Source organism: Cryptomeria japonica, chromosome 4 (assembly GCF_030272615.1).
Source record: "Cryptomeria japonica chromosome 4, Sugi_1.0, whole genome shotgun sequence".
Taxonomy (NCBI): domain Eukaryota; kingdom Viridiplantae; phylum Streptophyta; class Pinopsida; order Cupressales; family Cupressaceae; genus Cryptomeria; species Cryptomeria japonica.
Genome location: NC_081408.1, coordinates 590871998 through 590944086, shown reverse-complemented (window position 1 = coordinate 590944086; position 72089 = coordinate 590871998). Strand labels below are relative to the sequence as shown.

The window sequence follows — 72089 nt, the reverse complement described above, 5'->3', positions numbered from 1 at the left end:
TCCTCCATGAACCAAAGTCCCACAACAACAAACAAACATGACAAGGAGCCTTGTGAAACATGAAATTTGACAAGATAGAACAAAATAAGGGAAAAATAAGGAGAATCAAAGGAAATACAAAGAGAAACAAAGGGAAAATGTCAAAAATAGGTAGGAGAAACAATAAAACCAAGACAAAGAAGTGGTTCCCCCAAATCAAAAAGAAAAAATTTGGGGTGTGTTATGCAAGACATAAAAAATGATAGTTTGGCTAGGAAATTGTTGCATTCCTTTTCAAACACAACCCTTCGAGTGCCCAAAATCTCTGGTTCACATTCATACAATATAAATCAAGAAATGCCAACACAATTAAGGCCCAAAACATTAAAACGAACTAAGCCACAACTTAAATCCCACATGTGTCCAAGTGATAAATTCGCCATCCATTGAGTTTCATTATGACCAAAGCAATACAAACTCTGTCTAGGTTATGTAGGTAAAAAGCCATCATTTCCAATGTGAAATGATATACTGGGCATAGCTCTATTGCCAACCAAGCATCTATAGCACTGAGAGAGATACCTTTGGTTCCCATTAAGAATTGCTCCACTTCTAGCCAAGCCTCCATAACCCCAATGAAGGTACTTGAATCACCCTTATGAATTGAGTGTTGATAGTTATTTCTTCTTTCTCTTTTCTTACATCTTGGTAATTTTCTCTTGCATGCATTTTTCTCAATTTCTCAATTCTCAGACAATGAAGCTTGAAATCGGGTTGGGAACCATGGTGGATATCATGAATGAGACATAACCCTTTGGTTTTTTATAATTACAATAGAGCTACCAAACCCAATATAAACTATCCCATGAATTTCTTAAGATCTGAGACTTGTGTCAGATTTTCAATTGCTTATTAAAAAATCAAAAGTGCACTAAGTCATGATACAAATTCAAGTATCCTTAAGATTGAAAAGCATGAAATTAAGATATAGTATCTTTGGAAAATTATTGACCAAGTATCCAAATATGCATACAAAAATCTCCCAATAAAATTTCCCTTCACTATACCCCTTATGTGACAACCCAACTCTTAGCTTGAAATAAGGGACCCCAAACAAAGGGAGAAAGGAACAAAGAAGCGAGAACAAAAAATAACACACAAGGATGATAGAATAAAGAAAAGAGAGGGAACAAGGAAAAGAAAAAGGAAGGAAACCAAATAGACAAAGACCAAAAGACAAGAAAGGAAAGCAGACAAAACACCAACAAACAAGAACAACACAAGACATGGAAGACCAAACAAAAAGTCAAAGAAAAAACCCAAAGAAAAATAAAATAAAACTAAACTACTCCTACCTAGCTAGCCTAAACTAAACCTAACCTAACTTAAAACCTAACCTTAAAAAGGTGGGACAACAAAAATTATGACTTCTTGTCTAGTTTTTCATTATGTGTGTCACGAATCGTTTTATTTAATATTGTGCAATTTAAAGATGTAATGTGATTTTGAAATTTAAAATAGATTAGATCATTCATAATCTAGTATGAGGAAATATAGTATGCTTTTTACTCCTGCAATTGATATGAAATTCGACATTTAAATATTCTTTTGGGTTTGTCAATACTGATAAAATTTTGAGTGCAAGTAATGCAGGATGAGGTGAAGGAGGTCGAAGGCGAGAACACGGATCAGGTAGAATTGCTTTTAACTGAATGAATTCGATGGAAAAGGGAATCTTTCACACACCACATTAGGATTTATATTTGCATCTTGAAAGATGGATGATTTAAATGATCTTATTGAGTGTTTGTTCAAATTGAAATGATGAATTTGGAACGAGTAGTAGATTGATTTAAATAATTATACATGTGCATTGATTGCATGATGTGAGTGGTGATTGAATTGAATTTAAGTTGCATGAGTAATGGTGAAATATTAAGCTTTATGGTTAAAAGAGATAAAATGTGTAGATGATTCGAAAATGAATATCGACCCTAGGTTTTTATGTCCTTCTTGTTCAGATATGTATAATGTATGGAAAAGCATACTAATAAGTACTTTTGTAAATTGGTCAATAGTATAAAATGTATATGTATATAAGAATTCAATCATATACATATATCAATATCCAATTATAGTGAAATTTGATTTCGTCAAGACTTTTGTTTATACATATACGTAATCATTTGAGATCAAAAATATATATGCATTATATACATGTGTATATGAATTCTAATGATAATTCGATCACAGACTTATAGATAAGAGTGTAATTATCAAATATGTAAATAGGTTTGAGGAATTAAACTATTTTATAAAAATCCATAATATATATATATATATATATATATATATTGAATATTTAATTATGCTTAAGTGATTATTTACTTATTTTATGACCATGACCATTCGAAATAATGTATTTATGAAATTAAATTAGGTAATGAAAATCCGATATATATATTTAATCAAAGAAAAGGTTTATCAAAGAATTTATTAAAAACAAAGCTTAATGTTTAATATTAATGAAAAGTCATTTATAAATTATAAAACATACCATATTACAAATATAATATTATATATTACTTTATTAAACATGTTAATAAAGGTGGCGGGTTGAAAAGGTGGTCGACCGTTTGAAGCCAAAGGAAGAGCCGCTTTGGTCGGTGTGTTAACAGACTTCCTCCACCCATAGTAGCCGCTGTCAAAACCTTTAACGCAAGTCAAATGCGGTGGGAGGTAATTAAAGGTAAGTTGTTTAAGGTAGGCGTAGCTTAAGGGAGATACCACCGACTACCACTACCACTATCAAAACATAAATAACGTGTAAAACACATAAGCCACGATATCTGCCTTGATTGACACATATAAAAAGAACTTAAATTGATTTAGACTTGACATGCAAACCCGATCCATGGTGGATAAGAAGTCGACGGATTCCATGTTTGACTGATGCAGCAATCAAGATCCAACTAAAACGGTTGGAGGTTTTTAACAATAAAGGACTCAAACTTGCCACAAAACAAGGATGGTATTTAATTCATAGAACTGCGTGGAGATTATAGTTACAACCACATGATAATAGAAATAGTGGAATAGTAAATAAGACCCAGAGGATAGCAACAAACATAGCCAAAGATTAGAATAAATAGACATATACACACACACATTCTTTCATTCTTTTCTCACACGAGATTAGAAGAGCGATAATTTCTTGAAGGGAGGGTTAGAATAGTTTGATAGAGAGGAAGAATAGTTTGATAGAGAGGAATAATAGTTTGATAGAGGAAGAATAGTTGGATGTAGAGGAAGAATAGTTGGATAATATCGTGGAGATTGAGCGATAGAGAGATAGTTGGATAGAGATAAGAATAGTTGGAGAGAAAGAGAGACTTGCGACCAAGGCATGGAATCATTTGACAAAAAACGACAAGGTCAAAAGCTTACAATCCACTCTAAGTTTCCAAGAGGTTAGAATCCTTTGTTTATGTTTTATTTTATTTGTTAAATTTGGTATAAAATGTGTAGAAATCAAAGTTTAGATAATAGATAGGCACGTCCAAATGGGTATCAATTATTAATATCGTATTTGAAATGCTTTATAAACCATTGTGGAATAAAAGAAAAGAATTTAGAGAAAAGTTGTTGTTAATATCGTATTTTGCACAAAAATAAATAGTTTTAATTTTATTTTTAGAATATGTTTGTGTACTTTTGGTTACATATGAGATTAATTTCATACATGTTTAACACCTTCTTTTGTATGTACTTTATTTTAGACGAAAGATTGATTTTAAGATTATTGCTTATAAAAGTTTATCGTTTTCCAAAATATGAAAGATTGTCTTCGATAGATATATTAGACAAGTAATGATTAGTAAGCAACAAAAATGATATCTCTATTTTTTTAAAAGAAAGATTGTATTCTCAATAGAATTTGTGTTTGAGGGAATCAAGCTAGCGTTAAGCTTGAGTTGGAAAAATTTACCTTTCGGGATGCGTGTCGAATGTCGATTTTTTAGGGAGAATAGTTGCTTTTTCCAACTATTATTTTGCTGTGCATGGCATATACTCGGCTGAGTTATTGTTTGAATTATCCATGGAAAAAGATGGAAATTCCTTATTTATACTCTCTACCACATCCTAGTATGATAGCAAATGCTTGTTTCTTAGAATGGAGTAGGAAAAATGAAAATGCATATATTATCTAGGCATGCACCAGATTCCCTCTTGCTTTTGAATTCTTTGGTTAAACCAATTCGTGCAGGGTCGGGTATTCTTGATTGACCAAGAATTCCGGGGAAGCGTAAGCTTCAAGGTTGGGCAAAAAAAGCACCTGATTCTTGTTCTCGTCTGCATTCAAAAGACAGAAGGAAGTGACTCAGACTAAAGATCGACAGATGCATCTTCTTGTATATTCTTAAGGCAATTTGGAAGCCTAAGTAGGAAATAAGAACTTCTTAGCATTGGATATTGTATTATTCATGTGCATTATTATGATATATTCGATGTTTGCTTATATCTTGTATAAAATATGCTTAGAGATTGAAATTATAAGTTTATTTATGAATAAAGAGTAGTTTAGGGTTAGATCCTAGATTGACGTCTTTACAATGTGTGGCAGTAACAATTTAGCAGGCAAAGTTGTAAGTTTAGAAACTTCAATTTTGTACTCGAAAATGCAAAGTTTTGGCAAGTTTGATTCATTCTAGGAGCACAATTTTTTTAAAATCAACAACTATGGGTCTTCATTTTTGTCATGATCTACCCACAAGAAAGTTCTAATTCCCCCCACATCATACTCAAATATATAAAATAATCAACAAAAAGAGGGAAAAAGAAGAGAAGCCACCTAATTTAGTTTCATTACGTGAACATGTTTGTATGTAGTGACTTTATCTTCATGTGGTCTTAGCTCGTGGTACACTATATCATCCCACTTGGGTCCATGTCTATTAAGAGTAACAACACCAATCAATGATGTACTATGGTTATCATCAGAACCGGGTGAACTCACAATAATGGTTCCCACTTTTTTGCCACTTTTGACACTGAGATGTACATTTTTAAAATAATCTTCAACTTCCGAGAACTATAACTTTTAAACTATTAAAAATTTGAAGATGATGTAAATTAGTGATTTGTAGCATTTTGTTTGTAGATTCTATATATATTTTTTTCAAATTTTTTTGAAGGATTTTTAAATTTTTTTTCCATCTCCCTTGAAAAGTAGTTTTTTACAACAAACTACATTTTTTAAGAGTGACGTGCCTCCTGAAATGCATAAAGTTTTTTATATAAATGATAAAAACTCAATTATTTCAAATTTTGGTTTGTAACATCAATATCTAGGGCTTGCATTTGGTTTGATAGTGATATATTCAATATTTTTCATTTTATAAAGTTTTGAAGTCCGACCAGTCATAATTCAGACATAGGTTTAAGTTTGAACACATAACTTGTTCTATATATATTGAAATTCAATTTTTTTTTTTGGTTAGAAAGAAGACATCAATACCAGGGACTTAGATATTTTTCAGAATTTTTTTGAATTAGTTTCTTATCTTTCCCAATGCGTTGAACAAAGAAGTTCATATTCGGTGAAAAACCAATTTTCCATAAAATGAAAAAAACAAGAACATAATAAATTCACAATATAACAAAATTATACTCGTTGGAAAGATTTCTCCAAGTACTACCATCTAATATTTTTGGGTTATCAAGATTATTTCATTCGTGCTTTGAACCAGACCTCTGAAGTCATAAATTCTTCAGAACTCTGAAATTTTTTGGGAGAAACCTCTAACAAGAAGGTTCAAATGAACAATACTTTGATTGAGTTGGGTTCGCTCGAACCATAAGGGGTTCAAACGAACCCCCATTTGATCGAACCCACAGGCTTAATTTTGGTCCATACTTTTTCATAACGGTCAGGTTCGAACTAACCCAACCATTTTTAACTATCAGGTTTCGTTCGAACTCTGGCCGACGCAAATTTTTTTTTTTTCCACTTGTGGAGTCATATAAATGTCCATAATTTTTTTCATTTTTTATCACACAAATGATTAAAAGAATTCACATTTTTGGATGAGAGAAGACATTTGAAAATTATTTTGAGGGCAATAATTTGAAGTTTTTTTTAAAAGCATGGGGAACAAGAAGAGAAGGCAAAATAAGACTTCAAAGAATTATTCTCCCAAAACGGAAGAAAGATATCGAGAACAAAGAAGACAAAGATATCATGATGCAAGTATGTATTTTTAATTTTATATGTATTACGTACCAAAAATAGTGTTTATTTGTTAGTATTAATTAGTTCAATATTTTTTATCTAATATTTTTAATGAAAATTAATTTAAAAAATATTAATTAAATTAATTGGAAATAATAGTATTAAAAATAATCTCATTTTAATTGGAAAGCATAATTAATTTGAGATAATACATGTGTATTTGCAAATTTCAAATTCCATCAACTTGCTTGTTGTGTAATTGCATTTTTCTCCTATATAATTAAGTCCATTTATAATAGATAAGACCTATTAAGTCATAAAATTAATAAGACCTATTATGTCATAATTTAGGTTCTAAATTATATATATTGAATATTTAAGACATGTACTTAATTTCATGTGATAGGTCCTTTAATATCACATAATATATTTGTCTTAAGGGGAGTTAAGTATATTAATGTGAAATGTTTTTGCATATGTGGTCATATTGATTTTAATAATAAGGCCTATTAGGACTATTACATTGATTATAGGTCTTAAATGTGACATAAATTTATAACCTATTACATGTTGAATAATTTAGGTTCTATTTATATGACTTCACGTATGCAAAAACATTTCAGATTAGGAGGTCTATTAAATAATAGGTCTTAAATATACACACATGTGACAAATTATAGTCCACCTACATTATGGTCCATAACAAATTAATATGAGGTCACCTTTATCGTATGCATGCATCAAAATATTTGTACTTTTAATTTTTAAAATTGGAATTTCTAATTTATCAAAATTTCATTTTATGTGTTAAATTAGTGCTCAAAATTAGAGATTGAGGTTTTCAAAATAACTCATCAATATTTATTTCCATTTTATATGTTTATGTTTATTTGTTATATTAGCGCAAAACAAAATTAAACCTTAACATTATACGTAAGGAATAACATAAATTAAATGATAATAATGAACTAATTATAATTCTTCATGTGTAAATCTAGAATTAAACATCAGAAAAAAATTAAATTAAAATAATTATCATCTTCTTGAAATATTAAAATTACTGAACAAAATTTAACTCTAACTCTAAACCTACTTGCACAAGTTAAATTTAAATTTGAGCCCTAATCCTAACCTGAGAGCAAATTGAACTTTAAACCTAAACAAGTAATTTAATTAGAGTTATAACAGTAAGGTCCTGAAAGTAATTAAATTTAATAAACCAAATTGAACGGGCTAATTTTAACACAAAGCTTTAAGCCAAATTTGCCCCTAAATTCTTAAACCTAATTGAATAATCTAGATTAATTTGAACCTTACACAAACTCTTAAATTATGTGCAGAATGGGCTCGAGAAGAAGGGAGTTCTAAAGTGAGAGTTGAGGCAAACGAAACTGTTGAAGAACACAATATAGTTGATGAACATAGGGAGGAGATTGTCCAAGTTGAACCAATGGAGACCTTTGAAGGAGAGGGGTCAGGCTCCTTACCTCCTACCACTGATATGGATGAACATATTGTGGATCTAGCTAAACAGGCGAAGAGAAATATTTCTTATAAAAATTTAGATCATTTACTTGAAATGGATGTGGATGAGTTGAAACGTCTCAGTGAAGAACCTAGACATACTAAAAGGAGGTCAATGAATAAAAGTGCAAAAGAAATAATGTCTCATTTCAACAATCTTGATACTACACTAGAAAAAGCTCAATTGTTATTAATTGTACTTACTCATAAAGACTTAATAGATACAATAAAATTGTTGGGTATAGATACAACATGTCAAAAGAGGAAAACTTCTTAGTTACAAAAATCTATTTTTGATAATGTTAAGAAAGGTTTGGTGAACATTGGTAAAAAATTTCGAAAACTAGATAAGACCATTTCAAGAAGATTGATGTTGACATCTATAGTAAATGAAAGATTACCTCAAAAAAGACAGATCTCTTCACTATCATCTGAGTTTGGTTTTAGTAGAAGGACAATATCTAAATATGTTAAAAGGAGAAAGATTTTGGATGATACTACCTCAGAAGGGAATTGGGCAATTATGTGTAGAGATCCTCATTCTGATAGAATTGAAGATGTTGTTAGGAACTTTGTGACAAGTTTTTGGAATGATAATACTCGTCCTTCATCAAATAGTAGAGATGTTATCAAGCAAAGGATTGGTCTTGATCATTATGATCTCCATGTAAAAAATTGGATAGACACAACAAAACATGAATTGTATGTGTTGTTTACTAAAACAAAGCCTCATAGAAAGATTGGATAAACCATGTTTGAACGGTTAAGGCCATATTATGTGAAGTTAAACAAAGTTTTCAAAACTTGTTGTTGTCGTTATCACATCAAATGTGACTTGTACTATCAGGTGTTTTGAAAGATTAGAGAAGATAGTGATGGTTATGAAAATGCTCCTCCTAAATGAACAAGTCAATTCATAGCATCCATCTTATGTGATAAATCAGATGATAATGCAACCGGTCAAATAAATTGCATAAGAGGAATTTGTGAAATATGCGGGGACTTGGCTAAATTGCCTTTGAGAGATGAAGATACTGACATGAGGAAGATGGTAAATTGTAAGAGTTACAAGTACAAAAAATTTGAAAAAAAATTTGGAAAGGAATTTACAAGGCTAGATTATGTAGAAGAGGAAATACCTATTGGAACATTTATGGAAAATTTTCGTAAGTTGATAAAACCATACATATGCCATGGTTTTTTTGCCAAGTGGAAAGAAGAAAAATTTAAAATATTAAGAGACACTTTCCCACTTGGAACTATTCTATCTGTAGTTGACTTCACGGAGAATTACTCTTTTGCACATCAAAAAGAGATTCAATAAGAGTATTACTTTTCAAATCAAATCACTATTTTGGTGCATGTGTGTTATCAACATGCACATATGAATTTGGATGGTGTTGATAGTACATTTGAAAATCATGTCATTAAGAAAGAGTACCACTTCTATATCAGTGATGATAAGGAGCATGACACACTTTTTGTACAACATTGCTTTAAGAAGTTTTTTGAATATTTGAAAGATAGAGGCATAACAATAGTTAAACATTTTGTTTGGTCTGATGGATGTGCGGCATAATTAAAATCTTTGAGGCCATTTTATGCACTATGTACATATCATCAAAATGACAAAATACCACATGTTTGGAGTTTTTTTTAGAGTGGTCATGGAAAGGGTGAACATGATGGTGCAGAAGCTTGTATCAAACGTGTTCTAAGAAAGCATCAAATAAAGTACACAGGAGATCGTATAGAAGATGCACATGATGTTGTTGAATGGTGTGAGAAACACTTTGAGCAACCTAATTATCCTGGGGAATCATCATTGAGAACATATAGACCCATTCCATATAGAGTGTTTTGAGAGATGATCGGTACGTGTTCTCTTTTAGTGTTTTATTTAATTTTTTTTAATCTTTTAAAAAATACATGTTCCTAGTTCAAATGTTTCAATTTAACAACTTGATCTACATGTACATTCTTGTACACATGTACATTTTGCAGATGTGGATAGAAAATCAATGCATGGATGCAAGAGTGTGGAGAGGACAAGATCTTTGCATTGTGTCATGAGTATAGATAATCGCCAATGGACATTATACACTAGGGATTATTCATGTTTTTGTTTTGAATGCATTTTCGAAAACTATGTTGATTGCAAGAACCAAGAGCTTGGATATGTTAGTGAATGGAAAATGGTGCCACTAGATGTTTCTGACACATACGAGGATTCAAATGAGGACAAAAAATTTGAAGACATTCCTTTGATTTCTGGTGATTATGATCATATTTTAGGATTGATTAAAAAAGGTACATATGATGTACACATGTAAATATTTCCTTAAAAATGACATGTAACTTAGAATTTATTTAACTTGTGTCAAATTGCAGGAGATATTTTTGTAGTCATAGCAGAAGATGGAAATATAGAAGGTGTTAGTTATTATTTATTGCATTGCATAGAAGAGACAAAGAAGTTATCGAAATCTGAGATGAGTGATGGAATGTCATTTCCCACAGGTTTCAGTTCTGATTTGAATATGTACATGTACAAATTGCTTACGTGGAAATTTTTAATTTCTCACGTTTCTTATATACATGTACATGTAGGCTCAGTTGTAGTGCAAGGGACATATTTCAAACAAGTTAAAATTGTTCAACATGGGATTCATTTCATTGAATACCAAATTGACAACAAGGTATATCAGTATAGTCACTTGGTCATTGCTGTTGGCCTAATTCTTCAAACATTTCCACGTCGAGGGCAGTCTCAAAAGTGGAGACTAGATAGTGAAGATCATGACAAAATATTAAGTGTTATTGAAGAGCATTCTGAACCACTTGATGTGGTATGAACTATATATATTTAGTAATCCAAAGTACACATGTGGTTCAACTCACATGAATTGAATTAATAGTCAAGATAAATTCTAGATCTCTTAACTTGTTTTGAAACTCAAGGATAAATATTTTTTAAGTTTAAATATATAAATTTTTTAATTATATCAAATTAGGATGTATTCAAAGTTAATTCAAGTACATGTACATGTTTAAATGCATGTAATTTGTAAGGACCACTAGGTAAAATAATTTAATTAAAAAATGCATATTTAAATTAGAATGTAATATGTACATTTGTAAAATTGATAAAATATGGAATTAGGACATGTACATGTTGTGAACTATTTAACTATAGTATACATACCTAGAAGCACATACCATGTGAACTATTCAATACATGACCTATTAAGTTTAGTTTGTTCATTTGATACATACTCTTTTGTTTGAACATGTTCTTTTAAATTTTAATGCATATCTACTGTATGTACATACGTGTTACATGTAGTTTAATTTTTTTAATTTCTATAGAACATACATGCATTCTTGATCATATATATATATATATATATATATATATATATTTAAAGTGTACACATAAGTATTTCTAACATGTGCACGTGATATATATATATATATATATAGTCCAGTCCAGTCCATCGAACATAAAGTACATATATAATCTAACATGTATGTACATGTGCACATGGAATATATAATCTAACACATGTACATGTGCATGAAATATATAATCTCTAGTCTAAACTTCATTTCACATGATGCAGCAAATATATATAATCCGATCAAACACAATGGAGATATAAAGTATAATCTATTCTAAACTTCATACATGCATGAAATATACAATCTAATGAAACATGTAACCAAGGTATTTAAAGAATATAATCTATTCTAAACTTCATACATGATGCATGAAATATATATAATCCATATAAAACACAAACCAGGTATAAAGTATAATCTAGTCTAAACTGCATACATGGATGAAATATATATATTTAATCTGATCAAACACAAACAAGGTATAAAGTATATAATCTAGTCGAAACTCCATGTACATGCATGAAATATATATAATCTGATCAACACAAACCAGGTATAAAGTATAATCTAGTCTAAACTTCATGTACGTGCATGAATATATATATATATATATATATATATATAATATGAAAGTCTATAAAAAGATAAATGTAAATGAGCTATAAAGTCTGGAGCAAATCAACAGGGATCATGTTGGCTACGAATTGAGCAACCATCTGAGGGAGAGTCCTGCAAAAGTAGAATTTATTTAAATATTAAATATAATATATCTATCTCTCTAGACGTGCATGTACATCAAATCCAAGTGGAGTTCAATAAAAATTTAAATATAAATTGTAACGTGCATGTATACATACATGTACATATATGTACCAAAAACCATAACTAACCTGTCCACTAACAGCATCTAAAGAATCTCTCCTACGCACACGCTCAGAGCTCAAGGAAGGAGTGACATGAGCTAACTGTCAATTTAAGGATTAGTCCACGATCAATTTAAATGATCTACAAATTAAAACTTAGAACTAGATTATTTATTAAACATGATCTATATATATATATATATAGATTTATCCTACAAATTTACAACATGTATACATATCTTCTAAAATTTTAAACGCACATGTACATGTACATACCTGTGTATCACCTGGAGTAGGCTGTATAGTCTGATCTTGCCCTGTTATCATATCAACAACATCACTCATGCCTGCATATCTCTCTCTAGTTTTACGTATCACTGAGGAGTGCAAGGGGCTAACTAGATGAGTGGGCATTGTGGAAGAAGTGTCTAATTGTAGTAGCATGTCCATAAACCCAGTATGGCTCAAATCTCTTAGCTGCTCCTCAAATGAGTCCAAACCCTCATTTGTGATATGAACCTGATCAGCTCGTATCTCCTCCTCAAATGAATCCAAGCAGCCCTCATTTGTGATATGGACCTGATTAGCTCATAGCTCCTCTTCTACAGCAACATAGTGATTTATAGGTGGGTTAGTGCTTGGAGCATGCGTAGAGTGATGAGAATGTTGTGACTGCCTTGAGGAATGCATCGATGACATTGTAGCCTGACCATCTCTAAGAATCTCCTCTCTAACATCAGCCAATGGTATCCCAAGTCGAGATGAAATAAAACTATAAGCATGTATTAGGTCCTCGGCTAAATACTGTGACATCTATACATGTCTACTACCTCTGACTATAGCTGCTACCTCATCTGGGGAGGGGATGCCAGTAGTAATATACCGATCATCTGAATCTGAAGCCCCCCAATGACTAGAAGATGCATGATCTATGGATGATCATGAACGTGGTCGACTCATCATATATCTGCCCAGCCTGTCAGAAGATATGGTGGCTGTTGTTGATGCAATTTGTCCAATCCTATCAATTGCTTCTCTCTGAGAAGCAATCACAACATGATCCATTATGGGGGCCATGGCTGGGACTACTACAGGAAATATTTGGCCAACAAGGTCGCTGTGTCTAGGCGGAGCTCTATCATGCCTACAATATACATCTCTATCAGCAATCCTACTCCTCCCCTGTCCATAATATCTTGGAATATCAAGGTATTTTGGTTTCATCTAACAATGAACCTCAACAAATACTTGCTATGCAAAGTATAATGGTATCTGGTCATTATTAGGATAATGACCATGGGCAGCTAAGAAGCATGGGTAAATCAATGATGCAACCTGTGGGTCGATACATCTGGTAACCTGATATCCCCTCACCTTACTCTTCTCCTGATATTGTGGAAAGCATCTTTTCTTGATGGTCTCCTTCGAGACCACCCCCACCACATCAGCAAAAGAATGAGGACCCCTCACCTCACTCCTCAACTGTCTATATATATCCTCTATAACCTCAAGTGAGAATGAAGTGTGAGAAACTAAGTGGTCCCTCAATGTCCATAAACTATCAAAAATGGATGTGCATGTACTCTTGTTCACGCCATTAGTACAGGGGTCATCTAATATGGCCCTCAACCTATGCAACTCATGATCACTGTACTAGAAAATAGTAGCAATAGCGGGCAAGGGGGGATCCTGCTATGGAGGATCAACATCATCAATGTGTGGCTCCTGATCAGGAGCCTGCGAAGGTATATCTTGGGATGCCATCTATCTAGGTACATGTCATAAAGTTAAAATAAATACGTAAGAAGAGAGAGAGAGAGAGAGAGAGAGAGAGAGAGAGAGATCATTTTCATGAGAGAGAGAGAGAGAGATAGAGAGAGAGAGAGAGATTATACATATACATCTTCATGAGAGAGAGAGAGATCATTTTCATTTTCAAAAAATACATAAAAAATTCAAATATTTCAGAGAGAGAGAGAGAGATAACATATATTTTAGAGAGATAGAGAGATCTAACATGTGTATATTTAAATATTTGTAATACATAAAAAATTCAAGAACATGATATATAACATGGAATGCAACAAATCTCTAAATTTTTTGATAATTTTTTTATAATTGAACTCCATATCTAAAAAAAAAAGGAGGTCATTGTATTTTTGTAATTTGGGCCTATATGATTATAAAAGTATTAAATTTGCAATATGTGATCTTAAGGGGAATGTCATACGACCCCTTAAGACACTATGTGATGGACTAAGGGGTATGTCGTTCACACTAGGATTTTATAAGGGGTCATATGTGGTTCTAAGGGGTCACACATGTGTTATAACATATGCGTGACCCCTTGGGACCACATATGACCCCTTAGGACACAATGTGATCCTAATGGGAATGTCATATGTACACTAGGATGTTATAAAGGGTCATATGTGACCTACTAAGGGGACACACATGTGTTAATGCATGTGTGACCCCTTAGGACCACATACGACCCCTTAAGACACTATGTGATGGACTAAGGGGTATGTCATTCACACTAGGATTTTATAAGGGGTCATATGTGGTTCTAAGAGGTCACACATGTGTGACCCCTTAGGACCACATATGACCCCTTAGGACACTATGTGATCCTAAAGGGAATGTCATATGTACACTAGTATGTTATATGTGATCCTTTATGGTCCTAAGGGAACATATAGTGTCATTAGGGGCATATGTGGTCTTAAGGGGTCATGTTGTGCGTGTAATAGGATGTGAAAATGGGTCACATTGTAGAGGATTTATTTTGTCTAATTTGTTTAAATTTGTTATCTAAATTTTCTAATGTTTTTTTAAATTAAAATTTATTAATTTTTCTAACTTTTAATTTATTATATTTATGTTTGTGACATTTTTCTAATTTTCTTTTTTTGCTAATGTTTTTCTAAGTTCTGATTTACTACCTTATTTTTCTATGTTTTTCATAACAATTTTTTAAAATGTTGAAAAAAAAATACATATATATATAGTTATGTAATTTTAAAAACAAATTGACACATTTCAGTCAAAACATTAAATTATCAAACATTTTTCTAAAATAATGAAAAACAATAATTTACTATCAAACATTTTTCTAAAATGCTGAAAAACAATAACTATATAGAATTATTTAATTAAAAAAATAAATTAACAAACAAATTATTTATTAATTTAATAAAAAAAGACATTATTAAACTAAACAAAGGGTTATTTTGTGCACCTAATATAATAAAGGTTGAAAACTGAAATATGAAAGATGCTAGCTACTACGGACAAAGCTCGGTGACATGATGCTGATGACTGGTTCGGTCCAACCCCCACTAGATAGAAAAAGACAAGTTTGACAATGACTGTTTAACTGTCACATTCGCTATTTACAAATGTTTTAAAACAACCTAACTGAAAAAGGGTTCGAGTGAAGGGGGGGTTCGCTCGAACCCCTTAAAATAATAATATTATAGTGGGTTCGCTCAAACCCAAAAACCACCCATGGTTTGAGCAAATCCACAACCGCAAGGAGGTTCACTCGAACTTTGAGGGGTAGTTCGAGCGAACAAGCCTATTTTGCTCAAACCCCTCAAAAAATAAACTTCCCACTTTCGCCCAATTCCTTCGTTGGTGAAAGTGGGAACCAACTTTGTGAATTCACCCAATCCCCGATAGACTAACTACTTTAGACATATCTTCGAGTAAAAAAGAATCATCAAGTTTGTTATTCTTTTGACTGTCTTTCTAAACCTTAAAAGCAATATGTTCATCTTTAGCATTACTTGCCATGGAAATATTTCATGATAGGGTGAACCCACAATAGTGGGTTACACTTTTTCAGACAAAAAAAATTAACTCTTTTGTCCAAAACTCGATTTTAGCGATATTCTATTGAAACCCCCTTTTAATCGAATATAAAAAACACATTCAATCGAAACCTACTTCCGATCAAACCCAAAAAGGCATAAAACATAAAATTTGCATTAGGGGGTTCGAGAGAACAAAATGTGCTTTGTTTTGGACTCCCCCCAAACCTCTCATGGTTTTTGCAGATTTTTGGCCTTCGAAGCTCAAATTGAGGGCTCAAATGGACGAATTTGGACAAACCCAAATGCATGATAGTAGTACTCAAAGAAATATTTATAATGACTATTATTTTAATATATAGAGAGTTTATTATGATTTTTTTTTAGATTAACTAAACATAGGTTTCATACCGAACATCAACTTCCGAGTTCAACGGTTATGGAAAAATAGTAAACAAGTGAAAAAAAAATCTGAAAAATACATGTGCACTAGGTATTGAAGTCCTCTTTCCAAGAAAATAAATAAATTTAATTTAGATACATACACAACAAGTTATGATCAACCAAATGAACATATGTCAAAATTATAGTTAACTCGACTTCAAAACTTAATAAAATATGAAATATTGATGATAATGTTATGAAACCAATTGGAAACATTAGATATGGATGTCACAAAAATAAATTTGAAAGACTCACATTCATTTCTATTTTAGAAAAAAATTATGCCATAGCAAATGAGTATCACTCTTTAAAAATGTTATTTTTTTCGTAAAAAACTAGTTTTCAAGCGAGTTAGAAATTTCAAAAAAATATATTTAGAATCTACATACAAAATTTCACAAATCACTAATTCACATCATTTGCAAATTCCTTATGGTTTAGCAGTAATAAGTGCCCGAATGTGAGGTTTTTTCTGAAAATGAAAATTGAAATGTCAAAGTTGGCAAAAAAGTGTAACCCACTATTGTGGGTTCACCTGACATCATAAAATCCAAACAACTTAGCTCAAAGAGTGGTTTCAAAGGATGAATCCTACATGAATCACATGTTGCAAAATATACCATTTTACATGAGCAACCTTGGCTACCCATTGCTACAATCAAATTCAACACAAGGTTCATCATCCTATCGATTTCATCTGCTAAAGTGGGTTGCATGCAATCCTTACCTCTGGTTTGTAAACTTTGAATACCTTCATGTTCAACCTTGATTTCTTGCACACAATTAGCAAAGTTAGAAAAATATGCATTAGGTACTTCATTCAAGTCATTCATATCCCAAAAGAAACAATCTCCTTAAAGTTCATTAGAATAATTTAAATCATATTTAAATGAAAACAACTTGATTTCACATTGTTCATCTTGCTAAAGTAATTCAATTTTAGATTTTTTCCCTTGCATATACTCTTTATTTTCTTGTATTTCATCAACCTATATCATGTCACAAACACTTTGCTATAGTAAAAAGTTTAGTTTTATGAAAGTTTATGTCTTCATCACTATCCATTGTGACTTCAAACCTATCCTTATGATTGGTATGAATATGATTTAATTAATTTTTCAAGAGCCATTGACAAGTTCCAATTCATCCTAATCCATCTCTATGTTAGTATTAAGAGCTTCATCAACGAAGTCATTATTAGGGAAAGAGAAGAGGTCTTCCACTACTTCATCTAAAAATTTATTTCATTTTCTTTCATTGTCAATATTCATTTCAATCTGATCCTCATAACTCATATGAGAGATTCATATCATCACTGGTTACAAAAGCATCCTTCACAAACTTGCCATCTTTGTCCAAACAAATGAACTCATCATTCATTTCAATCACTTTTGAATTTGTTGTAGTAGTATCTTCCTTTGTCATAAGATATGTTCAAATTGACATCATCATTATCTAAACACAATAAATTATCATCCAAAACCTCAATCACACTATGATTTGCCTCTAAATTGGCCTCTTTTCTCATTAAATTCACATACAAATTAGGCTTAACCTTATCATGTGAGATTAATTCAACACTTATTTGATTTTCATCAAGAGGAGAATATTCAAACATTAATTTACCAGTTTCACCCCCACTTGTGATGGTTTCACTATCATGTTGGTCTACATTAATCGACTCACCTTCATGAGCAACAAGTTATGTTTCTTCCTAGGATATATGAGATAATTTTTTCTCTATTTTTTCATCCATCAACTCAATGTGCCAATGATCTTCCAAAGGAGTTAACAATTCCTATATTCTAATAACACATTTAAAAAATAAATCCATTTTCCCAAGAAAGACAAAACAATGTATTTCGTTAGGTTTATTTGTGAGGTGTATCCTACATCCCCTTGACCATGCAATATCAACTAAAACCATAAGAACACCTAATTCTTTCAACCATTGAATCAACCTATTTTGTGCAAGTGGAATATCTACATAGGTAAATGGAAGTTTTCTTACCTTTGTCATGTGAATGTTCATCATGAGACTCACCTTGGGTGCTTGCATGAAACCTTTCACTTGCTAATATTTTAAATTGCAATAGTGTTGGGGAAATGTTGTTAACACCTCAATTTATTAATAATTTTGCCCATAAATTGTTGTTAGACTCATTTTCCAACCTGATTTGTCATTCATGTTTAGATTTTGTAGATGCTTCTTCTTCATTCTTAACTAGCTAGTTGGAGTGGTATGACTATTCACTCCCTTTTGTAGTTTCATCTTTGTTAAAATTTGTCATTATAATTCACGAATCATAATCAAATAAAGAATTCATAGCCACAAAAATATCATTAGAAGATAGAAAATTATTAATCACACTTAAAATTTGCATTTGTTGGTCATAGCTAGGTTGCCTTGGTGTGTGTGATTAAGCTCATGTTAGGAAGATTTGAAATGTTGTATTTTCCAAACTATTGTGGTTGAAAAGGCATAGTGTATGCATTGTCATAAGTTTGCAAATATCGCCAATTATCTGGCACTCTCATTGAATTGATCATAATTATGACTCAAAGTATCATATTTGGATTGCGTTAACATCAGGGCTATGCTAATTGCCTAATTTACATTAATTATTTCACCAATTTTTTTAACCTTTATTGAAAATATAAGACCAATATTTCAAAAACAATGTTCTTTCAAGAAATATGCACCTACAAGCTTATATGTACCCTAAACTCTTTGGTACATAAGAAAAAATCTGTAATTAAATTGAGGAATAGTTTCGTTTAAAGAATCTTTTCATACTTGCAAATTGTATAAAAATCTTGTGTGCTCAATTGGATCATATTGATATAAAAATAGAAGCCCCATCTCCCACCAAGAGCATATGGATCTAGGTGGAATATTTTCATACCAGTATGATGCAGAAACTTGAAGAGTTCCAATGAATAAACTACAAATAACACCACATGTGATACATTCTAAAGAAGGACTATATGATACTTAAAAGAACTTATATGTCTTGAAGCACTTTTCTCACTCTTGGGATAGAACAATAGAAGCTTGTTGTATGCATGATGAGGAATTGCATGAACAATCCTAGGTATACACAAGGGACTACCCATTAGAGCTAGGATATCCAAAGGTCTAACTCACTCCAACTTACAAATAACTTTGAAAGCTTTAGTTAGTCCTCCTTCTAGCATCATTTCTATTGACAAATATTTTGATACACTCATCTATAGGTAGATAGAACATGAAAATATACCACCTCTCCTACAAGGAAACCAACCTCAAATGATTGATAACCCCAAGGTCTCTTTGTGTCAAGTCATGATGATTTTGGATTACACAATGACTCATGTACTTGTACCTATATAAGGGGCCTACTAGTTTGATTTTTTGACTTATTTGCAAATTTTGAATCCTAATCTAAAACTAAACTAACCAAAGGGAAAAGAAAGAGAAAAAGAGAAAGGGAAATGTATGAAGGCAATGGATGCTTAATATCCACTTAAACAAACAATATCATCTGGATCTAAAGAACCTTAGCACAATTTTACACATTAATATGTAAATTAGCAATTCAACACATTAATATGTAAATTAGGAATTTAACACATTAATATGTAAATTAGCAATTTAACACATTAATGAAGCCAAACTCAGAGATATAAATTGCTAAACACATTCAACTTTAATAGCTATCACCATTTACATGCATAGATTTATATTAAGTATATATGATTTCAAGTTGTATCCTATGATTTCTTTGGATTTTGGAAGTTAATTTTGAGAAACAAAATAGAAAACATCACATCATATGAAAGAAAACAACTTAAAGAAGCAGGGAATCATATCAAAACACATAATTTCACTTTTGAATGAGGTACTTATTCAAAGATTTGTCACACTAAACATATGATTTTTACTTATGCCAAATGGTCTTCAACTACACTACAATACAAATGTGAAGACAACCAAACCAACATGACCCACAATCAAATTTTGGAAGTATTCAAAGTCTCTAACTCCTAAAACTACTTCTAAGAACACAATCCCTAAAATTCTAACCCTTTACAATAATCATCTCACTACAATTTGTAACCCCTCAAACATAAAAATACCCCTTTTAAAAAGATACAAAACATTCCCGCTTTGAGGTGCATGCAAGCACTCAAGAAAAATAATATTCCCTTTTTGGTCTACAAACTTTCTCCAGTTGATTGTGTATGTATGCACTTTAAGGGCAACATTCCATTTACTCCTATGGTTTACTTTGGCTCCACTCTTTTGGAAAGAAAATCAATATTTCCTTTTTTATTTCATTTTGATTTTGGAAATATTGCCAATCATACTTTAGCTTAGTTCTAGTCCATCTTCAGTCCTTTATTGAGTTCCATTTTTATAATTTGGCAATACTATCAATTGCACCTAACTTGCTCATTGATTAATATCCCTACACATTCAAAAGATTATGATTATATATGTGGATGTGTAAATAAATTCCCTTCTAAAATATTACCTACCAAAGTTCACAATTTTAGAAAAACAACACTTGTTTGATTATGAATTTTAGAAAGTAAAATAACTCAAATTTATTATAAAATTTTAAAATAATTTAAAATTTAACAAGAAACTCCTTATTTAACTTTCACCATCTACCATGAATGTCATTCACCTTTTGAATCACCAAGACACCTACATGATAAAATTATTAATTTATGAATTAATTGAAACATTAAACATATTAAAATGAAATTAGATCCTTGAATATTTTAAACAAAAACCCACTTAACAAATCTTTAAAATTATTTTTGATTGTTAATATTATAATTTAAATTATAATAATTTTTAATAACTTAAATGAGTAAAAGCAATTATCGTTAAAATTTTCCAAAGAAAATTATGTAATCCACCATGATAAATCAAATACATCCTATTTGAAAGCATGGGCTCAAGGGTTTAACATGCTTAGGATTCATTTTGGTCTCTTATATCTTGGTATCTCACTAGGACCATAATTACATGCAAATTCGTTTTACATCTTGAAAGGGGAGCATGAGTTCAAGACTTACTTGGACTTGAAGATTTTACCTTTGGGTCTCAGGTGTCTTCTGGATCTTGAGATCTCAGAGGTGCCTCTTCTTCACTTTGGGTTCTAATTTGGATTTTTATTTATGCTACTCATCCCTACCATGTGAAAAATGTGAATTCCTTCATGGTTGACTCATTCAAAAATAAACTTCTTCACATTGGGCCCTAATTTAGGCTCTTATCTATGCTAATCATCCCTACCATGTGCAACAAGTCAATGCCTTAATGGTTGACCCATTCACAAATTTACTTCTTCACTTTGGGCCCTAATTTGGACTTTTATCTACACTACTCATCCCTACCATGTGCAATAGGTCAATGCCTTTATGGTTGACCCATTCACAAATTTACTTCTCACTTTGGGGCCTAATTTGAACTTTAATTTATGTTACTCATCCCTACCATGTGCAACAGGTCAATGCCTTCATGGTTGGCTCATTCACAAATTTACTTCTTCACTTTGGACCCTAATTTGGACTTTTATCTACACTACTCATCCCTACCATGTGCAACACGTCAATGTCTTCATGGTTTGCCCATTCACAAATTTACTTCTTCACTTTGGACCCCAATTTGGACTTTTATTTACACTACTCATCCCTGCCATGTGCACCAGTTCAATGCCTTCATGGTTGACCCATTCAAAAACATACTTCATCGCTTTTATCACATTTATCATTTTTCTTGAGATGTCATGTTTAGAAGCATTTACTGGCTACTCATAAAACCCTAATCTCATAGATAGGATCTAAACAATTTTCTATTTTTTCCCTTTGCATCAACATATCTTGCACTTGTTGCATTACGCTATCATATGAAAGTACATTATTGTCATATCATGAAACATTGTTAAGCATTACAAATTAGCATCAAAATGAAAGATGTGATCCTTTTCATTGAATTATTGCTAAACAGAAATTGCAAATCTATGCTAGAAACAATCAATTTGTTGCCTTAATATGCTTCCTCACCAAGCATAACACCCAAATTGGGCTTTAATTTACCAAACCAATGCGAAATTGTCTTCCCAACAATGTTTCCTCTTAGCAACTTTAATTTTCCAATCACCTTTCGTATTCTCCTTTCGTTGCTACAATTTTGGACTTTATTTCCTACCAGAGTGGACTATTTGTAGCGAGAAAAATATTGACATTGTATTCACTTCGTATTATAGACATGCGTGTGTGAGAGAGAGAACTTATAAAATAATGATAGCCTTTCCTTGATCAATTGTCCGGTCAACACATTTATTTGATTACCTTAATCGACAGAGATTGTGCAGTCCCACAATGGATGAAATTCATAACACAAGAGGAATATAAAATAGGAACGTCCAATGATAGTGGATTGGGCATGAGTCTACCACATGCATATTTTTTAAGTTCCAGACTACGCGGTGTTCTTTGCTAATTTCCTTAGCACCTCTACTACTTAATATTCATTAACATGTTATCTGCCGCAATTCACTTAAAAATTAAAGGCAAAGATCAGAGAACCGGAGACATAAAAAAATCACATGTTACAACAAATAGTAAATATACTTTTTATTATTCATTAACAGTCTATGTATGCTACAACACAACAAATTTTTATTCATATCAAATCAAATTACATAGACTCTCATTTATAGAGAGTTTCCAGCCAATAGGAATAGTTTTTTATTATAAGAAACTAAAGGTTCATATCAGATTTGCTATACGTGGACATCCAATAAACAGTTGCTTGAAAAGTCTAACTGAAGTTTAGAAAACGTGGAAAATATTAACATAAGTTTATTTTTAAAGTTTAGAAAACGTGGAAAATATTATTTTTAATTGACTGTGTTAAAGATGGAGAAATTACTGATTAATAACATTCTTTTTTAATTTATTCTATTAATAGCTTCAGTATCTATTATTCCCAATTTTTCTCGTAAATACTCAAAGTTTTCTCTAAGTTCAAAAATGTACTGTCTGGTCTCTAAGCTGAAAGAGATCAAGAACAAGCTATTAGATTGGAAAAGAGAAATTTAAAAATATCTTTGAGGAAAAGTCAAGAATTGAGAATAAGATGGAGACAATAAACACTGATGTGATGCAAAACGGGCTGACCTTTGAAACATATGAGGCTGAGAAAATGCTTTTATGTGAATATGAAGGCATTCTGGCCAGAGAAGAGATATACTAGAAACAAAAATCTCGAGAGACATGGTTAGAAGATGGTGATCGAAACACCAAATTTTTTCACAACAGTGTCAAAATTAAAAGGGTAGCAAAAAAAATTACCCAAATCACCAATGATAGTGATCAGATCATAACGGATCAAGATCTGATTGTGAAAGATGCAATTGAGTATTTTGAAAACATCCTTAACAAGTGAGAACACTCAGACCTCCCTAACAATAGAATCTTAACAAATAACATACCCAAACTGATAACAGAGGATGATAATAAAATGTTAAACTCTAAAATCACTCACAAAGAAGTTAAAATGACTCTGGCACAATTTCACGGAGACAAAGCCCCTGGACCGAATGGCTTCCCTGCTAGTTTTTTTCATAAATGCTGGCACATCATAGGGGACGAGGTTACTAATGCCTTGGAATCCACCCGCAATGCAGGGAGATTCCTAAAAGAAATTAATAACACCTTTTTGGCCTTAATTCCAAAGAAGGAGAACCCCTCAAAATGGGATGAATTCAGACCCATTTCTCTATATAACATGACCTAGAAACTACTAGCTAAAGTCATGGCTAATAGATTAAAAAAATTACTGTCTGTCATAATATTAGAAGAACAAATAGGCTTTGTACCCAATAGATAAATTTTAGGTGGAATTATTATTGTCTAGGAAGCCATCCACTCCTATTAGACCCAAGGACAACCTAATATGCTGCTAAAATTAGACATCAAAAAGGCTTATGACAAAGTGGATTGGTACTTCCTCTGCACCTACATGAAGGCCTTTGGCTTTAACAAACAATGGATAAATTGGGTTTACTTCTGCATATCAAATCCTAGGTTCTCTATCTTATTAAATGGGAAACCGGAAGGATTCTTTGAAGTTTCTAGGGGACTTAGATAGGGGAACCCTTTATCCCCATTCTTATTTATAATTATGTCTAAAGCCTTAGGTAGAAGCCTAGATGTATCACGAAGGTCCAACAGACTAACGAGAATTCAGATCACTGGTGGGGTAGAACCATGCACCCATCAATAGTTTGCTAATGATACAATAATTTTGGGAAAATGACAGTTAAAGGAAGCTAAGGAAATTAAGAACATATTACAGTCTTATGGGCTGGCCTCAGGAGAGATGGTAAACCAAGAGAAATTGAAAATATTCTTCTTTAAAATAGAAGCACATGAGGAATACAAGATAGCTTCGTATCTAGGGTACAAAATAGGGCATCTACCACCCACATATTTAGGGATGCCTCTTGAAAAAGGTATTAGAACTAATAAACTTTAGGATCCCTTGATTGAAAAAGTGAGGAAGAAGCTATCATCCTAGAAAGCCTTATGGATGACAAGGGCAGGAAGACTAACCCTCATAAAAACAGTATTAGTTGCAATGCCTATCTATCTTCTATCTTGTATACCACTTCAAAAAGGGACCTATAAAAAACTAACTCAAATAATGAGAGACTTCTATTGGAATGGTGCAAAAGATAAAAACAAAATGAAACTAATATCATGGGAAAAGATATGTCGAGAAAATAACGATGGAGGCACGGGAATAAGAAAATTACTATGGTAAAATATGGATTTAAGGGAAAAATTGGCATGGAGAATATACACATCCTTAGAAGAAAAATGGGCCAGAATCTTTAGGAGAAAATACATAACACAAAATTAGAGAGAGGTAGTATTTAAGAAAGCAAACCCACCAAAGGGTTCTAGAATTTGGAACTTTATAAGAGAAAGTCGATCGCTCATAGTGAACCACCTATCCTGGGATATTCATGATGGTAGAACAACCTTATTCTGGGAGGATTCCTGGGGGGGTGGTTACCCCTCAATAGACAGTCTAATGAACACAACCAACATTAAAAACCAAATGAAATCCTTTTGGGGGAACCATGTGAAGGATTATATGACATTGGCACTCGAATCGACAATGGGATGGAAATGGAAAAACATGCTCCCATTCTTAGTGGACAACAAAGACCAAGAATTGCTGCAAATTCTTGAGGGAAAAATAATAACACTCAAGCCTGGGCCAAATGAGCTTATATGGTTGAAGTCAAACGATGGTCAATACAATTGAAAAGATGGTTTTAGAACCATATATGATGAGGTAAACATTATCAAAGATTGCACCCTAACACAATTTGTTGGGACAAATTCAGTATCCCGAAGGCTGGCTTCTTTGCTTGGGCAACATTTCAAGGGAAGGTCCTATCTGCGGAGCAATTTAAAATTAGAGGTTTTGAATGACCCTCCATTTGTGTCTTATGCAAGAAAGATGAGGAAACAAATGACCACATATTTACAACCTGTAACTACACACAAAAATGCTGGTATTGGTTGATGGCACAATTAGGCTGGTCAGGTGCCATCATCCCTTACCTAAAGGATTGGCTCAGAAATTGGCCAATCATCAAAAGGAATAACATCTTCCACAATCTATGGATATGAAGTCCAACAATAGTAATCTAGGAGGTTTGGAAGGATAGGAACAGGAGAATCTTTCAGGAAATAGAAATGAAGGTAGAAAACTTGATAGCAACAATAGAAGCCTCCATCACAAAAACCTCCAATAATCGGAATATGAGAATTTCATAACATGATAAGACATTTACAGATTGGGATAACTATATCAGAAAATAGTGGAAGGGGATCAAAATCTCTCCTTTCTTTGGGAAGGGGAACAAAGATAAGACCGAGGATAGAAAAGTATGCAAATGGGTGCCCATGAAGACTGGATAGTGCAAACTCAATTTTGATGGAGCATCTAAAGGAAATCTAGTGGAGGCAGGGGTAGGATGTATAATCCACTCACATGAAGGGATATGTATTGGATTGAGTTCCCAATATCTAGGGCATTGCATTAACAATAAGGCAAAACTGTTGAGCCTAATAGAAGGTTTAAACATATGCAAACAATTAAAAATATCTAAATTAGAAATAGAAGTAGACTCAACTATTATTGTTAATGCAATAAGGACCATAAAAATGATGAATTGGGAGCTCAAAAGCTTATTGGATAGAGCCCTCTCTCTAATGGGAAGCTTCTCAGATTACGCGATCAATCACATCTATAGGGAAGCTAACACATTGGTAGATAAGCTAGCCAATTTAGGGGCAGATGGAACAAATAGAACTACATCATTAACACACAGGCATTCAGATCTGGATGCTCAAATACAGACAAAAATTGAGATATAATCCTAGAAACAGTATATCCATAGCACATTCACATGTATATTGGAAGGTATATATATGTATATGCGCATATAGAGATAATTATGTACGTATACAGTTGTATTTATATAATTATATGTGTACACATACATATATATGAGAGTAGAGACATATATAGATGCACATATACATATATAACTATATATACAGGTATATACGTACATCTATATAGTTATAAGCACATGTAATCACATATATACCTATCAATAGTATCCTTAGAGAAGAGATTATTCCCATCTATAGATGCAAAAGAATATAAACAAAGTATTGTGGCAGGCATATAGGGTAAAATACAAACAAGAATATGTCAAAACTAAATACAATACATACACAGACAGATACATATTTCACACTTACATAGAGATATACATAAATACCTATATATATAGACATATATATACACAGAGGCCGAAATATGAAAACACACAAATAGACATATATGCATACCTATATAGTCTTAGATCTATATAATATATAGATATACATGGACATCATCATATGACAAGAACTTATCATTTAGACATGGCTTGAACCCTTAGCAAACTAGAGACACTAGAATATAAGGCAAACAAAGAATAAATGACAGAGCGATCAACAATCTCAAAATTGATATGATATGATAGAATAGGGATGGCACTTCTGCAGATGTGACAAAAACACACATGCTCATCTGGACACATACAGTAGGATTAAATATCCAAAGCTATATTTATATTCACATATATTTATATATATACAGATATATAAGTATGGATATAGATATATATGCATATAAGAACATATATGTATATATATAGATATATGCATATAAGTACATATATGTATACATAAATCTACATCTATACACATATATATGCAAGTATACAGAGATGTTTATAAATATAAATGCATAAAGGCATATACATATATGCATACACGTACATGGACAAAAATTTAATATAGCAAATATATACCTACATAGAAATATAGATATATATGTCCACACACACACACACACAAATATATATATAGACATATATAAATATGTATCAATGTAGTATATAAAAATGATTAAACAACATCAACCAGAAATCATCATCAAGATACTACTTGATTGCTTGAGTAATAATGCATTGATAAGGCTAGGGAGTAACGCGAACCAACAATCATGAAAAAAGTAATCATCACTCCCGTAGTCATACAATAGGGCATTTTGGGAAGGGAAATATGTCACAGTTATCAACAAGAAATCATATTATATACTGCAAGGCAGATACGAAAACATCATGAGACTAGCCTGGCACAACCGGGGTCACAATTTGTAGTACCGACAATACCGATTGCCTTCACTAGTATATCTTTGCATAGGCATACACCACTTAACTCTGCCTAAAAATGGATTCTGGTATTTGTCTCTACCCTGAGAAATGTGAAATGTCCTTCATTGGAGAGATCTCTAACAAATGATGGTCGATTATCCTAAAATCGGAAGATGATTTGGTCATACATGCGACCAAAAGGATTATGGGTGATGAGATTATCCTCTCAAAACACAGGAAATGAGTTAAAAACAACATCCCAGCAGGGTTTGCGGAAATAGTACTCACAATGGGAGAAGGAAAAACAGTCACAGTCACATTATGTAGGTTGATTTTCAAAGAAGAATACTTGGGCAACCTAGAAATGGTAATAAAATGTGTGGATGATAATCTCCAAATACCCTACCTAGAAGACTACTCCAAAGTTGAGGAAGCTATAGATAAGGATGAGGTGCTCAATGTAGAGTTCAAAAGGCCTATTCTAAGCAATAAGGATCAGAAAATTTGCAGTCAAAGACAAACAAAGATTGTTAGAAGCATTGCATTCCTTAAGCAATGGCTTGGAGTGGTAAAAGAACCAAAAGAGGAATGATGGGTGAGTTATATGGTAGAAGAGGGATGGACACCATTCTAGGCTAATAACCCCATTGAATCACAGGCCTCTGGCATGGAAGCTGTAGATGACAAGGAAGAATATTAAGCTTCAATTACATAGTTTTTATTTGCTATTACTATTATAATGAATATTATACATAGAGATATAGTTAGAACATGGTACATAGTGAACTGTTTATTTCTTTTGATATAGCATACATAGCGAAGGGCAAGATACCCACTTGATGATAATATCAAAACATATAGTTATACTAATTAAGTGAAATTTAGAATGAGGATGTTTTATGAAGTAGGTATAAACTAAAGTATAGTAATAGTGAGTACTTTAAAGGTTTTGGCATATTGGTTTACTTCAGCATTTATACTTAAATAGATATAAATCTCGAATATCATAGTAAGAGTTTAAAGTACAAGCTAGATAGGTTATGTTAGTATCAATCCCTTGCTGGCCAGTGTTTACACTTTTGATATTATTGTAGACTGGGTAATCTTTCATAGTATAGCCAACAATTTCTGATGTTGACTTAGTTTGAAAGAAACCTAGTCTATAATGACAATAGGGGTGAGTATACAGAAATAATATTGGCTTTATTCTTCTCTTGACACTAATAGTTAACAAAGTGGTTTTGCAGAAGAATGTTTTGAAAATCTATTTTTCAGGATAAATAGAAGGTGACAAATATGGCAACAATGAACTTGGAAAGTTTGGTAGAAATACACTATCCCATGTAAATCAAAGATGATACTTATGAAGGGCTTTTTGATAAGCCAAAATGCAGAACCTGTAAAATTTCATATATAAATTAAATGTTATTAGTCTGATTGGACCTATGGTCTCGGGAAAGGCCGAAGGTTTTCTCCCCTCTGCTCTTTCCTACTGGCGCCGGCACTGAGCGGAGATTGTAACACTTTTTATTAATAAAATATGGCTTAGGCCTTTTTACTGAAAAAAAAGACTAGGGCCTTATCATAATTCTTAATTAAAAACATAGGCTACCAAAAATCACTCCACATATGTCCAATAGAACAATACCCACCACACTTTTTTCTTATAATATTAATCTACATAGAGGATACAAATTTACACCATATCTTCATCATGATTGGCAATTTAAATTTCAACCAAATCAAAATTTATTGTTCCATGTGATTGATTTTATGGAACCATAGCTCATGAATTGAACTCCATGATATTAATCTAGCTTAAGAGAAATTTTCTAAGACGTACTCAATTATTTTGTCTTGATACAAATTTTAATATGGAAGAGAATTGTTATCTCTTTTTATTTTTATTTGGGGCTTCAATCATCATAGATATCTCCTTCCACAAAATACAAGCTATCATTTTGTCTAAATCAGAATATCTTTGGATCTCTAATCTCTTATTCATCACAACATTATTTCCATCCTTTTTTTTTTGTTTGGATGTAGTCTCTATCATTTTTCTTATGTATTCCATTTGTTTCAACGATAATTGTATTAACCTTTATATTTATTCTTTCCTTTTTCCTTTTAAATTGTTGTATTGATATTCTTCTCTCACTTTCCCTCATTTTTCTCCCTTTTCTTTTATCCTCCTTATCATTATCTCTTTTCTTTATTTGCATTCTTGAACAAATACATCCTTTTATTTTCTAGCTCCATATCTTGTTGGGCTAAGAATACGTCTCATCAATATATTGTGGATTTATAATGATCATTAGTGTCTTTAGGTATCTAAACATATAACCAATATACTTCATGCTAGTACATATATCTCCATGATATCTATCCCTAGTTTGACAACTCTCACTAAAAATTAGCTAGGATAAAATTAGTTTTTTAAAAAGCTTATTGAATTCATCCGACTTTAAAGGAAGAGTAACTATTTGATAGTCAACCTAAAATAGATAGCTCTCATACTATGTAAGACAATTCTAATAACTTGATCCTATTAAATGAAATTATTAATGAGGAACATGTTGATTAAGGATAAAGTGCAATCCTATTTGGGGCATCCACTAATTAAACTTTGTACTACTAATCTCTTTAGCATATGGTTAAGTGCAAATTTTAGAGCTTCAACCTTAATACACTTTGTGTGGATGAATTTCCTTGCCTTAATTTGATTTTCACTAGCGCTTCTTCTTCCTTATGCTTAAGCATTCCCATTTTCCTAACCAAGGTTTTCATAAAGATTTTAATATTTTATATATTCTCTAGTGAATTAGAAATAATAGCTATGTCTTCTTAGGGTAATCCCACAATAATGTCTTGCAAACTTCAATACATCCCTAATTTTGCTGAAATCATACATTTTTTAGAAAATATAACCATTTAAGCCTTGAGAGATTACTTTTGAAGGAATTAATTGAAGAGTGTTATATTATATCCTCTTAGATCAATCCCCCTTGGGGAGAACCTCTATAGTCTTAAATCATACTTGCAATGGAGTCTCCTTTGCACCGATTGAAATGCTGTCAAAAAACTACTTTTACATTAGCTTTTGGGGGGGTTCAAATGAATTCATTTAGAAGTTTTCTCTTGTGAGTATGTACTCCTTATTATGATATTTCTAAAATGCGTATTTTTTAATATATCTAATTTCATGAATATATTTATTTTTAATTTCTTATGAATGTAGGTTTTTTCATCAAACATTAAGGTCTTTGTTTCACACGTGGAAAAATAGGAAAATTGAGAATTTTTTTTGTAAAAAAAAATCTTTTTCCTAGATATTGATATCATCATTTCAACACAAAATAAGTCAATTCAAATTCATAGAAAAAATGTTATGCATGACATTATACACCTCTGTCCAAATTACAATATTCTAACTACAAAAATTAACTTAAAAAAAATGCAACAAAAAGTATGAAAAATATCCATACACTAGATATTGGTGTGATTATAAAAATGTTATGCATGACAACATAAACACTACTTCTGAAAAATGCTAATTTCTATAAAAAATAAGTTATTAAAAGTTACATAGAAATATACACAATTTATTTCTATTTATTTTTTTAAATATTTAGAATCTATAGAAGAAATCTCAAAAATTGATAGTTTGCTTCATCTTCAAATTCCTAATGGTTTAGCTGTTATAAACTATGTTAGAAAGTGAAGATTTGGTTTAGCTGCATTAGCATAACTCATATCAAAAATTCATTGTCTCCACATACATGTTGCATATCATCATCATAGGTCTGCACTTAGGGCTATAACTAAAAAAATTCTAAAAATTAGATAAAGAATAGAAAAAATTCTAAAAATCAGATAAAGAATTGAAAAAATTCAAAACATTCAGATAAAGACTTGGAAAAATTCAAAACATTCAGATAAAGACCTGAAAAAATTCAAAAACATTTAGATAAAAGTCCTCAAAATTATCAAACAAAAACATCAAAAAATTTAAAATCAAAACATTCAGATAAAAGTCCTGAAAATATCAATAAAAAAAAAACTATGAATCACCAATTCGTAACTAATTAACAAATAAAAAAACATAATCAATGAAAATAAATATGAAATAAGGAGTAGATTCAGATAAGAACTCCCTCATTTTGCATCTTTGCTTCCATTGTTCTTCTCCAATTTGAGTGGTTGGTGGCTCTTAGGTATTGCACCAATTTCATGCATACAAATACTTTGAAGACTCTGATTCTGTGATTCTATCTTGAATTGAGAAAAGATCTTGAATTTGTAGATTTTTTTAATATATTAAATATTGAGAGACCAAAATAAGGAGAGTTTATACAAAAATGAGGATGGGAGGTAGAGCCTCAGCCACTAACCAGTGGGATTATCCGACTGAACAAAGACAACCTCCTACAAAAAAATAAGTTACGTGATAGAGTATATATAGTGAACCATATACATCAACTAGAGGCTACTAGACACCTATTGCAAAATCTCATCCTGGTTTTCCATCCATGTTGTCCATCCTCGTGGCCCTTCCATCCACACCACCTTCTTCCGCTCTAGGACCTGGGTAAACATTTCGAGCTTATCAAAGTAGGGACCTCTGTTATCCTTGAGTTCCTTGATCAGTTTCTTTAGAGCCTCATCAAATGCAGTCTGGTTCTTTGCAATTCTAGCCCATTCAAAGCCATCCTTCATCTCATATATGAACATGGTTGCTCAACCATCCTTGAGGAAATGCAACAGCTTCTCCCTCTCAACATTCATCAAAAAACATATCTGCATAACAATTTTATAACGTGTGAGTTTCTTAAAAAACCTAGTAAGAGTCCTATCAGTACCTTGGAATTTTTCCTCATTTCTAAGCTTCCAAATAAACCAAAGTATGAAAGAAGAGAGAATTTTCCAGAACAGGTTAGCATCCTTCTTGAGGCCATGAATGAATCCAACAATAATATCAAGAGTACAAACATGTTCAGTAATAGAAATTCCAAACATCATCCAGACCTCTCTGGCAAAAATGTAGTAAAAAGAAATGTGTCGTATAGTCTCAGGCTTCCTACATACAGAGCATAGGTCAAAGGCAACAATGTTATTCCTAATAGGCAGTCTATCCAAAATTAATTGCCACCTAAAGCATTTTATTTTAGCGGGGATGGGGGACTTCCATAGTTTCTCAAATGTTTTCTACCAGGCAGATGTATTAAGGTCAACATACCAGAGGGAGTTAATATGATTGATCACCGAGGTATCATGAGTGAGAAGTTTGTAAATAGACTTGGCTTTGACCTTGGAGAGGAGAGAGCCATCCTTCCATCAGAGCGAGAGGTATCTGTGAGCATCTACATCAATGTTCCTAGGAAGATCTAGACAAGCACAAGCATTTTTAATCATATTATAGGTTCTCTTATGCGAGGTAGGGAGGCCAAACTTATTGCTAAGGTCCTCCCAGCTGATGAGATTATCATGTTCCAAGATGTCCATGAGGTATTTAATGCTTTTATTATACCAATTTCTAGTAGAGAAGCCTTGGGTTAAAGCGAGGGGTTTAGAGTTATGGTAGAGATTCCACCATATTGACCTTTCCCCATGTAGAGTATTATTATAGTCAATATTAGAGTTGGTAATAATTTTACGCACATGCTCCCAGGCTTTCCATATGGATTTAAACACCCAAGTGCCTTGAACAAACATAGAGAATCCACCTACTATCAGATCACTAAAGGGGAGGGCTTTCCAAGATTTGGCAGACTTGGGGATGCTATTTTGTATGTTATTTTTGATAAGGATCTTCTAGGGTTCTTGTCCTTCCAGGGCATGAAATATCCACTTGGCAGCTAGGGAAACTCCTTGCGTTTTGATATCCTTAAGTCCCAGCCCACCAAGTTTCTTATCTATGTGGCACTAGAGATATTTGACTGCATGGGCCTTTCTTTTACACTTACCATCATACCAAAGGAAGCGCCTAATAGATTTTTGGATCTCATAAACTTGGTAGTTACTAAACATCTAGATAGAGGAATAGTACAAACTATAGGAGGAGAGGATTTTTTGGCAGACTTGGATCCTACCAGCTAGGGATAGAATCCTATTGTCCCATTGATTAAGTTTTTTGTCAATCTTTTCTTTGACCCAAATCCACATATCCTTGAGAGAGGGAGAGACAGAAAAGGGATACCAAGGTACCTGACTATTTTATTGGGTCCTCCCCATGAGTATCCAACCTACTAAAGCCAGTTTGGGGGTTCCTCATTCTACCCAAGCGTGATAGACTTGGAATTGGAGATACAAGCACCAGAAGCTTTACCAAAGGTAGCAAGATTTTGATTGAGGGAGTCAATGTTATGCCTAGAGAGCTCCAAGAAAAGCGCAGTGTCATCAACAAATTGTATATTGAGCAATTTAGAGTCATTTGGCATCTTAATGCCATGAAATTCAGGGGATAGGGTATCATCTCTTAGGAGGTAAAAGAGGGCATCCGAGGCAATGACAAACAAAGCAGGGGTGAGGGGGCAACCCTGTCTAATGGATCTAGAAAGAGGAATAGACTGGGAAAATGATCCATTAACTTCAACTAGGGCGGAGGCATCTTTGAGGAGAATTTGGACATATTTACAGAATTCACTAGGAAAACCAAAGGCTTTGAGGATCATGAGGATGAAGTCCCATTCCACCCTGTCATAGGCCTTCTCAAAGTCTATAAGGAACATGGCAATATCTTGGTTTGAAGTTTTGGCCCATTCCATAGATTCCCAGCTAGGGACAAGGTTCTCCAAGATATACCTTCCTTTAATGAATCCTATTTAGGTAGAGCAGATGAACTTGGGAAGGATTTTATTAAGATGAGAGGCTAGGGCTTTGGCCAGGATTTTATAAGAAACGTTAAGGAGAGTATTTGGCCTCCAGTTCTTTATGAGGGCTTTGTCCCCATCTTTTGGGATAAGTTTAACAATTCCCCTATTGATGGACTCCCCAAGGGTGCCACTATCAAATGCTTTGGTGTATATGTTATAAAGGTCTTTGGTGACCCACTCAATATTGGTTTTGTAGAACTTGACAGGAAGTCCATCAGGGCCTGGGGCCTTATCATCCTTGAGGGCTTTAATGGCATCAACAATTTTTGTCATAGAGATTTTGGTCTTGAGAGGGAGAGCTTCAACCTTGAAGATTCTTTTTGGGAGATTTTCAACACAAAGGAGGTGAGAAATAGAACTCACATGTTGATTGATAGATAACTAAAATTGATTGATCAGTGATCTAGTCATGATTGATTTGTTAACTCAATAGATTGATTGGATAGATGACTGAACAGATTGGCTAGTAAACTCATTTGATTGATCAGTGAACTGAATAGACTAGGGAGATGACTGAATAGATGGATTAGAAGACTGAATTGATGGATTAGTCATAAAAAACTGATTTTGAGTTAAAAAAGATGATTGACGAGTTAACTGATTTGATCAATTAGTTTTGATTTTAGCGTGTGTTGTAGGAATTTGAAATTGAATTAGAATTTCATTTTCAATTTAAATTTGAATTTGGTCATTCAAATGCTGAAATGTACATGAAATTTAGTGAAATTCAGATTTTGTGAAATATGAATTTGATGATGTGAAATTAGATGAAATGATATGAAATTTGAATTTGGGGAAAATGTGAAATGAAATTAGATGGAATTAATTGGAACTATAATTTGGGGAATTGGAGGAATTTAATTAATTAATTAAAATAATTTAAATGAAATTATTTAAACTTAGGAGATTGAATTAATTAAATAATAAATATTATTTAACTAAGGAAAAGGTCGTAATTAATTAAGTAATTGATATTTAATTAATAATTGAGATAGGGTTAACTGATTAAAATGATTTGAGAATAGAAATAGAATAATTAGAAGTGTTGAAGGGTGATGATTAGAAGAAATAGTTAGTTTAATCAATTAATTAAATAATTACTTAATTAAATAGATGAATAATTAGTGTAGAATTAATGAGACATTTTTAGGTGTCTACACCAACTATATCGTTCCATAGAGAAAATATTAAAATAACATATCATATGAGCTTGTATGACCATAAAATTAAAACTGGGGGCATTTGAGACCAAAATATTAGGTGGGTTGCTTTTATATTTAAGAAATTTGTAACTTTATTTGGATGAATTTTTAGGCTTGTCAATCGGTGATGTCGGGAAATCAAGAATTTTTGGAAGTCTAAAAGTCAGGAAATTTCAGAAGTTTAGAACCATTGTCGGAAAGTCGACCATTTTCATAACTTTAGAACCACTAGCGGCAAGTTGGGAAATTTAAGAAGTTTAGAACCATTGTCAGCACATCGGCCATTTTCATAACTTTAGAGGCATTGTCGATAAGTTGAGAATTTTTGAAAGTTTAGAACTTAAAAAATTGAAAAACGCCGACTATGAACTAGGACTTAAAATTTTAAATTTGGCCAAGTTAAAAAATGGACTAACAATAGGCTCTGATTGGGGACAAGGACTGTGAAGGATGAAGCAAGGGACCTAGAATCTCAAGCAAGACTAGTGCATTATCAATTGGGCAACATAGTTGAGGACAAGGAGTTTCTTTGGAAATGGGCACACAAAAATCAAGAAGACAAAACTGAAAATGGAACTCAAACCAAAAACCATTTAAATATGTACATGGTCATTAAGACCCTACCTTAGATCATGCCCACAACTGATTAAGTGAAGCCATTGATGGGTTGGAAAAAATATCTGCCAGTGTGGAAAAGAGGCTGGTAAGAAAAAAAAAATCGTTATAATCTGCCAAATCGCAACTACTATGAAGAAAGACTTGGTGACAATTCTCTACAAAAAGTTTTCAAGTAAAACCTTGAATCCAAAGAGCCACTCCGCATCATAAAGTTTTGAAACCAACTGTAATGTGTTTACACCATGTTGTGCAGGCTGGTTTGAATCTACATTGAGAATCCTAGCATCCTTTGTGTAATTATTTGAACAATAAATCAGACCTCTAATAGGGAAACCTTCATAAAAAATGGCAGGATGATTTAAAGAGACATTTTTATCCATGTTCAAACTTGAATCCTCTAAATGTTTTCTCTCAAAGGATGCATCATGAAGTTAATTTCTAAAACAAAAAGATACTAGTATGGGATGACCACTAAATTCTTTTAAGTATGGCTTATCTTCGCAAATTTCATCACCAAATTTGAATGCCTCAAAATCTGGTTGCATGTGGAATATTTCATCATTGGTGAATAATTCATTGCCCCTAACTTGTTTCCAGCATTTTCATAATTCCCCAAGCAATCAGCCTATAGGAATTCTTTATTATGTTTTCAAGTGAATCATAATGATTCCTAACCACAAGAGACATCTCCTAGTTGTTCTTGATTACACATTTCTTCTTCATGTTGATTTCTCATCCTTGCTTGATTAAAATCATTTGCTGGGATTGCATCAAAAAGATCAAATGTGAAAGATTCAAAATCTGAAGAATTTTTTTTTTCTAACAAATTTCTGTTCAATTCTTGATCATGCATGTTATGAAAATTTTGTTTTGCATTAGTTGAAGCTAGGAAAGTCACCAATTCCTCTAGTCATGTAACACAATCACCTGCACCTCTAGAGGAATTAGTTTCATCAGTATGAATATAATAAACTCTTGCAACATCAAAAGTCCCAACCTCAATTACAGGAGACACTTGAAAATATTTTTCTTTAAACACCATTAGGTTTTAGCACGAAGAAATGTATGTCTATGACTTTTCTCCTTTGGTAATCAGATTCTTTTGCAAAGGATCCTTTTTTAAATAAAATTTCTGATTAAGTAAAATAAATTCAGATTCTGGACTTTTATTTTATTTTTATTTATGTATTTCATTCTGGTTATAATCATGTCATCTTCTATTTCAATAGCTTCTTTTTGTGCATCTCTCAGGATTTGAACTTTCATACATTTCAATAAGAATTTAATCTTAGGATGTAATGTAGCAACAAATACACAAAACTGATTATTTTCAATTGGTTGATACTCTCAAGGGATCTTTTCAAAACACCGACTGAATCTCTCAACAAAATTCCTAATAGGTTCATCCTATTTCTTTTGTATTTGAAATAATTTTTGCAATTGTTCATGTGCATCAACCATAGGTTTAAATCTTTCAAGAAACTTTACTTTCAAATCATCCTAGCTGGTAATACATCAGTATTCCAAATTTTGAAACCATATTGCAACATCTCCAATGAGGCTTTCAACAAACAATTGCACAAACACATCTTCTTCTTGAACTCCAAGAATTCCACAGGCAACAACAAATGATTTAATATGATCATCTGGGTCTTGGGCCTTATCTCCATCAAACTTTGGAAAATATTTTCTTGATCTTTTAGGAAAGGCTACGTATCAGGGCAAAGCCAAGGGTCCAATCTAAGCTCCCCATGGTTGGGCTGCAACTAAAGCCATAACATACACTCCAATTCCTCTACCAAGAGATTTATAAATGAAATACAAAGTCGCCAACCACCATCTTAAGGGAGGCACCTTCAAATTTCTGGGAGAATAAAGCACCAACCTTTCATTTCCCCGGACGAGTCACCAAAAATTTGTTAGTTAACATATTTGTCACTTTTATTTTATACTCTTTTGCCCATGTCAATAACAATCTGACCAACAATTGAGTCACTTGCAATGGTGTTTGTAGGTGCTCTCTTCTTATTTTACAAGGCGCAACTACCTTCAAATGATATGCAATGAATGAAAACACAGGGTATGATTTTTACTAGAAAGAAAAAAAGGCAAACTAACACCTACCCATAACCATAAAAGTAGATGCAAAAGATTGATTTTAGAATGAAGTGAATGTAGACAGACAACACAAAGTTTACTTATCCCACACTCACAAATGACATCTAAGGAAAGTAAGAGCAGCAGACCCTTATCAATGGATGATTTAATATAAATTCAAAGTTTCAGAATTAAATACATACACAATCTGATGTAATAGAATGACACTGAAAGTAATTACAAAGAACCATGGTTCATTGTAATTTAAAGAAAAGATTAATAAATTCAAAGACTTAGAAACATCCTCTTTATTCCTTCAATGTCAAAATGTGAGTTCACAGAGTTAATGCTCATGAACAATAAAACTATGCAAAAAAGAAAACTATGTTGCCTTCTCCCTTTTTCTTCTCCTTCCTTTTTTTATAACCTGTTGATTACATATTTAAAGACTCTCTAGTAAGCCTTTTTAGTTTCTATAACTGCTTTTTTTTTAAAGAATGAAATAACCCTTTCAAATTCCCATGAAATTTCCTCTCAAAATGATTTAAAAAATCTTAAATGTTTTAAATTATTATATGTAAACTATAAAAAAAATGAGAAATTCTTAATTTCTCTTGTAGCTACTTTTGAGTAAATTCACTGTAGGTTAACCAAGCATCCTAGGGCAATGAAAGTTTGTGAGTAGTTATTATAATTAAAATAAAACATGGGTTTTTAATCATATTAAAACAAATCAAAAAATTTAGGTACTTCCTTTGTAAATTGGCATTGCCAACTATATCGCTCCATTGAAAAAATATTAAAATAACATATCATATGAGCTGGTATAGCCATAAAACTAAAACTGGGAAAATTTGAGACCAAAATATTAGGTGGGTTACTTTTAGGTTTTTGAAATTTGTAACTTTTTTTTAGATGCATTTTTAGGCTTGTGAATTAGTGATGTCATGAAATCGAGAATTTTTGAAAGTCAGGAAATTTTAGAGGTTTAGAACCATTGTGGGCAAGTCGGCCATTTAAATAACTTTATTACCATTTTTGGCAAGTCCTCAATTTTTGAAAATTTGAAAATTGATAAATTTTAGAAGTTTAGAACCATTGTTGGCAAGTCGACAATTTTTATAACTTTAGAACCATTGTCAGCAAGTCAGGAATTTTTGAAATTTGAAAACTTAAAAAATTGAAAAAGGTTGACTATGAACTAGGACTTTAAATTTTAAATTTGACCAAGTTCAAAAATGGACTAACATTGTCTTATTCTACTTGCTTTGTTCTTTCTTTTGGCTTTTGGTTTTCTCAATCTCTTTCTTCCTCTACTCCTCTTACATTGCTAGGTTTATGTAGTAATCTGATGTGAGTAGCTGAGATTGGAAGCTCAACCAGATGCCATTATCAACCCCCTTTTGATGCTTTTGGTTGACAGTGTACACGAGAAGTTTTAAGAATATGTTGATTAATGGTTCTCATTAAGAAGGCTACATGTCATTATCTTGGGAGCCTATGTTGATCTCCACATCATTGTACATACTTTTATTTTTTGTGTACATTCTTCATCAAATTCACAATCAACATAGCAATGCACCAACTCAGATGGTAGGGTTGGTGGTGGTGTCAGGAAACTAAAAGTCCCCTGTTTGTCTTGGTCCTCAATGTTGATACCTAGATTGAGGGCACCTTATACTACCCAAGTAGGTGGTATTATCTCAGAGGGAAGACTAAGACCATCCCCACTATTGCCCACCTAAATTTAAACCATTTTTTGAGGTGGTTCATTTGTGTTTGTTTCTGCATTTGATTCAAATTGGGTATCGTGAACAATGTTTTTTGCAACTTCTTTAGTTGACACAACAACACTTGATAGGATAAGTATGTTTTGCATTGTAGAAGATTTCTCACAATCATTTATTTCAAACATGGTGCTAGGCTACATGTCCTCAATGAGTGCATGAAGGTTAAGGTGCCATATCACAATCCTCTTGAATCTCACTTTTATATTGGTGCTTTTGACAATGATTTTCTACCTAGTTCAACAAGTTCTTCCGTATGAATTTCTACATTGGGGTAAATTTGTATCCATGATGCCCATTCATGTTTGAAGTATGTCTTTAAAGGATAAAAAATTCTAACATACAGGGGTCAAAGTCTATGAGATGTGTGAGCCGACAATGTTAGTAGATCAATGCCTAGCATTCTTGCCTCTTGTATTGTTGCAAGTGCAACATTAATACCATGAGCATTGAAGATCAACAAGTTCTTGTTGGTGGTCGAGACACCCCTTGACATAGACCATGCAAAATGATGAAGCCAATTGAGGAAGAGTTCCTTTGTCATCCACGCATGTGGCTAAGTTGCCGTGCAAGTGCTTGGTTTGCACTTAGATATTTAATTCTATAACTTTTGCTTCTCCTTAAACAAGTAGAATCCTAGAATGCTTTGGCCAACAACATTAACACAACATAGAATGGTGATCCATTCTCGACTCTTGGGAATGATGTAGGATACACTCAGGTACTTCCTCTTCTACCCAACACCCTCATGGCCCCATTTCTGCCTGCTTGGACACCCTTTTCATCATAATTCCATACATGAGTAGGACCATATCGATTTGTAGAATATGCTTTCAAGAGCATCTCATAGAAATAAGAGACAAAAATAGGTCTAAGGTTGAGTGCCCTATCTTTGTCAAGCCCTTTGAGCGGTCTGCAAAGTGAGTTTTAGATGTTTGTCGTTAAAACTTGACCACCAAGACTTACCTAGAAGCCCATTCTTGAAAGGAATGGGTCTAGTTTGGTAAATTTAAGTGATCTATACCTTCAAATTGACAATCTCTAGTTCATGCCCAACTGATGCCATCTCCTTGCACCATTTGACTATAAGATCATATTCATGAGCGATGAGGATTGTTAGAGGACCTTTCATGGAGATGGTTATGAGACCACCTAACCATTTGAAGAGTGTGGTTGTCGGGATGCCATATTTTTAGATGTTGTCCTAACAGACATGTCCTTGTCCTAGAGATATTTTAGTGCCCCTTTCATGTCATCTACGAACCACTTCTTCTATGGCAACACAACTATTGGTGACCTCTAAGATGGAATATCCTCTCCCTGAGATGGAGTAGCCTCCTGTGTTGGTGCTACAGTTTGTGGAGTTGTCACAATTGGGTCAACATCTTTAGTGGATGGGGGGAATCCAATTCCTCTTTTATGGCTCGACCAACGTGTTGATGCTCTTTTCTTTAAAATAAGCTTTGTCCTCTGATCTCCCCTCTTCATCTATAGACAGTAAGTAGAATCGGGATGTGGACTATGGTAAACTATGAAATGGCACAATTAACGGTTATGGGTAACTGCTATGGATGAAGGATGTGAACAAACCATGAGGATGTAAAACAAAAAGGGATTGAAAACGAAAATAAACCATGAGGATTCCAAATAGTAAGGGTTTTAAATATTGCAAAGGAAATAGTGGAACACAAATAAAAATATTGGAATGAATGTGTAAACATGAAAACCGTAAGAGAAGCTCAAGAACAAAAAATGTAAAATCACATACATATGATTAAGTAGAAATGAAATAGTTGAAGGTTAGATTCCTTAAATTTGTACATGAACCATTAAGAAAATGCAGGCCTTAGTTTGTTAAGGTGAAAGAATAAAATGAATCTGCAAGTATTGGGTGAAGGGATGTAAATAAATCATAAGGATGTAGAACAGTTACATTAAGATTAATCTGAACAGGAAATGAAATTGAAGGAAATAGTGGAACATGAAACAAATGTGTAGGAGAGAACATAAAAACTTGAAAATAGATAGGGTTTACAAAAATGAATTTAACAGTTTGTAAATGTTAAAAATAGTTAGGGTTTGTAAAAAATGTAAGGTTTTGTAAAATTGAAAAGGAAATGATAAGGAAGGAAACACTAGAACATCAAATGAACATGAAAACATGGAATGATGAAAATAGTGAAGGAAACTTGAGAATAGAAAATGTAAAATTGCATATATAGGATTCATTAGAAATGAAATAGTAAAGGTTTGATGTAATAAATACAACATGACACATAAAGAAAATGAAGGCCTTAATTTGTTAAGGTGAAGGGAACAAAATGAATTTATAAGTATTGGGTGAAGTGATCTAAATAAAACATAAAGATGCAAAACAGTAAGGGTAAGCATAAACTAAAGAGGAAATGAAATTGAAGGAAACAATGGAACATGAAAAGAAAGTGTAGGAAAGAAAATAAAAATTTGAAAACAGATACAGTTTAGAAAAATGAATATAAGGGTTTGCAAAAATAAAAAACAGTGAGGGTAACTAAAACTGAAAAGGAAATAAAGAGGAAGGAAATAATAGAACATGAAACGAACTCAAAAACATGAAATAATGTAAAACAAACAGTAATGGATGAAGGGAACTAAATAAAACAAAAGGAAATGAAGCAAAAACTCAACACTGATGATGTAAAATAGTATGGGTATAAGGGGAAAGAAAGGGTTTAATAATAAGAGCAGTTATAAATTGGACTGAAATATAGACTTGGATGCTTGTTGTTTCTTCTTCGAATTGTTCAATGCCTTTTGTGTCTTCCTTCTCCTATTCGATGCCTTCTGTGTCATCCTTCTCCTATTTGATGCATTTTTTGTTTTTATTGTGACTCAAATGATATAATTTCATTGCTATTTGTATGATTTAAATGTAATACTTGTTTGTATGGCCTCTTTAATGTCTGTACTCTTGCCATTTCAAAATTTGAATCTAGATTGCATTTGTGGTGCCCGTTTGATATCACCATTTATGTTAGAGTTGATTTCTTTTTAATGGAAAATGGTGGCCTTATGCAATTTTGTTGAGGATGTAGATGGGAGAGGTGGTGAAGTGACTAGTAGATGTGTGCTAAGGTGACTAGTTGGTGTGTTGTAGATCTGGATACATGGGATGGAGGGACTAGAAACTTGTGGACTTGGACATCTTATCATAGGCATACACAGTCTTAGGTGTAGGATGTAGTTACTGATGTTGACCCTCCTTAGTGTCGATGTTTGTTTATATGGTAGTATATTCTTGGGAGTTTTGTTTGTAAGTAGAGTGGAAGGCCTCAGATGAGTGTAAATATCATCCTTACATGTTATTCATGTAGGCACACATAAAATCTGCATGGAGCCCACTATTGTGCACGTTAGTATCTTTCATTGTTATGATCAACTGGTGAATGATATGGTTGTATTTGTTTGAATCTTTTTTTAGTACTTAATGCCTTTATTATGTGTGTGTGTCTATATATATGTGTGTATATGTATATATATGTGTGTGTGTGTGTGTGTGTATATATGTGTGTTACATATATATATAGATATATACATATATACATATAGATACATATATACGTATAGATATAGATATATACATATATATATATACATATATACATATATGTATCTATATACATATATGTATATGTATATACATATATGTATATACATACATATATTTATATACATATATATATGTATATAGATACATATATGTATATACATATACATATATGTATATGTACATATATATATACATATGTATATGTACATATATATATACATATATACATGTACATATATATATATATATACGTATATATATATATGTACATATATATATATATGTACATGTATATATATATGTATATATGTATATGTATATATATATATATATATATATATGTGAACTCTAACCAGAATATGGTCAAATTAATGTTGATTCATTACTGGGTTAAAAAAATTGTTTATTAGTCAAAATCTGGACACATATTGGGTGATGAGGTGCACCTCAGTGGATCCCTAACCACCCATGTACTATAGCAGGTTTAAGACCTCGTGCATGTATTGACACCTCTCCCATAACAACTACAATGAAATGAAAAATGGCAGATGTATTTATTGAGCCATCTAGCATTGAACGGATAACAATTAATGTGAAAAAGTTGCAATTAAGTTTTCTCACCTCCATCTCAAATAAACAGCCTCCCAACCTTTCATATCAAGCATGCCCAACCAAAAGAGATCCTGCATAAAACCTTCACTAGAAACAGGTGCAAAAAATAGATCCTCCAACGTTGTTAGCCTTTGTGTTTCTAGGTATGTTTTTGCATTTTGACTGTTGAAGTGCTTCCATTTTGAAATTTAATGATAATTTAACCCTAAGAATCAAATTCTTTTATAACGTTACAAGAGGCCATAAGAATCAAAACCAAATTTTTCTTTGCATTAGCAACTAATATTCTTCGCAGGAACTGAACCAAAAAAATTTAATTGCTAATTTAAAAATCTTTTCTCATCCAAATACGTTGCATAGGCTTCCCCTCTCAAATAAATTAGAGGGCATCCATATTTTTCTATCTTTCTTCTAAATAACTATTCGCAAAAAGGTTTTCCTATAAAGTCATTGGTTTTGGCTTTAAAAAGAAAACCCTTGAGGATTTGCAAGTGCTATTCTCACATGCACTTCACAATAAAATAAAAAAACCTACATAGTTAAGAGGCTCACAAGAAAGCGGTCAAAATTTTATTTTGGGTTAAACTGGATAAGCTAGACTAAAGTGGACTTAATGGATTGAATTTTTTGTGTGAGTATTCAAAGTGATTGTTTTGATAACCATAAAATAGTATTATATAGGACCAAAAGGTATTCACACTTGTTGAATGGTCTACAGAGAGGCAAAACATTTTGATGTTATGGAAAATTTCACATTTTTATATACAAACTCCCAAAACCCTCTATATTGTCTAGTTGGCTGTGAAAACTCCTTATTATGCACTTTAATATAGCAACTTGCCTCTTTACTATGTATGCACTTTCGAAAGACCTTCCTATGATGTTAATGGCTATCATTCTTCTTAAGTTTTTCTCTATCTCTATCCTCATAAGGACTAATTATACATAATATGTTATACTCTTTCTTTTATCGCCTTGCTATGTCTATCCTCCTTCCTTTATGCATTGTGGACACCTTTAAGTTTGTTTTGACAGTCATAGTATTCTGTTTTGACGATCATTTTTTCCACTATTAAGGACAAAACAAAGCTAGTGCCCAACTATAGTGGTAGGGTTGTGATCTGCTCCCTTACTATTTCTTAAAAGGCTTTATTGCAGAAAGAATCATAAATACTTTTTTCCATTGTTTTGGTTGGTTGGTTGGTTGCAACTCCCTTTATATGTAGAAAATTGGTATCAAAGTGGTATAGTAAGTAAAATCTCCTTTTCGAAATATTGAACCAAAGGGCATTAATGCATATCGGGAAAGGTTTATTTCTTAATTATTCATAAATACTATAGTTACCTAAAAATTTAGGTAAAATATTATATAAGTGAGTTAAAAAATAAGTAAATAAAAAATTTAATTAGAAATCTATATTCAATATATTTTGTTGAAAAATAAAAGTAGATATTTACTTCTCTTTGGTAATTAGTAGTTTCAATGGAAGGAGAAATTAAGTAAATGTTAAAAAATATAAATTAATATAGTAAAATAAATATTACAATAATGGTTTTATTTTCAAATTAATTAGATAGATGATTAGGTTTATGGTTAGGTTAGGGTTAGGGCTAGGCTTCACATTATTTCTATTATTTCCATAGAGTTCATTTATTTTAATCTAATATAAATCTTTTATTTTTTAAACATAAATATTTAAAACATCAAAATAGAAAAAATAATACAACTTTTGCTCAAATTTGCAAGGGGGCTTCATCTCGACATTTTACTGCAAATTCCAAGTGCATAGCTTCATCCCACATTCTCATATCAGGTTATAGTCATTTCTTTGTCTCTTTTACACTTAGTCTTAAATCGCATGATCCAACCTTTTACATTCTAAAAGAGGGGTTACTTTTACTTTTCAAATCCATTGTCAATTCACTTAGCATTCAATCTCTTCCTATTGAGATTGGATCTAGTGAATTCTCCCCCTCTTTTAAATGTAATGTGCGTGAAAAGGTTAAGGAGAATCTCTTGTGAAACTTTCACTCCTTCTCTTGAGGAGAGAAAAGCTTTCCTCTTGATTTCTTCATCACGCTCTTTCACCACCATTACAAATATATATATATATATATATAACCAAAATACAGCCAAATTAATGTTGATTCATTACTGGGTTTAAAAAAAAATTATTAGTCAAAATCTGGACACATATTGGGTGATCAGGTGCACCTCTCGCTAACCACCCACGTACTATAGCACGTTTAAGACCTCAGGCGCGTATTGACACCTCTCCCATAACAACTACATTGAAATGAAAAATGAGGGATGTATTTATTGGCCCAGCTAGCATTGAATGAATAACAATTAATGTGAAAAAAATGCAATTATGTTTTCTCGCCTCTATCTCAAATCAATAGCCTCCCAACCTTTCATATCAATCATGCCCAACCAAAAGAGATCCTGCATAAAACCTTCACCAGAAGCATGTGTAGAAATTAGATCCTCCAACATCGTTAGCCTTTGTGTTTCTAGGTATGTTTTTGCGTTTTGACTGTGGAAGTGCTTCCATGTTGAAATTTAAAGGTTAGTTAACCCTAAAAATCAAATTATTTTATAACATTACAAGGTCATAGGAATCAAATCCAATTTTTTTTTTCATTAGAAACTAATATTCTTCGTAGGAACTAAACCAAACAAATTTAATTGTTAATTTCAAAATATTCTCATCCAAGTATGTTGCATAGGCTTCCCCTCTCAAATAAATTAGAGGGCATCCATATTTTTCTCTCTTTCTTCTTTAACTATTAGCAAAAAGGTTTTCCTATAAATTCATTGGTTTTGGCTTCAAAACGAAAACCCTCGAGGATTTGAAAGTGCTATTCTCACATGCACTTCACAATAAAATAAAAACCCTACATAGTTAAGAGGCTCACAAGAGAGTGGTCAAAATTTTATTTTGGGTTAAACTGGATAAGCTAGAGTAAAGTGGACTTAATGGATTGAAATTTTTGTGTGAGTATTCAAAGTGATTGTTTTCATAACCATAAAATAGTATTATATAGGAGCAAAAGGTATTAACACTTGTTGAATTGTCTACAAAGAGGCAAAACATTTTGATGTTATGGAAGATTTCACATTTTTATATACAAACTCCCAAAATCCTCTATATTGTTTAGTTGGTTGTGAAAACTCCTTATTATGTACTTCCATATAGAAACTTGCCTCTTTACTATGTATGCACTTTTGAAAGACCTTCCTATGAAGTTAATGGCTATCATTCTTCTTAAGTTATTCTCTATCTCTATCATCATAAGGACTGATTATACATAATATGTTATAATGTTTCTTTATTCTCCCTTCTATGTCTATCCGCCTTCCTTTATGCATGGTGGACACATTTAAGATTGTCCACTATTAAGGACAAAACAAAGCTAGTGCCCAACTATAGTGGTAGGGTTGTGATCTGCTCCCTTACTATTTCTTAAAAGGTTGTATTGTGGAAAGAATCATAAATACTTTTTTCCATTGTTTTGGTTGGTTGGCTAGTTGCAACTCCCTTTATATGTAGAAAATTGGTATCAAAGTGGTATAGTAAGTAAAATCTCCTTTTCAGAAATATTGAACCAAAGGGCATTAATGCATACTGGGAAAGGTTTCTTTCTTAATTATTCATAAATACTATAGCTACCTAAAAACTTAGGTAAAATATTATATAAGTGAGTTAAAAAATAAGTAAATAAAAAATTTAATTAGAAATCTTTATTCAATATATTTTGTTGAAAAATAAAAGTAGATATTTACTTCTCTTTGGTAATTATTTAGGGTTAGGGTTCACATTGTTTCTATTATTTCCATAGAGTTCATTTACTTTAATCTAATATAATCTTATCTTTTTTAAAAATAAATATTTAAAACATCAAAATATAAAAATAATATTATTTTATCTCGCTAGGCTAGTGTACTGCAATTTATTAACATGAAAAAAAAAAAGGAATAAGGAAACTATTGTAATATAAAATGATAACATATAATAATTTAATATTAGTATTATATTATGACCTTGACCTTACACAAACATAATTTTGATATAATATTTAATAATAATATTATATGTTCACATTATTTCTATTATTTACTTAGAGTTCATTTTGTTAAATTTAATCTAAATCTTTTATTTTTAAAAATAAATATTTAAATGCATAGTTTACATCAAAATATAAATTAATAATATTATTGCATTTGGGTTAGGTTAGTGTATGCAATTTATTAATATAGAATATTATAAAAATTAAACATATATAATAATTAAAAAATCATTGTAATATAGTATTATAATATATAATAATTTCATATTAGTATTGTGCTATGACCTTTTGCAAAATTCTACTCTGAGACATGCCAAACTCATCTACAAGGAGGCAATATCAAGATTGTATGCTACAAAGAATGCATCCAACTAAGCAACAACGAATGTGTAGAAGGTAACCAAATTTTTATTTATATCTAGCTATCTTTTTAAAGAATAACTAAAATCATTGCTTTCACCGATAATACCCTAACTTAATCATTGTTGTGTGCAAAATACAGACAATTACAACAAGCATTTGTTCGACAACTTAGAACAAAAAAAGAGAGAATATTTAGAAAGACAAGATAGATGGTGAGAATGCCTACGTTTAACCCAATGAAAGATTGAGAGGGGGGGGGTGTATTAGTCTAAACAAATAAATTATTGTAGCATATAAATAATTAACCAACCATACATATCAACACATGAACACCAAGATTTATAAATGGAAAACCCAAATAGGAAAAACCATGATGGGAGTCAACCCACAAGAATATATCCACTATGAATAAAAATGATTACAAATGAGAGATCATTACTCCGGACTTACATAGCAAGGCTAACTGCTCATGGGACAAGATACAAAGAGGACTTGCAAAACTTGAAGCTAACTACACTCAAGGAAATATACTGAAAAGTGATATGAAAAGAAGAATCTTCTAATTATGAAGTTGTCCTTGAACTTTGCATCAAGCGACCAACATCAACACACAACTCTGGTCTCAATTGCCAACACTCTATTTCAACTCTGTCATAGTCTTAGCACAACTTGCATAGCATTCAAACAAAACTTTTCTTCTTTGCTCAAACTTCCTCTAATCATCACTCTTTACCACCTCATCTACACTCTCATACATCTCACACCCCACACACACTTCTACAACTCAAATACACATATGCCTTATATACAAGATAGATCATCAAATCTTAGACCAAGTCGGTTTGAATCAAAATATACTTTTCGAACTAAAAACACACACGTTGATCCACTCCAGGAGAAAGAGAGGACCAAAACACATCTCCCAAGGATTAATACACTAATTTGCAATCATCAATACCTAACCAATAATGTATACATATTCTACACATCAATATAAGCAATCACCGATAAAAAACATAAGCTCCCATGTACATAAATCAAATCCAGATCTCAACATGCTATGGTAAGACCCATAACATATCAATCATGCTTCCACAAATCATATTCAGACATAAGGATAGGTCAAATATCGAACATCACAACCAACAATGAACAATACCACAACACTCAGAGAACAAAAAGATGTTTCCAGATCACATAACCATCATATGTAAGATACCAAAAATATAACCAATTATGATAACAATAATACTCAATACCAACACTAGATTCTGGATCTAAGCACTTCCAGAAGAACCAATAGAACAACTACACCAATAACACAACAAGATAAATCTACACCACAAACATTCCGGACCAAACTGGAACAAGTTTGACATCAATGACAACCACAACAATACATCAATGTATACTTCCAACAACCTACATATCCTTGAAGTTAATAATACAAAGTTTTGTATGTTTTCCTCAATTGTGCTAGGTATATACAAGATCTTTCAATGATTAACAACAAATATATTATAAGATAATCGATCTCTCAAGTTAATTGTTTACATCAAAAAAAAAAATTGTACTATAATAGCATTTTATGCAACTTCCTGGTTCAAACTAAGTTCAATTCATTCATGTTCTATTATTTTCACTTTTCAAATTCAATTTATTTATATTGTACACAATTAGTCATAACTAAGACAATTTCCATTTCATATGACCTCTTGAATTTCTAAATAAATTTTACAAACTATTAATATAACCCTTACACTTATTAAAATGAAGTGCTAGTGCTATAAATTAAAAGCACTGCTCTAAAAAAAAGTCAGATAAAAGAATATTACGATACAAGAGTTATAAACAAACTTTTCTCCACTAAATTTTATGTCGACTAGATAAAAATGTACGCAATTGATATGACGATACTTTTCATTAGATGGACCCAGATATTAAGTTTCAATAGAACTTATCCAATGAAGTCGCTGAAGAAGTTTAGGACCCGCTGTAAGAAATTCTAAGGATTATCTAGGTTCCAAGTTACTAATAGAGGTTTCATTCCGTGAAGAAATTGCAGGGATGAAACTAACATTCGGACTCTAACTGCTCATGCGTACGAACGCAGGTCTCGTTGGATCTGGTAATGATACAGAATTGGTGGTTATCATTGTAACAATATTAGACATTAATGGACGCACGTCTGGATCGATCTATGTACACAGAAGTCCAATGTGGGTGCATCTTATCACTTGCTCTTCTGGGCAATTTCCCACCAGTGCAATATCCATAATATTTAGGGCATGCCCTCCTTTGAATAGTCTCCATGCCTGTATCATATGTCATATTCACAAAAAATCACTTTCTCATCTCAATGAATGGTTAATTGGGAAAACTAATTTCTTACCCATTCTAATAGGGTGAGGCTCTGTTTTTCTTTGGAAAGATTCATGTCCGTATTTTTTCTTCCGCTTACAATTTGTAGCAGTACAACTCCAAAACTATAAATGTCGACTTTTACAGACAATTGCCCTCCAATTGCATATTTTGGAGCCATGTAACCACTGCATACATCAAAAAAATCCTATCTGTAATGTTTATTTTCGGTATGTTGCACTTTTTGTAACTTAAAACAGAGCTTAGGATTATATATCGTACTGCAGTTTTGGGTGTATGACAAACAAAAAGAAAATAATAGAATTGAATTATTCTTGCTAAGTTCCTACAACTTTTGATTGAATTTCAGTTTCATTGTCAGAGAAGAGTCTCGCTAGCCCAAAGTCAGCTATCTTAGGATTCAATTGCTCATTCAGTAAAATGTTGTTTGCCTTGATGTCTCTGTGAATTATTCGAAACTGTGAGTCCTCATGAAGGTAAGGAAAGCCATGAGCAATTCCAATTATGATATTAAACCGCTTTTGCCAATCGAGTATTCTGCGCTTTAATGGGTCTATGTTTCCATTTTAAAATGAAAAATCAATGTGAAGTATCAGTCATCTCTCAGATTCTCTACATAAATTTTTACACAATTTATTCTGGTAGGAAGAAATGATTCATGATTGACTCACCAAAAAGAGAAGTGTCCAGGCTTTTGTTTGGCAAATACTCATAGACAAGCAATCTTTCGGTTCTTTTGGTGCAACATCCAAGCAAATTCACTAGATTTCTATGTTGAATATTTGTCACGAGTTCCACTTCATTCATAAATTCTCTTTTCCCCTGTGCAGACCTTGCAAACAACTTTTTCACTGCTATCTGTTTGCCATCTCTGGTCGTCCCCTGAGAATTAAACAAATCCACATCGGTTTAATGAAATATCTGTTATTTTTTCGGATCTCACAAAATATAATTTTGTTCTAGGATACAATATACTCATACCTTATAAACTGAGCCAAAACCTCCCTCTCCAAGCTTGTTATTGTCATTAAAATCCTCTGTTGCTTCGATCAAAGTTTCTAAGGTGTGTTGGTAGTATCTAGTAATTTCTACCAGCTACCATCTGCTACCACCACCAGCGTGCATTAAAGAAGACTGTCGGTGCAAGAAAAGTCTAGATGATCAAATGGTGAAGGAAAGAAATCCAGAAACTTCCTCCAAGGACCTCATCTATATGCTTCTAGAGAATTCTCATGACCTCTATAAATAGAGGCAGATGTAATACACCCAAAGCAAGCAATAAGAAATCTGTTTTAAGTGCAGTAGCACAAGTATACTCCTTTCCTCTATTTTTCCCCTATTTCTGCCCACTTTCATAGTGGTATGAGAGCTAGGTCAGAGGAGCAGACCGTGAGAAGTGTTCACAGCTGAGTGATGAAGAAAGGAGCTATTGCAGATTATAGAAGATAGCTGGTGATGCTGCTGAGTGTATGAAAAAGAAGTTCGTTGAAACAAGAGATTGAGGTTTTTGAAAGTTTCCCCCACCTTCATGTGGTATCGGAAGTTGCTGTTCGCTGCTCCAAAGATGAATGTGTTGTTTTGAAGAAGCATTGCCCTTAGCAACTGAGAAGGAGTTGAAAGAGTGAAAGAGGCCACAACCAAACAAGGAGGAGATTAGTCGTATTTTGCAAGAAGAATTGTTGAAACACGAAATACAATCATGGCATCAGGTATGAATTATATGCAACCTCTAATTCTAGTGTTTACAAGAAAAAATATGATAATTGGGCAATAAGAATGAAGACATTATTTCATTCTCAAGAATTGTTGGATATAGTAGAGAATGGGTATGTAGAACCACAAAATGAGGCATCATTAACCCCAAATGAAAAGAATAAGCTTGAGGAGACTAGGAAGAAGGACATAAGGGCCTTAAAAATTATTCAACAAGGTATGGATGATATTGTTCTTGCTAGAATTAGTGGAGTTACTTCAGCCAAGAAAGCATGGGAAATATTAGAGACAACATACCAAGGAACAAGTAAAGTTAAAGTAGCAAAGTTGCAAGCACTTAGAAGGGATTTTGAAAATTTTCAAATGAAAGAATCTGATTTAGTAGAACAATTTTTAGTTCAAGTTATGAATGTGGTTAATCAAATTAGATTAAATGGTGATGAGCTAACAAATCAAAAGTTGTAGAAAATATTCTTATGAGTTTGCCTAGCAAGTTTGAACTATTGTGGTTGCAATTGAAGAATCTAAAGACTTGTCAAAATTGTCTATAGATGAGTTGTTTGGATCATTATATAATCATGAATACAGGTTGAACAAGAATAGTAATTCTTCATTAGAGAATGCCTTCAAGTCACAGATGACATTTGGTAGAGGCAGAGGAAGAGGAAATTCAAGATTTAGAGGAAGAGGAAGAGGGAATCTTCAAAGAGAGGAGAGAAGAAGTCCTAAACCATGAGGAAGGAGAAATCAAAGTTTCAACACAAAAGGATGTAGTAATAATCAATCATCACAAATGTATGATAAGTCCAATATTCAATGTTACTACTGCAAAAAGTATGGACACTTTGCTAGTGAATGTCGAAAGAAACAAGTTGATATAGGAAAGCAAAATGCAATTTTTTCTGAAAATAGTTCAGAAACATTGTTCATTACATGTCACATAGCACAAGAAATTCCAAGTGATTCTTGGTTTCTAGATAGCGGGTGTAGCAATCACATGACAGGAAATAGAGATTTATTTGATTACTTGGATAGCTCAATTAAATTGGAAGTGAAATTAGGTAACAATGACACAGTGGAAGTAATGAGAAAAGGTACAATCAATGTGATGACAAATTTTGGTAAGAGGACTAATTCTGATGTTTATTATGTACCGGGTTTGAAACACAATCTCACAAGTGTGGGTCAACTTGTTCAAAAAGGTTATAAGGTTATCTTTGAGAATGATGTATGCACTATATTTGATAAATCTTCTAGTAACATGATAATTGCAAGGATTGAAATGACAAGGAATAAGATGTACCCACTTCAAATGAAGAGTGAAAAGGTTGGAGAAGCTGAAGTGAATTTCAAGGCAACTTGTTTGGATCAAGCATGGGTATGGCACTTGAGGTATGGTCATCTTCACTTCAAAGGATTATCTTTATTACAACAAAAGGAAATGGTAAAAGGATTACCCCCAATTAAAGAGCCACTAAATTCATGTAATAGTTGCATTTTGGCTAAACAACATAGAGATAAATTTCCAAAAGGGATGTCATATAGAACATGGAAACCTCTAGAGATTGTACATATGGATATATGTGGTCCAATGCAAACACCATCATTAGGGGGGAGCATTTATTTTCTAACTTTTATTGATGATTTTAGTAGAAAAATATGGGTTTACTTCCTTAAGTACAAATCAGAAGCATTTGGAAAATTCAAAGAGTTTAGAGCATTGGTTGAGAAGCAAAGTGGCCTGCCCATCAAGGTATTGAGGTCAAATAAAGTTGGAGAATACAAATCAAATGAGTTCTTAGATTATTGCAAGTATCATGGAATAAAGAAACAATTCACTACGAGTTACACACCTCAACAGAATGGTATTACAGAAAGAAAGAATAGAACAATAATGGAAATGGCAAGGAGTATGTTGAAGGGAAAGAACTTACCAAATGAATATTGGGCTGAAGCAGTAGCTTGTGTAGTATATATCTTAAACAGAAGTCCAAAAAAAAGTGTCAAAGACAAAGTTCCACAACAAGCATGGAGTGGTAAGTCCCATTGTGTATCTCATTTTAGAATTTTTGGATGTGTTGCATTTGCACATGTGCCTAAGGAAATAAGAAGTAAGTTGGATGATAGAGGTGAGAAATGTATCTTTATTGGCTATTGTGAACAATCCAAAGCATATAAGTTGTTTAATCCCATCACTAGGAAGGTAATCATTAGTAGAGATGTTGTTTTTAAAGAAGAAGAAGCCTGGGATGGAAGTATAGACAAAGCAATCACAGGTACTGTAGCAATACCTTATGATGAAGAGGAAGGAAAAGAACAAGGAAGCGAAGGAGATCAATTGCATGAATAAGAAGGAACTTCGTCAAGCAATCCACAAGGAGAAAACTCAACAAGGGATCTTGAACAAGATGAATCTTCAAGTCATTCCTCTCCTAACTCACAAGTAAGTAATGACTCTATTCCTACACTTGCATCATTAAGATCAAGGAATAGAAGTAAGAAAACTAGAAGTCTACAAGAAATTTATGATCAAGGAGATAGAATAGATTTGCAATCAAACTTTGCTTTATTTTCTCATGATCCTACATATTTTGAAGATGCAATTAAATAAGAATGTTGGGTTAAAGCAATGGATGAAGAAATAGAATCAATAGAAAAGAATGACACATGGGAATTAGTAGATTTGCCAAAGGGAAAAGAATGCATAGGAGTAAAATGGGTTTACAAGACCAAATTTAGTGCAAATGGAGATATCGAAAAGCACAAGGCAAGGTTAGTAGCCAAGGGATTTGCACAACAATATGGAGTAGATTATAATGAAACATTTGCACCCATCACAAGACTTGATACAATTAGAATGGTATTAGCTATAGCAGCTCAAAACAAGTGGAATGTTTACCAAATGGATGTCAAATCAACTTTCTTAAATGGTTTTATAGACGAAGAAGTTTATGTACAACAACCACTAGGATATGAGAAAAATGGGCAAGAAGATAAGGTATACAGGTTGAAAAAAGCACTCTATGGACTAAAGCAAGCACCTAGAGCATGGTACAATCGGATTGATACATACATGATGAATAATGAATTCAATAGAAGCAACAGTGAGCCTACACTATACATGAAGGACAACAAACAAGACCAGATTGTAATTGTTTGTTTATATGTTGATGATTTGATCTTTACTGGAAGTTTATCTACTGATGAGTTTAAAATAGAAATGAAAAAGGAATTTGAGATAACAGATTTGGGATTAATGAGATATTTTCTTGAAATTGAAGTTATACAAAATCATAAAGGGATTTTCATTTGTCAAACAAAATATGCAAAGGATGTATTGAAGAAGTTTAGAATGATAAATTGCAAGCCAGCATCTACTCCTATAGCAACAAGGACAAAGCTTAGCAAAGAAGATAAAGAGTACAAAACTGATTCAACCATATTTAGAAGACTTATTGGAAGCTTGATGTATTTCACTACAACTACGCCAGATATTATGTATGGAGTCAGTTTGATATCTAGATTTATGGACACACCCAAGAATTCACATTGGCAAGTTGGAAAGAAAATATTGAGGTATATCGCAGGAACAATAGACTATGGAATATTGTACTCCACAAAAAATAATTTTGAATTGACAGGATATACAGATAGCGATTTTGTAGGGAGCGTTGATGATCGAAAGAGTACTTTAGGTTATGCATTTCATCTTGGAACAGGAGTTGTTGCATGGGCATCAAAGAAACAACCTATAGTGACTATTTCATCCACAGAAGCAGAATATGTAGCAGGAACATCAGCGGCATGTCAAGCAGTATGGATGTGAAGGATCTTGATGGACTTAAAGCATGATAAAAAAGAGTCAACAACAATCTACTGTGATAATAAGTCAGCAATTGCACTATCAAAAAATCATGTCTTTCACAAAAGAAGCAAGCACATAGACACGAGATACCACTTCATCTGAGAATTGGTTAATAATGGAGAAATCAACTTGAAGTATTGTCGATTTGAAGAACAATTCGCAGACATATTCACAAAGGCATTAGCACAAAAACAATTTGAATATTTAAGAGAAAAGTTGAATATTATAAATAGCAATGTAATTACTAGAAATTAAGGGGGAGTGTTGGTAGTATCTAGTAATTTCTACCAGCTACCATCTGCTACCACCACCAACCTGCATTAAAGAAGACTGTCGGTGCAAGAAAAGTCTAGATGATCGAATGGTGAAGGAAAGAAATCCAGAAACTTCCTCCAAGGACCTCATCTGTATGCTTCTAGAGAATTCTCATGACCTCTATAAATAGAGGCAGATGTAATACGCCCAAAGCAAGCAATAAGAAATCTGTTTTAAGTGCAGTAGCACAAGTATACTCCTTTCCTCTGTTTTTCCCCTGTTTCTGCCCACTTTCAAGGTGAACGAAATTTGCTCTTTTTTAAAAAGCCTCCTTTGTATAACATCTTATTATCAGAGAGAAACGAGTAAATTCAGAGTTACATATTATGCAAAACCAGATAATCTAGATGTAAGACCAGAAAACAATAGTAAATGAATCTACAGTATCACCTTCATTCTCCCTCACAAGGGTTACTGGCTTCCTCGAAACTGCAGATTTAAATTTCCTTAGGATTGCCAAGGAACAAGCAGCGAAGATGACTATCGAGCCTATAATAATCCCTAATATCATCCATAACCTTCCTGATGACTTTTCTGCAAGACATCGTTTTAATTGTTATGGTAAAACTTCTGTTATAAAATCAGACAAGTTATAAAAGAATGAAAATTTATAAATATTAAAAATAGGAAATTTGGATGACCATCTTACTTGATCTCATTGGGGAAGGTTCATAGCGAGGACTCTTGGTTATGGAGGGCGGTATACTTGGAGGAAGAGAGGGTGGTATACTTGGAGGTGCAGGTGGATCAACAAAGGGATAAATCTCATATCGTAGCGTGCAACTTCCCGACATTGCCTGGGCGCCTTGTTTAGTATAGCAACAACTCTTCAGAGCTTCGTTCGCCTGCGACAAACAATTTCTACAATCCTTGATCGATATGTCTCTCCAACACTGTACTAGACCGTAAACCTGGCCCGAAGCCTTTTCATTTCCCATTGTAGAAGAATACTCACTTTTTCCTGAGTAAAAACCCATACTTTCTGGACGGCAAGCTTTATCAATCAGATCTGACAGATGACCGAATGTTATGCGCTTGGAAGCTATAAGATTTCCTTGTGTGACACTCTTCACGTTCACTTGGAAAACAAAGTTGGTATCTAATGTTGAAATGAAATTGGAGTTGTCATAGCGCAAGAAGCAGTGATCTATCCATACTCGCCCAGCTATGTCGTTGGCGCAATTTTCTGTAATAGTGCTATTTGCCTCCACTGAACACTTTGAGCATTTCGCTGCTGATATATTACCCATACACTGTAGCAGGCCATAGACTTTATTGGGAGATTGGCCACGGTAAGAGGTGTTAAAGCCTGAACTTTGAGGTGCATTACGAGACAGATCATTGATAACTCGTTTTAAGTTTGTGGAATATGCACTTCCCTCTTTATAAGTTGAGGCATTATTGCAGACAAATCCTCTGTTCTCACAGAGAACAGAAAGGAAAAAACATTGTCTCTCTGTAATTGTTGGGGAAGGTGGAGTTGCACCTTATTATCTACTCCTTAGACCTAATAATTTACGAACAAGACAACTCTGATTGGCTGATCTTTTATCAGTTGTAAAGGCATTATACTTTTTATTTTGTACAAAACAAAGTCATGGGTAAAATTTCAATAATAAAACAAAATGAACTAAGTCATGGGTAAGTCATTCACATAAAGACAAGGGAAATGGACAGCTGTAAGTATTCCGAAGCGTGTTTGACTTGGTATAAGTTGATTAGGTGCAGATAAGAAAAGTGTGCATTTTACCTTCTACGAAACAGTCATTAAAATTATTATTTTAAGTCTTACTGTGCGAAACCTCCACGCCAGAATTATCCTCGCATGTTTCAGAGGTACTTGCTGCAGGTCAATAATGAAGAAATTAAACAAAGTTAGTTTGTGGATATTAATGGGGCGGAAATAGGTATTCAAAATTGTGAGGTGCGTTAGCTCGGAGTAAAGATAAGTGATACTTTTGAAAGGAATATTTAGAAAGGGACATGCACCACAAAAAATGCAATTGTCAATACAGGCGGTGACACTTTGCTTTCACTTCAGGCCTACCCTGTTTCTTGAAATGATATGAAAATAATTTTTTTAATTATATTCGGAAAGAGTGTAATAATAAAGTAATCAACTCATCAACCTCAATTTATGTTTATGATGGTCTTTTTAATCTTTGCTAATCATAATCATGGTTTTTCTATTGAGTTTGATCATACAATCTGTCATTTTTACAATTTGTTTGTTTCGTTTTGAAGAAAGTTGTTGGAGATTTATTATTACTATAATTGTTCTTAATTTCTTTATATATTGAACACTTCAAGTTGTAATGTTATTCTATTTTCATCGATCTTAATATTCCAAGATGATAAATCTTGTTAGTCCATTTTTTTTTGGATATTTTTCACTTTTCTATTTTACACCTAAAATAGTGCGACTTAGGAGAGAGGACCAAGTAGTTGAGCATGTTCGAATAATTGCTATAGCAATTTATTGGTTTAATGTCCAATATTTTAAATAATTTAGCACTAGTAGTAGTGGCTTTAAAATTGTTAGTGTTGATAATGAGTAGCAAAAATTGAATGAACTGTACTCCTTGGATCTAAAAGGAAACAAATCATGTAATGCCACATCAATGCACTAATAAAACAAAACTATTAATCTAATTTTTTGGGGCCTTTTTGGAGACCTCAACAAAAACAATGCTAATGCGGCATCATATTTGGTGACGTGGGCTTGAAACCTTAGTTAAAATTAGAGGACTTGCCAAGTAAGCTACTATAAAATATGAGAGTGATTTAAATTAGATAATCAAATTTACCCACCCATTAAGAAACGTCATAGTAAAAGATATTTTACTCTTGCACACATCAACATGGTAATCATTTTTACATTCACATGAAAATGGTGATAAGATATAAAAAGGTTATGAATTCATGATGATTTAAGGGAGAGGGTCAATGGATGCGTGAGATCCTATCATGGTAATAAGAGTTGAATGTTTGGGCCCCACTAGTTAACAAAATATAAGTTAAAGCTAAACAAAGAATAGCCCTTATGTGATTCGAAAACATCAGACATCACAACCAACAATGAACAATACCACAACACTCAATGAACAAAAAGATGTTTCTGGATCACATAACCATCATATGTAAGATACCAAAAATATAACCAATAATGATAACAATAATACTCAATACCAACACTAGATTTTGGATTCAAGCACTTCCGGAACAACCAATAGAACAACTACACCAATAACACAACAAGAAAAATATACACCACAAACATTCCGGACCAAACTGGAACAAGTTTGATATCAATGACAACCCCAACAATACATCAACGCATACTTCCAACAACCTGCATATGCTGGAAGTTAATAATACAAAGTTTTGTATGTTTTCCTCAATTGTGCTAGGTATATACAAGATCTCTCAATGATTAACAACAAATGAATTATATATAATCGATCTCTCAAGTTAATTGTTTTCATACATCAAAAAAAAAAATTGTATTGTAATAGTATTTTGTGCAACTTATTGGTTCAAACTAAGTTCCATTCATCACATTTCAAATTCACTTTATTTTTATTCAATTAATCATAACAAAGACAATTTTCATTTCATATGACCTCTTGACTTTCTAAATACATTTTACAAATTATTGATATAACCATTACACTTATTAAAATGAAATGCTAGTGCTAGAAATTAAAAACACTACTTTAAAAAAAGTCATATAAAAGAATATTACAATACAAGAGTTATAAACAAACTTTTACTCCACTAAATTTTATGTCGACTAGATAAAATTGTACGTAATTGATATAACGACACTTTTCATTAGATGGACCCGGATATTAAGTTTGAACAAAACTTATCCAATGAAGTCGTTGAAAAGTCGTTGAAGAAGTTTAAGACTCGCTGTCGAAATTCTAGGGATTATCTAGGTTCCAAGTTACTAATAGAGGTTTCATTCCTTGAAGAAATTGCAGGGATGAAACTAACATTCGGACTCTGACTGCTCATGCTTACGAACGCAGGTCTCGTTGGAACTGGTAATGGTACAGAATTGGTGGTTAGCATTGTAACAATATTAGACATTAATGGACGCACGTCTGGATCAGCCTGTGTACACAGAAGTCCAATGTGGGCGCATCTTATCACTTGCTCTTCTGGGCAATTTCCCACCAGCGCAATATCCACAATATTCAGGGCATGGCCTCCTTTGAATAGTCTCCATGCCTGCATCACATGTCATATTCACAAAAATTCACTTTCTCATCTCAATGAATGGTTAATTGGGAAAACCAATTTCTTACCCATTCTAATAGGGTGAGGCTCTGTTTTTCTTTGGAAAGATTCATGTCCGTATTTTTTTTTCCGCTTACAATCTCCAGCAGTACAACTCCAAAACTATAAACGTCGACTTTTACAGACAGCTGCCCTCCAATTGCATATTCTGGAGCCATGTAACCACTGCATGCATAAAAAAAAACCTATCTGTAATGTTTATTTTCAGTATGTTGCACTTTTAGAATTAAAAACGGAGCTTATGATTATATATCGTACTGCACTTTTGGGTGTATGACAAACAAAAAGAAAATAATAGAATTGAATTATTCTTACTAAGTTCCTGCAACTTTTGATTGAATTTCAGTTTCATTGTCAGAGAAGAGTCTCGCTAGCCCAAAGTCAGCTATCTTAGGATTCAATTGCTCATCAAGTAAAATGTTGTTTGCCTTGATGTCTCTGTGAATTATTCGAAACTGTGAATCCTCATGAAGGTAAAGAAGGCCGCGAGCAATTCCAATTATGATATTAAACCGCTTTTGCCAATCGAGTATTCTGCGCTTTAATGGGTCTATGTTTCCATTTTAAAATGAAAAATCAATGTGAAGTATCAGTCATCTCTCAGTTTCCCTACATCAATTTTTACACAATTTATTCTTGGAGGAAGAAATGATTCATGGTTGACTCACCAAAAAGAAAGGTGTCCAGGCTTTTGTTGGGCAAATACTCATAGACAAGCAATCTTTCGGTTCTTTCGGTGCAAAATCCAGGCAAATTCACTAGATTTCTATGTTGAATATTTGCCACGAGTTCCACTTCATTCATAAATTCTCTTTTCCCCTGTGCAGACCTTGCAGACAGCTTTTTCACTGCTATCTGCTTGCCATTTCTGGTCGTTCCCTGAGAATTTAAACAAACCCACATCGGTTTAACGAAATATCTTTGTTATTTTTTCGGATCCCATAAAATATAATTTAGTTCTAGGATACAATATAGTCATACCTTATAAACTAGGCCAAAGCCTCCCTCTCCAAGCTTGTTATTGTCATTAAAATCCTCTGTTGCTTCGATCAAAGTTTCTAAGGTGAATGAAATTTGCTCTTTTTTAAAAAGCTTCCTTTGTAGAACATCTTATTATCAGAGAGAAACGAGTAAAGTCAGAGTTACATATTATGCTAAACCAGATATTCTAGAGGTAAGACCAGAAAACAATAGTAAATGAATCTAGAGTATCACCTTCATTCTCCCTCACAAGGGTTACTGGCTTCCTCGAAACTGCAGATTTAAATTTCCTTAGGATTGCCAAGGAACAAGCAGCGAAGATGACTATCGAGCCTATAATAATCCCTAATATCATCCATAACCTTCCTGATGATTTCTCTGCAAGACATCGTTTTAATTGTCATGTTAAAACTTCTGCTATAAAATCAAACAAGTTATAAAAGAATGAAAATTTACAAATATTAAAAATAGGAAAATTTGGATGACCATCTTACTTGATCTCATAGGGGCAGGTGGATCAACAAAGGGATAAATCTCATATCTTAGCGTGCAACTTCCTGACAATGCCTGGGCGCCTTGTCTAGTATAGCAACAACTCTCCAGAGCTTCCTTCGCCTGCGACAAGCAATTTCTACAATCCTTGATCGATATGTCTCTCCAGCACTGTACTAGACCGTAAACCTGGCCCGAAGCCTTTTCATTTCCCATTGTAGAAGAATACTCATTTTTTCCTGAGAAAAATCCCATACTTGCTGGAAGGCAAGCTTTATCAATCAGATCTGACAGAAGACCGAATGTTATGCGCTTGGAAGCTATAAGATTCCCTTGTGTGACATTCTGTGTGTTCTCCAGGAGAGTAAAGTTGGTATCTAATGTTGAAATGAAATTGGACTTGTCATAGCGCAAGAAGCAGTAATCTATCCATATTCGCCCACCTATGTCGTTGGCGCAAAGTTCTGTAATAGTGCTATTTGCCTCCACTGAACACTTTGAGCATTTCGCTGCTGATATATTACCCATACACTGTAGCAGGCCATAGACTTTATTGGGAGATTGGCCACGGTAAGAGGTGTTAAAGCCTGAACTTTGAGGTGCATTACGAGACAGATCATTGATAACTCGTTTTAAGTTTGTGGAATATGCACTTCCCTCTTTATAAGTTGAGGCATTATTGCAGACAGACCATCGGTACTCACAGAGAACAGAAGGGAAAATCATGAGGAAGAGCAAAGGAAAAAACATTGTCTCTCTGTAATTGTTGGGGAAGGTGGAGTTGCACCTTATTATCTTCTCCTTAGACCTAATAATTTACGAACAAGACAACTCTGATTGGCTGATCTTTTATCAGTTGTAAAGGCATTATACTTTTTATTTTGTACAAAACAAAGTCATGGGTAAAATTTCAATAATAAAACAAAATGAACTAAGTCATGGGTAAGTCATTCACATAAAGACAAGGGAAATGGACAGCTGTAAGTATTCCGAAGTGCGTTTGACTTGGTATAAGTTGATTAGGTGCAGATAAGAAAAGTGTGCATTTTACCTTCTACGAAACAGTCATTTAGCGTTCTACGAAACAGTCATTTAGCGTTCTAATTTTAAGTCTTACTGTGCGAAACCTCCACGCCAGAATTTTCCTAGCGTTGCCGGTTTTACCATAAATATAGTTTAACATTAAATGGTCCAATGCCGTTACAATTCCTTCCACGGAAAATACAAAATAATGTTCTTTATAGTGCCACTATGTCAATAGTCAATTTTATCGTTTGTATCTCAATAATCGAGAACAAATCTCAAATGTCTAAATGTATTCTGGCACGTGGAAATACAATTATAACCCAAGATTTATTCATTAATGGCAAGCACAAACTGCTGAAGTCATGTATTTCCTCGCATGTTTCAGAGGTACTTGGTGCAGGTCAATAATGAAGAAATTAAACAAAGTTAGTTTGTGGATATTAATGGGGCGGAAATAGTTATTCAAAATTGTGAGGCGCATTATCTCGGAGTAAAGATAAGTGATACTTTTGACAGGAAGATTTTTCATAGAAAGGGACATGTACCACACAAAGAAACTTTGCTTCCAGAATAGCTTCCATCTTGGCTTTGTCTGACATTGGGGTGATGATGTGAACATGGGAAACTGCATCTTCAACCTTTATGTATTTCTTTTTTCTATCTTTCAACATTGATGCAAGGATTTCAAAACTGACTTGTATTTCTAGGAATTTATCAAATGCATTCAATGAGAAATTTGTTTTGTATAGTGATCCATTAAGGAAAGAAAGTCTTGTATGATGGCATCACTTGTCACAAGGTTTTGATTATCATCATACAAATAACAAGGAATATAAGCTATTCTTGCTGAAATAAGATCAATTTCATCATCACCTTCCTTCTTTTCTCGATTCAGTTGCATAATAATTGACCTTATTGTTTCTTTCTTATGAGACAATAATGACATAATTTGGATATATTTCTCTCTTGTTGGAATTACCTTATTCTCCACGAGGACATCAATTCTAAAATCCTCCATTTTATCCCAAAGAGTTGCACTTGTTTCAATATCCTCGACTTCTTGAGATTAAAAAGTTTTAACACCTTACATTTGACTTTGGATAATTTCAAAATCAGCGAACAACTTAATCGTTGAATCTAGAAGATGAGAACCTTCTGATTTCAATCGAGCAATCCACTCATCCACTACTCGACCCTTGATGCCCACCTGTTCGACCTTCTTGAGAGCCTCAGTATCCATTGAGGAAACAATTGGCTTGATTTATTGGGAAGATTGTGTGACTTTGAGAAGCACACTACTCAATGGCTCACATTTATGCTTTAATTCATTCTTTTCATCTATTTCTTGATCAAATCTTCGCACTAAAGAATTGAAATTTTTTTGGGAGTCTAACTTGACACTTTCATGTGTCTGTACTCTAAGCTCTACAGTCTGCATAGTATAATCCCCAGGTTGTATATTATCCTTATTCTTGTTTGAAGATGGCGCCATAACCTTAGCATATTTCCTTTTGGTAGTCAGATCTACTAGTACCCGAGAAACAATCTTTGGCTTTTTAGTACCTTTGAATTTGGGAGCAGCCAACTGTTAAAAATCAAATTCATCTGGTGAAATTACCTGTTTCTTTATTTTGGGTGCTACTACATCCATCCATGGTGGTAACTCTATGTTAGTGAATGGAGTTGTGGCCTCCTGCTGAATATCAACCGCTATTTGAGGAGCATTCTGACTTGAAGTTGCAGCAGTTGTAGATGCAATCATTGGTACCAAGGCTACAATGTCCAGTGATATGCCAACCGATGTAGCAATAGTATTTGCTATTGATGCCTCCTTTGTAACAACTATGGATGGAAGAGTGGATGGTGCACTAGTGGTAATCACAGTCCTCACACGAAGTGGAACTTCAACTATGATTGTTGTGGAAGGCAAAGGCACCATCTGTTGTTCTACAAATGCTTGCTCCATAGTTTTAGTAAAATCCAAAATTGAGGATTCAATGGTGGATGAAGGAATATCATCCAAGCTAGAGAAATTAGACAATGTAAAATACTGTTGAGCACCCTCCAGTTCTAGTATTTTTATATTCAACTCTTCATCATTATATTTCTCATCTTCTTGATTTAAGTCAGATTCAATAGAATGAATAATAACCTGTGTATGAGTTGATACCTGTGAAGTGGTGTGAGTATTGGTCTCTCCTTGATGAGCTGGTTCTTCAACCTGTATTTACTCTTGACGAGGAATTTCCCCTTCTTCTGGTTCTTTTTCTTTCTTAGTTTCTTGAATAGATTGCTGCTCTAGCTCCTTTGTTGGTGTCTCTTGTACTGCTAAAGAAGATTCACTTTTCTTAGGCCCTTTGATTGTGAATTTAATTTTAGGTCCTTTTCCCTTAGATTGTGTTGAAGGGATTGATGGTGGTGTTTGCACATCTGCTTTGCTTTTAGTCCTCATTTCAGCTGTAGTTATTTTACTAGTTGGACCATTACTGTTATCACCATCACGAGAACTGGCAGGAAGTTGTTTCATCCTGATCTTCTTCTTTAATAACCATGCATTAGTATTGGCCAAAATAAGAACAATTATTTTGTAATGGATGTACTTTCCTTTTTTGACCATTGAATAGGTGGTAGTGGGGAATCAAGAATCTTTTGTTCAAAATAGACTGGGTCTATTATGTCACCAGTATCCTCATGGTCATTGGGATTTTGGCCAAATCCAGATTTTCAATTTGCTCCAATGTAAGGCGACTAAAATCCATTTTCCTCACATCCTCTTCATCCTGACAACCAGGCCATACATCTTCAAACCTAAAACCATGAGTGTAACTTCTTTTGAGTTTACTCTTCATTCCATGAAAAATCAAAATTATTTTGGGCTTTGAATCTCCTCATAGTATTCCATTGCATTTATTTTACCATCTTGGCCTTGGGATTGGTCATAACTAAATATCGGCCAATAGATTCTGGAAACTTGAGGCTAGTCTTATGAGCCTGTGACTTCTTTTCATGTACATAAATCAATTGCCGACATAACTCCATGAGTATAACCTTATCAGATGGATATCTTGTTAAAATAAAGGGTTCTCCTGTGAAACATCCTATGCGGATGTAAGTGAATGTGGGGGTCTGGAGAAAGACACATCCAAAATGAGAAACCTTATTGTATGTTGTCTCTGAAAGTCTCTTCTTCTGTAAATCCTTATCAAACATATATTTCCATACAAAAATGAATGCATCGTTGACTCTTCTGAAATGACTTCCTTGATTATTGATTGTGAGTTGATCATAATAACTCCAAACAGGCACTAATCTCCTATCACCCTTTGTAGACAAACCTGGATATTGCCTCATGGAGGCAACTGCATACACAAGGTATGAGGTCATGTATAATTTTAGTGTTTTTTTGACCTCGTTCAATTATGTAGAAAGGGCATCATTGATCTGCTCACCCCAATCTATCTTGGTAGCTCCTTTCCTGATTATATTCATATAATAACACATCCATTTTTTTAAATAATGAGAATCTTTCAGGCCTTTTACTCGTGCCAACATGGTAACCATATCATTTTATTCCTCATTGAAGTCACTTCTATGAAAATAATTTGGCCATCTGGAGTGGTGGAATTCCTAGCAGAAGAGAGAAAAACTGTATTAATCATTTTCTTACACTTTGCTTCATTTTTTTGAAAATATTCTTGAGCACTTTCTTGAGTAATGTCAGCTACTTCCTCAAGTGGAGAGCCCTTGAATACACTATTGAAGAAAACATTGTCTAATGTGATAACAACATTCTAGTCGACATCTTTTACTTGTCTTGTATTTGGATCATGAGCTGCGACTGGGAAGGAAGCATATTTGTGCAGCTCTGATTTGATCACATTCGACAAGTGTGAAGGATCATTCTTAAATCGATTAATGATCCTGCATATTCACATGACCAATTTTTGTATCCTTTATCTCCTTGATATTGGAGTCAACTGAGCTTTTTGGATACATGTTCAAGTATTTATCATACTTGTACTTCAACTTTTTTACCAATGATTTGTTTGGTGAGGATTCTAATTGACTTGATGAAGGATTTGATTTGTCTTGAGAGGGCTTTGACATTTGCAAATTACTACATCCAACACTGAGGATTAGATTTTTTGACAATCATCATCATCAAAAAACCAAATTTTATCAACTGGACCAAGAATCAAGAGCTAATATCGACTAGGGAAAAATATTGTCGAAAATTGGCAGGGCGGAGAAAAAGGTCCGACTTGTCCATTAGGAATCAAAATTTTCAGAATTTGCACATTGGACTTTAAAGTCTGACGTGCAGGGGAAAAATGTCTTTCATTGCATATCAGACTTTAAAGTCCGATATGCAGGTGATTTAAATAATATTTGCATATTGGACTTTAAAGTCCGATATGCAATGATAACATGCAAAAATAATATGCATATCGCACTTTAAAGTCTGATGCGCAGGGAGAAGAGAAATGATAGACATGTTAGGTTTTAAAACCCGACATGTCAACTAGATAAGACCAACATGAACATATCGAACTTTAAAGTCCGATATGTAGGGGGAAACAAAACACTTTATGCTAACACATCGGGTTTCAAAACCTGACCTACTAGCAGGGAAGAATGTCTTCTGCATGTCATTTTTTAAAATCCGACATGTAGGAAGGGGGAAAAATCATAAACACCTCGCATGTCGAGGTTTGAAATCCAACATGCGAGGGCAGAAAGAGAGGGAGGAAAAAGTTAGGGCATCAGATTTTAAAATACGATGTGTCTTGATTTCTACAACAAACCTGGAAGAAAAACCGATAAAACCTAATTGAAATAAAAAGAGCATGCAAATTAAAAAGAAAAACCCAAAAAATCAACAAACCCTACCTCAAAAATGTCAGTCGGCAAGAAGAAGAAATCGACAATAGGATCAGGAGAAAATCGTGAAAGGAGAGCTGAAGAGCATGCGAGAAGCAACTTAATTAGCTAAAAATGAGATTAAACAAACCAAAAAACCAATAAATAACCTTTAAACAAGACATTAATGGTAGTATTAATGGTAAAGCACGCCATGCATGTCAGACTTTAAAGTCTGACATGTGGGAAAAATCTCCTTGCAAGTCAGACTTTACAGTCCGACGTGCATCTTTCTTCTGACAAGACCGCACATCGGACTTTAAAGTCTAATGTGCAAGGAAGATTTCCTTGCAGGTTAGACTTTAAAGTCCGATTTGCAAGAAACACTCATAAAACACAACACATCAGACTTTAAAGTCCAATGTGTAGTTTTAACCTAGAAGCACCCTGTAGGTCGGACTTTAAAGTCCGACCTGCAGGAAAAAGTGTGAAATCTAATAACTCAAAAATGAGAAAAGCAAATGACGAAAAGTAAAAAGAGACTAACCGACAAAGTCGATCAACCTTTACCGCAGGACATGAGGTACGAAACGGACCACTTTCGTAGGGTTGCCTCACGATTTTAGCCATGTTAGAATCAAGGACAACACTATTTTACACCTAAAATAGTGCGAATTAGGAGAGAGGATCGAGTAGTTGAGCATGTTTGAATAATGAGATCCAACCCATAGATCAAGACAAAAAAAAGTAACCACAAAAATATTAAATCAAATGGCTATCATGTCTAGAAATACAAGCTATAATATGTATACATATTTCATAGTTTTAGACACATTTTTCAACTTCAAACACACAATTTACATCTTGAAACATGCATATTGTAGTTTCAAATACACTTTTTGTACCTTCAAACATATGTTCCCTTGTAATCATTTAATATATACATGTGCAACACCAAGTTTTACAAATGTATAGATGTTTATGCTTCATATATCACATGTTTTTATAGAGAAAGTTACACATTTTTTATATGAAGTACAACAAATCTGATTTCTAAATAATGCATGCATAAAATTGAATGAGCATGTTTTACTGTTTGATATAATTTTATGATTCATATATGTCATTTTTTCATAAATATAAGTACACATGCATTTCACAATAGGTATAAATTTGATTAATTTGATTTGAGAGTAGATGTAAGAATGTTCAAATTATAATAGACTTGAAATTAAAGGTAGAAGTTATTAGAAACCTAATTCTAATACTCCATGTATCATAATTATTTATTTTATATATATAACTAAATGAGCATGTTCTACTGCATACTATAGGTTCTTTAAAGTCTAAAATAAATTGCATATATATGATAAGTAATACGAGTCCTTAGTTGAAGCTTTCAATGATGTATTATTAGTAGAACAACGATTTTATCTTAAGGTTTAACCCTAGGTTTCTTACCTTCACATGGACAAACCACCACCAATAACTAGATATCATTGATCAACAAGGTCTTAATTAATCAAATTCTAATATTAAATAACGTACCTTATCTAATAATTTTAATTTAAAATGAATTAATCTACTTAATTAGTATTCACCACCTTTAAAGAATCAACACATGTTCTCATCCTTTCTCTTGAATACCTAAACAATCAATATATAATATCTACTCTTTTGAATATCCATGCATAAATCTATACTAGCATCACTTAGGTTATTGAGAAGGAACAAAATCAAGCCAATCTAAAACTTAATATATCTAGTGTCCCAAATATTGAGCAATAATATCCTAAATATTTTGAGACAAATTCCTAAAATCTAGATAGTAAGCTTATATAATCAAGCTCTAATCAAACATAACAATATTTAACCAATAGATCAAGCTAACAAATAGTGGAACATACACCCAAATAATGGAAGTATACCCATTCCTCTTAATAAGATGAACCATCTAAACAAAAAATTTCAAATGTGAATTTGATAAGGTTTACATGTTCAAAATATAGGAAGGTTCATTTCACCATGTATCATGGGGAGATAAATTATATTGAGTTTAGCATGCATTTGAACATTTTCCAAAAATAAATTGATAATCTTAAGGTGGTAACCAAAGAACAAAACATAGCAAATAACAATGATACATGGATAGAAATTACCATGGTCCTTGAGACTTATAGATTTCTTGATCAATAAGACAATAGACCAATTATAGGAAAAGAAGAGGTTTATGTTTATTAATAATATAAAAAAGGAAGCCTTACCAACTTAAGGGTAAAGGAAAAGAACTATTAATAACCTGCATGCCTCTTACTGATATCTTTATTTTTCTTAATGCTAGTCTAAGTAATAACTCAACTCCTTGCAAGGGATTTATTATTTCCACCCAACTTAATGTTGATGCTACAAATCAATCAATTTAAAAAATAAACTATCACTTGTACTAAAAGAATGTGCAATGGTTAAGCTGGTAGAAAATTATATGGAAACTTTAAATATAATGAATAAATATTAAGAAACCTTTCCACTTAGAAATTGAATATAGAAAAATTTTAATTTAGAAAAACCCCTGTGTTGCAAATTTCTATGATGCTTCTTCTCATCAAACTGTTCTTCCGTTGATGATGTACTATCATTAATCACTTCTCCATGTCTATGCCTTGTTGAGTCTCATGTACAATGAGTCACAACAACATCAACTTAATCAACAACTTTCATGACCTTTGAGAGCACCCCAATTCTAAGGTGGAGACCTAACAGATGATCAACAACAAGAACAAATTGCTAAGTTACATTGTTGATTCACTAATGGTGACTAAAATATGATTTTCTATGAGAATATTTGGTTCTAGTACTTGGGTGAACAATCTCCCTTTAATGAAAAGTTA

General features: G+C 32.9%; 3 protein-coding genes across 3 annotated transcripts; all 3 read right to left on the bottom strand.

Annotated features, from left to right (window-relative positions):
• Positions 1–51460: 51460 nt before the first annotated feature.
• Positions 51461–53234, bottom strand: LOC131875224 (cysteine-rich receptor-like protein kinase 44). The gene is made up of 6 exons (XM_059219290.1): positions 53033–53234; positions 52626–52702; positions 52316–52526; positions 51963–52197; positions 51655–51811; positions 51461–51577 (listed from the first exon to the last, which is right to left on the bottom strand). The coding sequence occupies exons 1-6, from the start codon at positions 53232–53234 to the stop codon at positions 51461–51463; spliced, it is 999 nt and encodes a 332-aa protein (XP_059075273.1).
• Positions 53235–57880: 4646 nt separating this feature from the next.
• Positions 57881–59104, bottom strand: LOC131875223 (cysteine-rich repeat secretory protein 38-like). The gene is made up of 3 exons (XM_059219289.1): positions 59061–59104; positions 58187–58953; positions 57881–58071 (listed from the first exon to the last, which is right to left on the bottom strand). Exons 1-3 carry the CDS (start codon positions 59102–59104, stop codon positions 57881–57883), a joined length of 1002 nt encoding a protein of 333 aa, XP_059075272.1.
• Positions 59105–61309: 2205 nt separating this feature from the next.
• Positions 61310–64132, bottom strand: LOC131875494 (cysteine-rich receptor-like protein kinase 44). The gene is made up of 7 exons (XM_059219969.1): positions 63318–64132; positions 63058–63201; positions 62824–62951; positions 62511–62721; positions 62158–62392; positions 61851–62007; positions 61310–61773 (listed from the first exon to the last, which is right to left on the bottom strand). Exons 1-7 carry the CDS (start codon positions 64063–64065, stop codon positions 61471–61473), a joined length of 1926 nt encoding a protein of 641 aa, XP_059075952.1. The 5' UTR covers positions 64066–64132; the 3' UTR covers positions 61310–61470.
• Positions 64133–72089: the final 7957 nt, after the last annotated feature.

Bases quoted from the DNA above. Each gene is read 5' to 3' on its own strand.
- LOC131875224 (XM_059219290.1), bottom strand. From the start codon at position 53,234: ATGCTTCTTCAAAACAACACATTCATCTTTGGAGCAGCGAACAGCAAC. The intron at 51,812-51,962 runs GCAAGAATAATT...TGATGTATGCAG, and splicing joins TCAAAAGTTGTAGGAACTTA to TGGTTACATGGCTCCAAAAT. The intron at 51,578-51,654 runs GTAAGAAATTAG...CATATGATACAG, and splicing joins GCCTCACCCTATTAGAATGG to GCATGGAGACTATTCAAAGG.
- LOC131875223 (XM_059219289.1), bottom strand. From the start codon at position 59,104: ATGCCTTTACAACTGATAAAAGATCAGCCAATCAGAGTTGTCTT. The intron at 58,954-59,060 runs GTTCGTAAATTA...CTGTGAGAACAG, and splicing joins CAGCCAATCAGAGTTGTCTT to AGGATTTGTCTGCAATAATG. The intron at 58,072-58,186 runs GTAAGATGGTCA...GATGTCTTGCAG, and splicing joins ACCTTCCCCAATGAGATCAA to AAAAGTCATCAGGAAGGTTA.
- LOC131875494 (XM_059219969.1), bottom strand. From the start codon at position 64,065: ATGTTTTTTCCTTTGCTCTTCCTCATGATTTTCCCTTCTGTTCTCTGT. The intron at 63,202-63,317 runs GTAAGATGGTCA...GATGTCTTGCAG, and splicing joins ACCTGCCCCTATGAGATCAA to AGAAATCATCAGGAAGGTTA. The intron at 62,008-62,157 runs GTAAGAATAATT...TTATGCATGCAG, and splicing joins TCAAAAGTTGCAGGAACTTA to TGGTTACATGGCTCCAGAAT.